This window comes from Macaca thibetana, chromosome 5 (assembly GCF_024542745.1).
Source record: "Macaca thibetana thibetana isolate TM-01 chromosome 5, ASM2454274v1, whole genome shotgun sequence".
NCBI lineage: Eukaryota > Metazoa > Chordata > Mammalia > Primates > Cercopithecidae > Macaca > Macaca thibetana.
In genome coordinates this window covers 4,900,014-4,972,102 of record NC_065582.1, presented here as the reverse complement: position 1 = coordinate 4,972,102, position 72,089 = coordinate 4,900,014, and the positions used below count along the sequence as shown (strand labels likewise).

The window sequence follows — 72,089 nt, the reverse complement described above, 5'->3', positions numbered from 1 at the left end:
CATTGCTAGATGTGCTCAGCACTGTTCTAAAGGATTTACACGTACTAAGTAACTATAGCCTCATGACAACCCCACTGCGGAGGTACAGTCACTGATCCTCATGTACACATATGGAACGGAGACACAGATTGAGTCACTTAATGAAGGTCACACAACTACGAAATGATACAGGTCATGATCTCAGCCAATGTGTTGTGTCGTGTGATGGCACCTTGAGCAATGTGTTTGTGTGCTTATCGTCTGCCTATTTTTAGTGTGTAACACGGGAGGAGTTTCCGTGTTGCTCCCCAGTGGATCTACAGCCTTTAGAAGAATGCCTAGCATGCAGTAGGTCCCAGTAAATACATGGTGACTGACTGACAGCTTCTCTCCCATCTTGGCTTACCAAGGGCGTTTCCCTGATCCTTATCGAAACTGCGATAACCCAATCCCATCTTTACTTTCACAGGATGAACTGGTCATTCATAGGGTAGTGTAATCTTCAGGTCTTTTGCTCTCCCAAGTTTGAAGTTAGGGGCAGTGAGGGGACTCAAAGGTCTCTGAGATGGAAGAAACCTTAGAGACACGTTTCTCCGCCCTGCTCAGGCCTTACAAAGGTCATCCCTCCCTGCAAACTGCATCCCCTGAGCTCCTGTGTCTCAGGCTTCAAGCTGGATTCGGCAACGAGAAACAGCAGGAAATGGAGGCCAGGGAGTTCTAGCCCGGCTGCTTCCCTGCCTTGGCACCACAGTTCTGCCAGAGGCTGCTCCATCTGTGACTACCAGTTCCTGCTGGGGGGGTCCCCCTTCCAACTGTTGCTGACCGCTCTCCCACAGCTCCCTTGGTCTCCTTGAACAGCACTGCTCAGCTTTGCTCCTTCAGGCCTGATGGTGGGGTCTTCCCACTGTTGCTCATTCTTGGGTACCTCAATATCCTTTGTAGGCTTCCTCAATCCTGCTCACATCTCTGTAAATAGCTCTTTCATTAGATATGCTTCAAAATCCCAGCTGAAATGTCCTTCTTCCTGTTGGGTTGTTAATATAGAGACCACCTGGTCCAAATTCCCATCCAATGCAGCAATCCCCTCTGCAACATCCCCAGCCTCTATTTACCCACTTCCAGCATGCCAAGGCATCTACCCCATCCATAGACTGTCCTATTATTAAAATGTTATTCCTGCTATTAAAATGTTATTCCTTTTTTGGAGGCAAAAATGTTATCCCTTTTTTGGAGGCAAAAAAGATCTGCTTCCCATGAAATCCTATTTCTGTCATCTGAAGCACATGGAATAAGCCTCCTCTTTCCTCTACCTGACAGCCCTGTAAATCTTTCCACAAAGCTGTCATGACCTCCCCCAAGTCTTCCCTCCAGGCTCAATGCATTCCACTTATTTTCCACTTTACATTTCTCCATGCTCCCATTTAAGCACCCTCATGTTTTTACTCCCTCATGAAAATGAGGGAGTAAGGAAATGGGAGAATAAATTTATAATAATGGATAGGTGTGAGTGGTAGGATCAAGAAACCAGGAAGGAAGCTGAATCTCCCGATTTCTGGACTTATCCCTGAGGCTGACTCGTCAGCTTCCCATTATACCTCTTTCATTGTTATTACCGCTTAAACTCGTATCACTTCATCCATTCTTTTTGCAATTTTTGTTGTGAAAATAGAATAACATAAAAGTTACCATTTTAACCATTTTTACATGTACAGTTCAATGGCATTAAATACATTCAAAATATTATGCAACCATCAACATTATTCATTTCCAGACCTTTTACATCATCCCAAGCAGAAACTCTGTGCCCATTAAACAACAAATTCCCATCCCCTCCTCCCTCGGTCCCTGGTAATCTCTGTTCTAGGTCTGTCTCTAGGAGTTGCCTATTCTCATAAACAGAATCATACAATATTTGTCCCTTTGTGTCTGGCTTATTTCATCTAGCATAATGAGTTCAGGGTTCATTCATGTTGCAGTACTTACTAGAATTTCTTCCATTTTTAAGTCTGAATAATATTTCGCTGTATGTATATACCAGTTTTGTTGATCTATTCATCTGTTGACACACACTTGGGTTGTTTTCATCTTTTTAACTCTTGTGAATAATGCTGCTGTGAACAAATATCTGCTCAAGTCCTTGCTTTCAATTCTTTTGGATACGTACCCAGAAGTGAAATTGCCAGATCATATGGTAATTCTGTGTTTAACTTTTTTGAGAAGCTGCCAACTTGTTTTCCACAGTGTCTGTCAATACCATTTCTCATTCCTACCACCAATGTGCGAGGGTTTCAATCTTTCCATATCCTCAGCCAATACTTGTTTTTTTGTTTTGTTCTGTTTTTAATTGAGATAAGGTCTCACTCTGTCACCCAGGCTGGAGTGCACTGGTGCCATCTTGGTTCACTGCAGCCTCTGCCTCCTGGGCTTAAGCGATTCTCCCACCTCAGCCTCCCAAATAGCTGGGATCACAGGTGCACGCGTCCATGCCCAGCTAATTTTTTTTTAGTTTTGGTGGATACAGGGTTTCCTCATGTTTCTTAGGCTGGTCTCAAACTCCTGAGCTCAAGAGATCTGCCTACCTTGGCCTTCCAGAGTGCTGGAATTACAGGCGTGACCCACTAGGCCTGGCCCAACACTTGCTTTTTTTAAAAAATAGTAGCCATCCTAATAGGTGTGACATTCCCTTTAAAATTTTTTTAAAAAGGTTTACTGGGGTAACTGACATACAATAAAACAGTAATATTTAACGTGTATAATTTGATACGTTTTGACATATGTATATGCCCATGAAACCATCATCAGAATCAAGATTATTACTACCATTTCTATTACCCCAGAAGTTTCCTCAAGCCCCTTCATAATCTCTCCCTCCTACTCCTCACCACTCCCTTTCCCAGGCAACTTCAACCAATTATTAATCCCCTATGTACTTCAGTTCCCCTTACCTCATATGCTCATTTCCTTCCATCTGTGAAGCTTGATCGCTTGGATCCAAGATGAGGGCAAAATGTATTAGCAGATACATTCAGTAACTTTTACACATACCAAGTTCCCTGCTCCCAGCAAGCCAGTCATAAGTACAAAGAACTTATGAAACTTAAGATGAAGCTGAAAATTAAACTTGCAGTCACTGCTTATACTCCCTCTTTTCCAAACACATACAAAGAAATCAGATTTAAATTGCAATTACCTTTGAGGTAAGAATTCTTATTACGATTTTATAGACAAAGGAACTGAAGTTTGAAGAGGTTAGACAACTTGTTCAGAATCCCATAACTCAACACCAAAAGCACAAACCATAAAAGAAAACATTGATAAGCTGGACTAGATCAAAATTTAAAACGTTTGCGCTTAAAAGACACCAACGGGCTGGGCGCAGTGGCTCATGACTGTAATCCCCAACACTTTGGGAGGCCAAGACAGGTGGATCCCTTCAGCCCAGCAGTTCAAGACCAGCCTGGGCAACATGGTGAGACTCCCATCTCTACCAAAAATACAAAAATAGCTGGACGTGGTGGTGCACATTTGTAGTCCCAGCTACTCCGGGGGCTGAGGTGGGAGAATTACTTGAGCCTAGAAGGTCAAGCTGTAGTGAGCTGTGATTGTGATTGTGCCATTGCACTCCAGCCTGGGTGACACAGTGAGACCCTGTCTCAAAAAAAAAAAAAGACACCATTGAGAACATAAAAAGACAAGTCACAGGCTGGGATAAGACGTGTGCAAGTCGTATATGTGATAAAAGACTTAAATCTAGAATATATAGAGAGCATTTACAATGACCAACACTTAGAAAGTGTTTGCCAAATTTTTTTAATGAGCAAAAGATTTGAATAGACATTTTCCCAAAGGTAAAATATCGATGTCTAATATACAAAGACAAGATGCACAAAATTATTATTCATTAGGGAAATGCAAATTAAAACCAGAAGACGATACCTCTAGACACCCACTAGGATGGCTATAATGAAAAAGACGGACAATAACAAGTGCTGTTAAGGAAACAGGGAAATTGAAACCCTTATGCATTGCTAGTCGGATTGTAAAATGCCACAGACGCTTAGGAATGCAGTTTGGCAGTTTCTTAAAAACTTAAAACAAACTAATAATACAATCCAGCAATTCTATTTCTAAGAATCTATCAGAAAAATGAAAATCCATGTCCACATGAAGACATGCACACAAAAGTTTATAGCACCATTATTCATGCTAGTCAAAAACTGGAAACAGTCTAAATAGCTATCCACTGATGAATGAATATGCAAAATATGGTACATTCCTACAATGGAATACTATTCAGCAATGAAAAGGAATGGATTTCTTCACATGCTACAACATGAATGAACTTTAAAACCATTAAGTGAAAGAAGTTAGACACTAAATACATACTGCATAATTGATTCCATTTATAGGAAATACCTAGTAAAAACAAATTTACAGAAGCAGAAAGCGGATGGAAATGTTCTAAAACTGGTTTGTGGTGGTGGTTCCACAACTCAACAAATTTACTCAAATCACTTACAATGGGTGAATTTTATCATATGTAAATTATACTTCAATACACCTCCTTGTGAAATTACACAACTGATAAATGGTAGCACAAGTTGTAAAGAAAAGTTATCTACAAAGACCTATGATTAGTAAACCTACTCAAAGATGTAGGATGTAGAATATATAAGTTGTCGCTGGAGTTCCTCAACCTCCCTAAAAATTAACAAGAAGCTTATTTGGGGGGTTGTATTAAGCAATCATACTTTAATTAATTATTTCATTAAAAGCCATTAGTTATTTTATAGCCTTTTACTGTGTTTTAGAATTTTCACAGTTTTACTTCAGTCTATTAGATTCCCTGAAGACTTTGTTAAATATATACAGTGGATTTTTTTTGTGATCTTAGTTTAAATTTGCTTTGTATGAATTCTTACAGTTGAAAACATTCAAGTATAGAATAAACCATTACTGCGAATACGCTCATATGACACAAGAACAATCTCTGAGCTTCTGTGAGGATGTCCAGATGACTGGTGACCGTGCTAACTGCATCAGTCATGTATTCATACAGCTTCTTTCTATGAAATAGTGGTTGCTAGTTAGGAGGCATTAAGGCTTCATGGATATAGACAGACTATTCCACTTAAGTGACCTGGCAGAAGCTTAGTTTTCTACCACAACATCCACCTTCCCTGCCTCCATCCCTTCCTAGCTGGTCAGAAAAGCTCCTCAGAATAAAGACTACATTTCCCAGTCATCTTTGAAGCTAGGTTTATCCGCCTGAGTAAATTCCACCAGTAAGATAAAAGCAGAAGTAGAAGTGTGGGTTTTTTTTTTTTTATTGTTTGTTTTTTGTTTTTTGAGACGGAGTTTCGTTCTTGTTGCCTAGGCTGGAGTGCAATGGCACAAACTTGGCTCACCGCAGCCTCTGCCTCCCGGGTTCAAGTGATTCTCCTGCCTCAGCCTCCCGAGTAGCTGAGTTTACAGGCATGTGCCGCCACGCCCAGCTAATTTTGTATTTTTAGTAGAGATGGGGTTTCTCCATATTGGTCAGGCTGGTCTCGAACTCCAGACCTCAGGTGATCCACCCGCCTCAGTCTCCCAAAGTGCTGGGATTACAGGCGTGAGCCACCGTGTCTGGCCTATGCAGAAGTGTTTGCAAGTGCCCTGAGAATCATGCTTAAAGGGAACAGACTCAGGTAGAAGGAACCCCTTTCCACCCTTCCACCTTTTCCCCTTCTTCAGGCCTGCCACAAGAACGTGAAGGCCAGAGCTCCAGCAGCTGTTAGAACCACAATGTGACCCTGAAGGCAGGAAACTTAGCTTTGGAAGGTAGAGAGCCTGGATAATACCCTGGAGCCACCACGTCAGCATGGGTTGCTGCCTCCATTCTTCTCTCAGGGAACAGAAAAACATGCTTCTGTCCTGTTTAAGACATTGGAGCCAAGTTTCTTTTACTCACACAGAGCCTCATTCTACGTGACACAAGGTCTAACAGAAAAAGATCCAATGGAATCCTTTCTCTAAGAAACGAGCAGAGAGAGGAGAGCAAGGCAGTGAATTTATTTCTTTGTTTCTTTTTTTTTTTTTTTTTTTTTTGAGACAGAGTTTTTGCTCTTGTCGCCCAGGCTGGAATGCAATGGCACAATCTCGGTTCACTGCAACCTCCACCTCCTGGGTTCAAATGATTCTCCTGCCTCAGCCTTCTAGCCTCCCAAGTAGCTGGGATTACAGGCATGCACCACCACATCTGGCTAATTTTTTTGTATTTAATAGAGACGGGGTTTCACCATGTTGGTCAGGCTGGTCTCTAACTCCTGACTTCAGGTGATCCACCTGCCTCAGCCTCCCAAAGTGCTGGGATTACAGGCATGAGCCACTGCGCCTGGCCGGAAGTGAAGTTCTACAGTAGTATGTCTGTGAGGCCTCAGCACAGAGGTCCGGTCACTCAGTAGCCACGGTTAACGACTACACCTGCTATGCTGGAAACCACCTCAATAATGAGATTCATAGAACTATACTTAATAACTGCTCCCTAGTGATGTAGCAAAAGGTAAATATACACACATCAGATGTTCACATCCTAAATCTGATTTATTTCTTCCAACATAAAGATTGGAGAATTATTGTAAGGTGAAAGCTAAGTCTATCAAGGAGTTCCTGAAATGCTGACTTAATCAGAAGAAGCTTCTTAAAATTCTCAAACTCTGCAGTTTCTTAAAATTCTTAAAAATACAGTACTTGTTGACCATATATAAGATGAATATATTATCTAGCTTCTCTGTCTTTTCTCTAAATTATGTACCACTCAGACTTAGACTCACCAAGACCTATGTGTACTAGGTCTCTCAAGTGTTAGTTAAGGAACATAATATAGTAGCTATGTTAGTGCTGTGTGCAGATAAATGTTTCATGATTTTTTTGTGTGAGAAAAATGTAATTTTTTTTTTTTTTTTTTTTTGAGCAGGACCTCGCTCTGTCACCCAGGCTGTAGTGCAGTGCTGTCATCTCAGCTCACTGCAGCCTCAACCTCCTGGGCTCAAGTGATCCTCCCACAGCTTCCTGAGTAGCTGGGACTACAGGCTTGTGCCACCACACCTGGCTAATTTATTTTATTTGAATTTTGTAGAGATAGGGTCTCACTATGTTGTCCAGGCTGGTTTTCAACTCTTGGCCTCAAGTTATTCTCCTGCCTTGGCCTCCCCAAGGGCTGGGATTATAGGCATGAGCCACCATGTCCAGCCTAAATGTGATGACTTTCAGACCTATGATAATGGTTTGCTGGTGGTAGCACAGGGCAGATAATGTCTATGCCAGTATCGTCAGTGAGGAATTGCTGCAAAGCATAGATTAGTTCACTGGTGGAACACGGCGTGGATTGGTAGCTCACTGGTGGAACACGGCGTGGATTGGTAGCTCGCTGGTGGAACACGGCGTGGATTGGTAGCTCGCTGGTGGAACACGGCGTGGATTGGTAGCTCGCTGGTGGAACACGGCGTGGATTGGTAGCTCGCTGGTGGAACACGGCGTGGATTGGTAGCTCGCTGGTGGAACACGGCGTGGATTGGTAGCTCGCTGGTGGAACACGGCGTGGATTGGTAGCTCGCTGGTGGAACACGGCGTGGATTGGTAGCTCGCTGGTGGAACACGGTGTGGATTGGTAGTTTGGGCTCCAGTGCAGATGTATTGCCAATTTTAGGCTTAGAGATCTAACAAAAGTACTTAGATGCACACAAACATTAATTCCTGCCCTCATATCATACGGCCAGCTCTCAAGATGATGCCAGAGAAAGACAAGAAGTGTACGTGGTCAACATGGACATTTAATTTGGACCTTACTCATTCAATAGAAGATGGAACTTTAGATTCTGGAAATTTTGAACGTTACTAAAAGGTTAAAATCAATGGAAAAACTGAAAATCTCACAGACGTTAACAGTGAATGCTTCAAAAATGAAATCACAGTTGTTTCTGAGAAACAATTTTCCAAAAGGTCCTTTAAATGCTTTCTCACCAAAATTTATTTATTATTATTATACTTTAAGAAATACCTATGTATACTTGTGCCATGTTGCTGTGCTGCACCCATCAATCTTCATTTACGTGTGCAATTGGCCTTGTGTGATGTGGCCGAGTGATCATCCCCACCTATGCAAACATGCGGTGTTTGGTTTTCTGTTCTTGTGATAGTTTGCTAAGAATGATGGATTCCAGCTGCATCCAAGCTCTCCTTTTTTATGGCTGCATAGTATTCCATCCCATTTTCTTAATCACTGATGGACATTTGGGTTGATTCACTTTGCTATTGTGCTGCAATAAACATACGTGTGCATGGTCTTTATAGCAGCATAATTTATAATCCTCCAAAAGGTCCTTTAAATGCCTCACCAAGAAATACCTTAGGGAGAACAATCTTCGTGATTGGCCTTGAGTGGCTGCATCCTGCAAGGAGGCTCACGGGTCTCACTGCGTCCCCATCAGTCACAGTGTAGATAGGTGAGTCTGAGGAGCAGGTAAAGCTTCCTTCCCGGGGCTTTGACTACCAATACAACAAATCGAGCATACATGAGAAAGAAATATCTAGAAACTGACTTTCAGTTTATTGATGAATAAAAACATTGTACTCTTTAAAAAATTAATACCTAAAATTAATCTTCCTTAGAAGCCTCACCTTTCTTGAGTCTCAAATTTCTTCCCTGTTCCAGAAAGAAGATGGACAATATGACTTCTGCCGTCCCCTTTAGTGCTAGCTTGCTGAGGATATGAATTCTCTTCTGGAAGTAACCAAAAAATAAAAATATAAATTAAAATAGTGCATATACACTAAGTAAACACATTGTCTTCAGATAGGCAGAAATGGAAATGTTCTGGGAATAAACCAACATCCTTCAGGATGTATGTAGTAAGTAAACGATTTGGCTACTGAGACAAATGACCTTTCCCTTAAGATTTCAAGTCGCTAGTTATTTTAGACCTTTGAAGTTGAAAGTACTATGTTAAAACTAAAAATACAAGTTACTGTGGAAATCAAAGGGGTACTTGGCATGTAAGTAGTTGTCCAATCTTAATACTTTTAATGGACCTTCTTGGTACAGATACCCTTGGCTATCTGCTCTGGCTGAGACAGCCACACTCCAAGCTTATCCTACTGGGTGACTAAATGCAATCCTGTGGGAAATAAAGTGGTCACAAAGTCCTTCTGCTTGTGGCTTGTCTAAACTTCCTCCCTACAGTTTAATGCACAGTATGTGGTCATCCTGGCTAGTAAGCCTAACCTGCCCAGATGGAAACAACCCAACATGGATTAGAAATTAGAAAGTGTGACTGCAAGCCCCTGGGCCGACAGGCCAAAGGAGTGGTTTACTTTGACATTCTGAGAGCCCAGAGTCCTCTCACAAGGTACATTGTAAGTTCCTGGACTCCTAAACCTTTCTGAAATCCATTCGGTTCATCAAGAACTAACTGGGCAGTCATGACAAAGGTTACATAGTAAGAAGTGGAAAAGGTTTACTATGACTCACACCAAATAGGCTGTGATTTTCCTAGTAAGTAACATTGTTCCTTGCACATTAAATTATCCCATATTAATTTGTATGTCAATTTTTTTATTGCTGAAGTCATCCAGGCAAATTCTGAAATGGCGAATCTCTAGGAACAGAGACAAAATCACTGGCCGGTGGCTGGGGTAGGGGATTGACTATAAAGGCTGGGGAGGCGTTCTGCTTCTTGATTTTGAAAGTAGTTTACATTTATCAAATCCATTCAACTGTGTACCTAAAAGGGACGAATTTTATTGTATGTAAATTATACCTCCATACACCTGAGTTCAATTTTTTTTAAATCATATGTCAAAAAACACAAACCAGATGATCATCTTTGATCCAATTCTCTGGGTATTTTAAATACCCCATACACACAAAAAAACCCTGGATAGAATCGGCATCTCGGCTGCTGACATCAGTATTAGACCAGAAGGACACCAGACAAATGACGCCTAACATTTGCAACCAGTGCTCTCATGAAGTCTCACTTAGATAAAACAATATTTTACCATCCACTACATGGAGTATATTCAGCAGTGGGTCACATAAGAAATTAGGCCAGAACACTAGATCAGAGTTATCTGGGACTCTAATGTGGAATTAGCTTAGTCTCCAAAACTCTAACATTTATTACCCTAAAATTCTGTCACAACTCTCAGGATGCATGAATAAAATGCTTGTTTATTTCTTTAGGCACTTTGATGAATGCCTCAATAGCATTTTCTTAATTGAATTATGATCAATCACTAATAATTTTTTCTATGTATAATACTTCAGAAATTTCAGTCTGCCTCAGTAGATTTTCCTCCAAGCTTTTCGATGCCAGCACTGCCAAACTTACAAATCTGAACTCACTGACTGGCTAAATGTATTAACAGGTCTCAGCATTCATAGGATATAACATGCTCTAAAAGAATTAGCATACGATTGTAGCATTTCATTCCTTATACTGAAAAGACAACTTTTATTACTAAAATCAAATATCTAAAATTATTTTCCTAGATAATATCTAAAATTCTTTTCTTACACTAAGAAATGCATTTTACATCTTAACCCAGTATAGACACACACACACACACACACACACACACACACACACACTGAGAAAAAAGGTTTCATTAAAAAAATATCCTTACTATATGAGGTGCACTCCGACATTCTGTTCTATTTTGCTTTTTTCTTAAATGCTGGTGATGACACATTAAATTGATTTTATGACCTACTAATGGATTCCAGCCCACTATTCAAAAAGCACTGCTTTAGGCCTTTGCATATGTTAGTGTCTCTGCTTGGAATATTGTTCACTTTTTTCCTCTCCTGGCCAACTCTTACCTGTCTGTCAAGATCCAGTTTAGAGTGTCTATCCATCTCCTGCTCCCTGGATTAGCACCCCTCTGTGTTCCCACAGCACCTCTGATATACCTGACACTCTATGTCAATCTCTTCACCGGTTTGTTGCCTCCTCTTGACAGTGAGACTCTAGAGGACAGTGATGGAGCTGCTCATCCATGGGTCCTCCCTGCCTAGGAGACAGTGCCCAGCATAGAGCAGACCTTCAATGAACAGCAGCTTAATGAGTAACTCATCTCTTCCAGTTTTCATCGGGGTAGATTGAGATGTCCAAGATTACGAAATCTGGCTGTCTCCTGAGGGAACGCCCACACTTTTCAGTAGCAGAGCCACCCAGAGGTGTCTCACTTTAGGCCAGAGCGCTTCTCTCCCCATTATGGTTTAGAGCAGCAATTTTCAAATTTTTTAATCTAAGAATTCTTTTACACTCTTAAAATTAATCAGGGGGACCCCAATCAGCACTGATGTATGTAGGAGAAAGTTATTTATATATAATTATTTACTGAGAAATCCAGAACATATACATTTATTCTGACTATCAATGTTTAGCAATATAAAAACTGTGTAATTTAAAACGTAAAATTACACAGCGCACTTTTCAGTAGTGTCATCACACGTCACTTCTGCACACTCCACTCCATGCTCATCAGAACGAGAGTGCAAATAACATCTTAGTAGTATTACAAAATAGTTTTGACCCCACAGGTCCCTGAAAGGGTCTCAAGGACTCCAAAAAGTCCTCAGATCAAACTTTGAGAACCACTGATTCCGAGCATTTAAGCTATAGACACTGCTGCTTAAGGGGCAGTGTCTATAAAAAAAGACCTCTGCTTTTATCACCTGGGTCTGGAACTGAGAGATAAGTATTATGTGAGTCAGCTTTATTATTGACAGAGCTCTTGGATAATATGGCATAATTGCATGGTAATAATGATCTTCTGAATATTGTCCCTCAAACTTATCATCTAGTCACGGTGCTAAAAACTGCAGCTCTCCCCCTAGAGGCAGGCTCCTGTGAAACTTTCGAGCCAGAAGGGCAGTCTGGAACGCAAGCACCCTGTGGGCAGTGGCTCCCAGGGCAGAGAAAGGGGCTGGGCTATGCTCTCCCACAGTGCAAATCAGAAATGTCACTCTTCTACTCCTGGGAGGAGAAAATAAGGAGGCAGAAGACAGAAGCCAAGAATGCTACGCTAGCGGGGCTCCCTCGACAAGGAAAAGAACATCAGGAATGGATAATAACAAGCTAGGCGCCATGGCTCACGCCTGTAATCCCAGCACTTTGGGAGGCCAAGGTGGGGGTATCACTTGAGGTCAGGGCTGGGCAACATGGTGAAACCCCATCTCTACTAAAAATACAAAAATTAGCCGGGCGTAGTGACAGGCACCCGTAGTCCCAGCTACTTGAGAGGTTGTAGCAGGAGAATCGCTTGAGCCTGGGAGGCAGAGGTTGCAGTAAGCCGAGATCACACCACTGCACTCCAGCCTGGGTGACAGAGCAAGACTCCGCATCAAAAAAAAAAAAAAAAAGTATGGATAATCACTATTACCCCATATGGCACTGAGCAGCAAGTCTGTTGTGTTACCTAAAATTACATATTTTAGCAGAGTACCAATTTTATGAAATTTTCCTGTCACTAAAAAAAAAACCCTGCATAATTTGTGAACCTCTTTGTAAGAGTGAATACACGATACATTGAGGTATTATTTACACTCACAGAAATTGGTATCACATTTTAATACGGTAACATTCCCATATGTGAATGTCTGCTTGGACCACTGTTCACCTTTCTTCTCCTGGTTCATTCTTGCCTTCACCTGCAAGTGCTATGCTAACATGTTAAATAATTTTCTTAAAAATCTCAGATACTTGTCATCTATGTTAGGAATAATGTGTCTTCTTAAAGTAACTCCAGGTTAAAGAACTTCTACTTATAGGCATCAACTCAACAAAGACAAATCCTGGAATGGGGATGGAAATGATGGCTCATGTCTTAGCAAACTACCAGTACCTCTACTAGAACTGGGTACTTCTTTAACCAATATGAGCACAGTAAAGGTCAGAATTAGGTTGTTTTTCATAGTCAAGAGCACATTCTCCCAAGTTTTCTGTTCCTCAAATACTACATACAAGATTAAGCAGCATTACACGTAAACCATATCCCTTGAGCATATACATTCATGACATAGAGAGACACTAAATTAAAGTGTCTGATGAGTATTGTGAAGTCTTTCTTGCCAAAGAGAATGATTTTGTCGAATAGATACTCTTGGCCTAGAGAAGTGCTAAACTCTTCCTGAGTTTTCCCAGCTGTCTCGCACTTACAGTGTTTCAGATAGCAAGACTTATGTAATTTCCATCCCAATAAATATATCTTAAAGGGAAGAGATGCCAGTGACATTAAATTACAGCACAGCTTGGATGTCAACGCCACAGGAAAGAGAAAAGATGGGAAAAGAAAGTGTCACCACTGAGCAAGGTTTTAAAAAGTAAAATTTCCCATGTACTTTAGACAAACGTCAATCTTTGGGCAACCAGAAAGAACTTAAGACATGCTGATCCAAAGGCCATAGTCCAAATCTTTTTATAGATTCCTCAGAAAAACAACTTAGGATAGATAAGAGTTGTCAGTGTTTTTTGTAAAAAATAAAGTTACAGTGATTTTTAAATGAAGCAATAAGATGAAAATAAAAGACTAATACTCTTTAGAATAATGATTTATGAGTAAACCAAGGCAAAGCTTCATTTCAATTTGGAATAAAAATGATTATGAAGCTAAAATCCAAGAAATTGAACTCTAGGTTTCATACTACTTTTAAACATTTTCCTCTGCCAAATAAATAAAGGTTATTTTTTTCCCTTTTCCCTTTCCTTTCCCCTTTTGAGGGGTGATCTTTATGAAATGAAATGTCCTCTAAAGCTTACCTCCATTCTTTCCCGTCTTCTAACACAAGGAGTTTTAACAAATGTGGCTCACTCAGTTATTTTCTTCTGCCCAATCCCAGTACCCGGGTGTGTTTGCTTAGGTTTCAAGCTACTGCTAAATTTTTCAATTTCTTTCAGTGCTCCCACCCACTGGAAGCAGAAGTTGCTTAGCAGCAATAATATTAATTAAATACAGCAAAATTCCACTGTTTAATAACTGCATATATAATTTCCTACCCAAGTACAAATTTCAAAGTTAAGTGTCTTCACCGAATAAACTGAGAAACCCTAGACAGTGGGAAGACACAAGCATGCCTCATGTTGCCAAAGAAAATAAGAAAGACCTGACAAACTACTGGCTAAGCATTAGACAGACACATAGATAGAATCAATGTGCTTTTTCTCATGCAAAGAAAAAAATTAGATGCAAACTTTACATTTAAAACTGCATTGTTCCCCTTTAATCTGGCCACCATCCGAGTGGTGATCTGGATGTTAGAGAAGAGATGAATGGGAGACATTGGCAGGGATTGAAGCTTGGGGATGAATGTGGAAATGTAGAATGGATGTTTCTTTTTTTTGGCTTTGAGTTGACTGTTGTTTCTGTCTGTTTTTTAGAACTGATCCGAGAGGACAGGGAAGTCAGTGTGGGCGGCTCTGAGGAGCCTCCCTCTCTACAGCTGCGGCTCAGAGGATTACGGCGCTTCATCCACAAGGCAACATTGCACAAGTAGCCTTTGAACAAAAGTCATGGATACTATTAATGATATGGTAATCCTTAATCGAGCTACCTCCCAGTAGTGATTATACTGACATGGGAAGAATATCTAAGTCGTGGAGGCAGCCCACAACAACACTGTGTCATTGTTCACCCCAGGCTCGACCAGGACTAACTTCTACCAGCATCTCTAACGTCACCTTTCCCTTGATGCCTCCCCACAACCCCCGGCCCCAGCTCCCACTCCCACCCCATCATAGCAAAGAAGTAGCGAAGAAAACCCTGATCCTAAATCTGTTTTTAGATTTGTTTTTGCAAGTTCCCACACACATTTAGTGTCGTCTCAAAATTCACGCTGTCAACTGTCTCCAGGAATCATTTCCATCTGAGAACAAGACCACACAAAGGTTAGTTCGGTGGGTCTCGGCGAAGATGTTTTAATTGTCCGACAATAGATTCTTCCATCATTTGACTTGCAAATACTGTCCTCTTGCTCTCAGATAACATGTTCAGAATTAGATCATTTGTCAATAAATTTCCCGAAACTCCTTAATTATGATACTGAGATACAAGGGGTTTGCCATTTGCAAGACTCAATTACAATCCAGCAGGGAAAATCTTATGGCTCACCATACTGTGGGGCTCACCATTCTGTGGGACTCTCCAAAAGGCCAAACTTAATGTACTCATAGATGAGTCCCCTTAACATAAGGAAAGTGACCTTCATAAAGACGGAATATATCTATGATTTTTATGTAATTGTATGTGTGGGATAAACATGTTCAAATGACTTGTGGTAAATGTACTCATGAAGCTAAAGAAACTAGACCCTAACTACTACCCTGACCTAATTATTCTCTTTCATAGCTCATTCATATTTTTAAATAATGCCATTTCTCTGCCATTCAAAACAAACCTAAACAAAACCTATAACTCATATAATTTTATGGATACTCTCCCATATTCATGAGACCACATAGATGATCTTTGTAAACCCCATAATAAGCCATGCCAACACACAATGAAATTGGGATGTGAAAAATGTCTGCTTTTTCTAACAAACATCTCTGGAGGAGATCATTGTTCTAAATCAGCTTTTCATTATTCTTTGCTAAAACAACAACAACAACAACAAAAAATGTTGGAAAATACACATATTTTTAGCAGAACTGCCTTATTTAATGAATGTGAGATGTATACATTTTATCCAATATGACTATAAAGAACAAACAATAATTGTATACATATAACATTAGTAGAGGCCACAGCCATAAACAGGTTCATATTGAACACTGGGATAATTTATCAAACATTTTAGAGCCACGAAACTAATGTACTGACTTCTATGTTAAAATTAATAATTAACTGGTTTCTGTTTGAAGGCCGGATTTGGGCAAAGACGGTAAGTGCAGAAACTTTCCCTCTTCATTTTACATACACTTTATATTTGGATATTTACGATAACCCTTTATTGCTTTTCTAACTTAAAAGATAATAAAGCCGGGCGCAGTGGCTCACGCCTGTAATTCCAGCACTTTGGGAGGCCAAGGCGGGCGGATCACGAGGTCAGGAGATCGAGACCATCCTGGCTAACACGGTGAAATCCCGTCTCTACTAAAAATACGAAAAACTAGCCGGGCGTGGTGGCGGCGCCTGTGGTCCCAGCTACTCGGGAGGCTGAGGCGGGAGAACGGCGGGAACCCGGGAGGCGGAGCTTGCAGTGAGCCGAGATCGCGCCACTCACTCCAGCCTGGGAGACAGAGCGAGACTCCGTCTCAAAAAACAACAACAACAACAAAAAAGATAATAAGTGACAAAAACACATGAAATGCTTGAAACGTCTGAATATCTTATCGTCTCTAAGTGGTTTTATTTTCTGAATTTATTCATATGAAAGTGCCACTGTGGCAACTTCACAGTCCCAGCAAAGTACAGAGTAAAAGTTTTGAGATTCTGGTTTATGTAAAAATTGGCTACACAAATTAATATATCACGTCAAATAAAAGCATAGAAGCTTTAACCTCATCTCATTTATCTGCATACATCTTCCACTGCTGAGGGGAAGCACAGCTGATCATCACCTCACCTAAAAATTATTAAGCATAATTTTCTTTTCTTTTCTTTTCTTTTTGACCGAGTCTCACTCTGTCGCCCCGACTGGAGTGCAGTGGTGCAATCTCGGCTCACTGCGAGCTCCGCCTCCCGGGTTCACGCCATTCTCCTGCCTCAGCCTCCCGAGTATCTGAGACTACAAGTGCCTGCCACCACACCCACCTAATTTTTTGTATTTTTATCATAATTTTCATTACCTGGAACGTATAATGAGAAAAGTATTGGCTTTAGAGCCAAGCAAGCCAGGCCTCGCCACGGAAATGTTTTGTTCTGGCCAAGCACAGTGGCTCACACCTGTAATCCCAGCACTTGGGGAGGCCAAGGCAGGCAAATCACCTGAGATCAGCAGTTTCAGACCAGCCTAGACAATACAAAAATTAGCCAGGCGTGGTGGCGCACGCCTGTAGTCCCAGCTACTCGGGAGGCTGAGGCAGGAGAATAACTTGAACCAAGGATCCAGAGGTTGCAGTGAGCCGAGATCACACCACTGCATTCCAGCCTGGGGAACACAGCGAGACTCTGTCTCAAAAAAAAAAAAAAAAAAAAAATTTGTTCTGGATTCTATGTAGTTCAAAGATACACAACTATTTGCTTAAAGAAAGTAATAAATAAACACTTAAAATTCATATTTAATCTGGATGAGCTATTTTATTACAATATTCTTGCTTCGCTGGGTAATTGTCTAGCCTCCCGCAAACATTAGGCAAAATGATTCATAATCGACTGTCTTCAATTTATTAGTTAAATTAAACTTGTGAGGAAAATTCAAGTTTTCTATCACATTGTATAAATAGAGAAACAAAGGCACAGAGACCTGAGGAACTGATTTACTTGGGACAAAAGACTGAATCAATTTCTTTCTTCCATCATGCTGCCTACTCTAATTTTAAAAATTTGCTGTCTAATTCAAAGCTGTCCCATAGGAATACACTAAAAACTACATTCACAATTTTAAATTTGCTAATAGCACACTAAAAAAGATGCTTTTAAGTGGAATTAATTTTAATGATATATTTTATGTGGCCCAATATATCTAAAATATAATCATTTCAATATGTAATCAATATAAAAATCACTGATTTTAATATTCTTTTTTTAATACTAAGTCTAAATTGAATTCAGACTTAAAAAAATAGTAAGTAACCAGAAAACATAAGTGAGTTGCCTATAAAAGCTAAACCTTGCATTGCAAGCCACATTTCAAGTGTAACCTTGCTTGTTGGCACAGTAATGGTAGCAGAGGCACAACTGCTTGTCCTGACTGTCCAGAAGGCAGGGTGGTATTGAGTACGTGGGCTCCGGGCAGGTGCAGTCTGGATTTGCACCCTGGCTCCGCCACTGCTAACTGGAGGACAATGGGCAAGTTGCTTTCTGTGTCCCAGCTTTCTCATATGTGAAGCAGGGCTGTCGTAAGAATGAAATGAGTTAGTATTTAGTGCCTGACAAGTAGTAGGCATTACATGTTAGCTATTGGTACTGCTGTTGTCAGAGAATGCACAAGAGTGCACAAGAGCTAATTTGTAAGAAACTAGACATGCTAGATCTATAACAGGGTTTGTCGTGTGTTAAATTGTGTCCCCAAATGATACGTCAAAGTCCTTATCCCCAGCACCTCAGAATATGCCTTCATTTGAAAATAGGGTAGTTGGAGATGTTACTAGTTAAGACACAGTCATACTGGAGTAGGTTGAGCCCTCAATCTGAGAAGACTGGTGTCTTTATGAGAGCAAGGAAATTCGGACACAGAGACAGAGACGCGCGGTGTGCCATATGACAGCAGAGGCAAAGATGAGAGTGGCACAGCCACAGAACAAGGCTCACAGGGATTACCAGTCACCCTGAGAAGTAAGGAAAGGGCAGGGAAGGATTGTCCTGAGTCTCAGAGGGAGCGTGCCCCAGCTCACACCTTGATTTTGAACTTCCAGCCTCTGGAACTGTGAGAGAATACATTCCTGTCATTTTAAGCCACCCAGTTTGTGGTGCCCCATGATGGTAGCCCCCGGAAAGTAATACAGAGTTCTTCACCCAGAAGGAAGCACTCTGTCTCACCAACAGCCACGGTCCTGGATGGCTGACAACCTGGAGATTGCAGACCTCCAAGGAATTAAAGCAGGCTCTATAAAGTCTGGGTAGCCCCATCTTCCAAAGGCTGCTTCTCCAGTCCACACACACACTTTGGAAGGAGAATCCTGCTCTTGGATGTGGTATTCCTGGTGGGACAGCTGCCTATAAAATGAACGAGGTAAGTCACAAACCCAGCAAAATAATTCCATTGGTTTCTTGGTGATGAAACTAGTGTGAGCATGTCACAAAGTCTACCATTTGTTCTTAACGGACTTTGTCATCTTTTGCCACAGTTTTTTCAAACATCTTATTATGGTCAAAACATTAATTTTCATTCAGTTTTTTATTTGTTTCTTTGTTTTAGAGACGGGGTCTCATGTGGTCACTCCGGCCAGAGTGCAGTAGCACAGTCATAGCTCACCGCAGCCTCAAACTGCAGGGCTCAAGTGATCCTCCTGCCTCAGCCTCCTGAGTTTAATTCAGTTTTTAAAAAGTTTTAGTATTTATGTGTATCCTTAAAAACTGGGGCACTAAAGGTAGGACTTACAAAGAAGTAAAATAAAAATAGTCTAAAGTGATATGGATTTTTATATTGTTAATACTCCTGGAACTGTTAACCATTCTATATACTCTTTTCTATAGTTCTTCTTTCTCCTCAACTTGACAGTTATGTTTCTTTTCCATTTCCATTTATATATATAAGAAATGAAGTTCTCAATCATATATGCAGATTTTGTGACAAAATTACAAAAAAATTCTCTAAAAGAAACATTTATTTTCACAATTCAGGAATGCTTGACTGTAAACACAAGTACTCATAAATGTTTATTGTACTGATTTTAATTTGATGATTATAAAGTAGACTCTAAAAATGAATTTATTACTTTAATGTTATTGCTTGTTAATTCTTCTTATTTACCAGGAAGACACATGCTTCTGTTACAGCATCTTCTTAAGTCATACTAAGTGGCTGCCTCAAATCTCCATTAATATTGATAAGAATAAAAACTGCTTCAAGCAGAATTTTACACTCAGAGAGAACCTTGGAGATCTTTTGAGCTAAACTTTTCATTTTACAGATGAGAAAACCTGAGCAAGGGGATATTAAGGATTTGACGAGGGGCGTGTCATTATGAAATGAAAAGCCAAGCTATAACTCTTGTCATCCAAGTCTCCGAACACCCAGTTCAGGGGCCTTTACACCACACCACCAAGCAATGAATACCGTCCTTCTCTCTGGCAGACGAGAGGGACAGATGGCAATCCATCAGTGAACTTAAGCGGAATTGAGGAAAACGGTCTCTACCATTAAATTAAATAACGCATGTCAAGCTCTTAGCAGGGCATGGGGCACATAATAAACGCTTATTAAAGGGAACAATTATTTCTGTTGTTGTATAATTCAGAAATGCAATGTGAAATAGTGGAAACTCTTGGAGACTTTCAAATCAGATGGACCTAGGTTTAGCTGGCAGTGTGCACTCACTGACTTCTGTAACCTGCGCAACTCACTTAATCTTCCTATGTATCTGTTTTCTCACAGGCAAAAATGGAATAATAATGAGTTTGGGTATGTAAAATATCAGATAAGTAGAGGCATTTGTTAATGTTAACAACGAAATTACAATCTGTCATTTTATGTGTTGAGTCAATAACATAAAGAATTCAAAGAGATGTGACCTGTCATTTACATGTATCCACCTGAAACTGAGGGGAATAGGCCAGGCTCATGTCGGCTCTATGGTTAGTGCCCCACCTCTCTCTTTCCACCCTGCCGCTTTCCTTTGGCACTGACACTTGGGCCTCAGTGCCTCTACCCTGCTGCCTTCTGGAAGTTCAGGAAACTCCCTTCAGAACAACTTGCTTGCATTTCTCTTTCCCTACAAGCCCCATATATAAACAAATAAACAGGCCAGGCGCGGTAATCCCAGCACTTTAGGAGGCCGAGGTAGGCAGATCACCCGAGGTCAAGAGTTCAAGACCAGACTGGGCAACATGGTGAAATTTCGTCTCTACTAAAAATATAAAAAACTTACCTGGGCATCGTGGCTCGTGCCTGTAATCCCAGCTACTCGGGAGGCTAAGGCAGGAGAATCGCTTGAACCTGGAAGGCAGAGGTTACAGTAAGCCAAGATCGTGCCACTGCAGTCCAGCCTGGGCGACAGAGCAAGACTCTGTCTCAAAAAACAAACAAATAAACAAAACCAAACAAAGCAAACAACCCCTGCCCCTGCTTCATTTCATTCTCTCAGGCACCTGATCTTGACCTCCTAAAATAAAGGCTAATACTTAGATGAATAACGTATTCAACTAAGGTAGCATTCCCATGCTCTGTGGAATGCTAGCCTCTAAGATGCTCCATGAGAGAAGGTCAAGTAAGCTTGGGAAATGCTACGGAATAATTGCACGGTGGGAGATGCTCACCTTTAGGTAAGGCCTACTGGTATCTCCTCAGCACTCCTGGTTCTTTTTCACTTCGAGGGCTTTCTACTGCCAGCACCTGCGACTCTGTCTGAGGACATTCTCTGACTTGCAGCATGCTCTTCTCATGCCCTTTAGACCAAACCAGGTTGCTAACTTCCACCCTGCTATCAAGAACTAACAGAAAACATGGGTGGGTTTCGTGGCTAAAGAGATAATCATGAGATTTGGAGGATGGTCCAGGAGGCATATGGGATGAAGATAGTTATATTCTGAAACTGCTCTGGGAAAAAAAGTATCTTTAGGAAGAAGCAGCCCATCTTTCAATGGCTTCAGCCCAACTCATCAGATGCCTGGGACTGCAACATGCCTTAAAGTACTCGAGGAACAAAATGGTCAATACTGATCAGAATTTTAAATGCTTAAGCCTTGAACTACCCTATAAAATCCATGAAAAGATTTTAGAAAAGAGTAAAAATTTGGGTTCCCAGATAGAAAAATACAGATTGAGAGTATTTCAGAAAGCATTCTTACTCTGCCTTTAACACAACCATTGGCAATGGGTGTGTACTCTACTGTCCAGGCAGACTCCTCTGGAAAGAAAGTAGAAAGATGTCTCGTAATGGGAGTCCCTTGGGAGGTGAGTGAGGGGGTAAAAGGTCAGTGTGTGGGGGAATGTTTAGTGCAACTGGGGACTAAATACCGGTCATCTCCAGGACTTGACTTTTGTCACTTACTGCAATTTTCTTCCCAACTCTGCAAACACAGTTCACATGCCTCGTTTGTCACCTCAGTCACACATTATCCTCCCACGTCCACTATTCAGGTTCTAAGACATTAAATAGTTTCAAATGCATTGCCGTAGTTCATCATGTAAAAATTCTACCCTTTTGTTAACAATATTTTTTCAAAAATCCCTCGTCACTTAGAAAATATTAATAAGTAAGATACCAGGCAATAAAGAGAAAATTTAAATAATCCTAGTACTTTTAGGGGTACATTCTCTGTATTAAAAACAAGAATAAAAAAATTACGAAGACATGAGAAAATGTGGAAAAGGAGTGCTAAGAATCCAACATGGCCGTGAACTGGGGGTTTCTGACATTTCCATCTTCATCAAGGGGATTCTGTCAAGTAGTAAGTCAAACTCTTCATCAGTAATCTCCACACCAAACCTGAAACAAATAGCAGTTAGCATCAGTCACCCCCCAAGTTCACATTTGGGTCACCCATATCCACAATACCCTAAGCATATGGCTGCCATTAAAGCTTTGTGACTGCTGCAGTCCTCAAGATCAAGAGCACCACGTGAATATCAGAGGTTAATCAGGGCTTTCATCGCTTCAGCTTTTCTCAAAGAAAGAGATTCTACCACAGAACCCCTGCATCGGTGGAGCACAGAAACAGAAACACCGGCATGCGGAATTGTGTGCGATTGTCCTCTATAAAAAGTTATTCATTACACTAAAACACTGGTATTGCTTAAACAAGTTAACTCTGAAAAGCCTTTCAACTGGGCTGCTTAGCATGAAAGAAAAGGTGGAGAAAAAAATGCCTTTCGAAAAACAGCTTCCTAATACTCTTGCAAAGCATTTCATAATGGCTTTAAAGACATTTTGCATACAAATATTTTAAAAGTGGCAGAGTTTATTCATCAGCAAGAAAGTGTTTTCATCTCTCAAGAACAATCAAAACATAAGCCGTGAATCACTGGCATAAATAAGAATGACTTAAGCAATAATAATGAACAAGGCATTCATTCATCATTTTGCAAAGCTGATAAAACCCAGCTGACTTTTGGAAAAGAGGGGAATATATTTTCTTTTGACAATGCAATGACAGAATAACATCAAAAAGGCTCTTTTTCCATTTTCATTATTACTTCCTTAATAATTATAAAAAGGCAAAATATTTATATGGTCTGCAGAGAAACCAGAGTATACTTTCTTAGTAATTATCAAACAACACATAGACATCATCAACAACAACACGACAAACAAAAATGGCTTTTTTTCCTAAGCTGCAAATAAGTTATCACATATTTGTATTTCAGAAGTACTTGAATTTAAACAGTATCTCAGGGACTTTGCAGTTGGGTATCCTTTTTTTCATTTGTATAAAATTAGAAAAAGAAAGAGTAATTTAATGTTATACCTGTACAGTGTTTATCTTACTCCCTTTTATTCTCTTTATCATTTCTTCGCAATGAAGTTACCAGGACTAATGGAGAAATCCTTGGTATTCTGCATCAGAAATGAAAATTAATTCTTAGGTTTTATTTGGATTTAAACCCTTAAACTCAGTACTTTAAAAGGAAACGAACATTTTGTATAGGCATATTGGAGGAAAAAAAAAAAAGATTAAAAGTCAAGAAATCCGAATCTAGTTTATATCCACCATTCCACAGCTATGAAATCATGGAAAATCACTCAACTTTTACATTTCAGTTATAAAAGTGGTCTCAAAGGTCTGTGAGTGCTCTGTATCTTACTGAGTGGTTATGTGATAGTGAGATAATGATAACAAAAGTGCGAAAAATATCACATAAATATTGTGTATTACTATTTTTGATGTAGAAAACAGGTTAAAAAAGGCCTCAAACATACTAAAAAAGATTGTTCAAACCTAACAGTAACACAAGCCCTTTTTCTCAAGAGCCTATCTTGGTGAGTGGCAATATGGTATAGTGGAGACGGCACGGGCTTTGGGTTAATTGGACCAACGTTTGAATCCCAGCTCTGTCATTTAGTAGCTATGTGTGGCCTTGGGCAATTTCCTTAATTCCCTGAGCCTCGGTTTTCATCTGTATAATAAGAAAGGCTATTTTGAAAATCGATTAAGTAAATAAATATGCATATACTCTCTTTAATGTAAAATGTATTTTTTTTAACAGTGAAACTACCTTCACTGTATTGGATAAAATGAGGCTTTCCCTAACCACTAAAATTAGTCTCCCACCTCAGTGTCCGGTCTCTATCTTATCACACTGCTATTATTATCTTATCTCTCTTACCACTGTCTGAAATTATTTTATTGGTTTACTGACTACTTGGTTATTGTCTGTCTTTTGTCTCCACTTCTTGTGTAAACTCCATGAAAACAGGTTTAGCACAACTGGGGACTAACACCAGTCATCTCCAGGACTTGACTTCACCATTCCATTCGCCTGTTCACCATTGTACCCCTAGAATCTGTAACGACAACCAGAAGGTACTCAATATATATTTAGTCAATGAACAAATGACTAACTCATTTCTTTTTTTTTTTTTTTTTTGAGACGGAGTCTCGCTGTGTCGCCCAGGCTGGAGTGCAGTGGCGCGATCTCGGCTCACTGCAAGCTCCGCCCCCTGGGTTCACGCCATTCTCCCGACTCAGCCTCCCAAGTAGCTGGGACTACAGGCGCCCGCTACCACGCCCGGCTAATTTTTTTTTTTTTTGTATTTTTAGTAGAGACGGGGTTTCACCGTGTTAGCCAGGATAGTCTCGATCTCCTGACCTCGTGATCCACCCGCCTCGGCCTCCCAAAGTGCTGGGATTACAGGCTTGAGCCACCGCGCCCGGCCAACTCATTTCTATTGTAAGGGTGTATGTACTTGAGAAAAGAGGAAGTTTTATTATGTGAAATAAGGCATATGTTAATTAGTTTAAGCCATTACACAATATGTACATATTTCAAAACATGTTATATATGATAAATATATACAATTTTATGTCAACTTAAAAAAGAATAAAGAAATAATAACAACATAAAGAGGAGCTTTTATGTATTTATTTGTATATATTCCTGGGGTACAAGTGCAATTTTGCTACATGGATATATTGTGTTGTGGTGACGTCAGGGCCTTCAGTGCATCACTGGAACAACACACGCTGTATCCACCAAGTAGTCCCCGATCCTCCACCCTGCCTCCCACCCCCTCAGTCCCCACCCTCTGAGTCTCCACTGTCCATCATTCCACATGCTACATCCATGTGGACACATTTTTTTAGCTTCCACTTATTAGTGAAAACGTGTGGTATTTGTCTTTCTGTGTCTGAGTTGTTTCACTTAAGCTAATGGCCTCCAGGTTCATTCATGTTGCTGCAAAAGACATGATTTCATTCTTTTTTTAAAAGCTGAATAGTATTCCACTGTGTATATATACCATATTTTCTTTATCTAATCCTCTGTTGATAGACACTTAGGTTGATTCCATATCTTTATTATTGTGAATAGTGCTGCCATAAACATACCAGTAGAGAATGTGTGCTTTGAAGAGATTGAAAAAGGTTTGAAATAAGCACAGTGGAGAATGGAATATAGAGTTGACTAATAAAACATAGTGGGATTGACAAGAAATTGACAGGAAATACTAGGAATCCAGGTGAAGCTGGTGACAATGAATTTACAGTAATGTAAGCCTACTCAGTAGTATGATATTCCCCAGCAGCACTAAGCAGCCTGGGTGCAGGTGAAGACAAGATGAGCAGTTGGGCACATCTAGGTTTGAGAATGTGTCAAAAGACAACAAAGCAAGGGAGTCTAGGATATTGACCAAAAAATGACTCATAGAAAAATAGAATCTAAACTGTGCTCCAGCTTAGAGAGGGAAGAGAGAACATGTGTGCAGGGATAGAACTGGGAAACAGCAGGAAGGTCAGTGGACTAGAACAGATAGGAGATAATAGGAATGGGCTCAATTCATGATTTCTTAGGTGTAGTTATTTTGGATATCACAGTTCATCTCAGACTCCCAAGAGAGTTTACATTCTAAGTAACCCCCAAAGACCTCCTTCACTTAGAAGGTAAATATAATAGCAAAAACTAAAATGTACTGGGAATTTCATATGTTCTTAGCACTATGCCAGACATTTTACATGCACTGTCCCCATTTAACCCTACCAATATCAATTATTATCATTCCCAACACTGTTCTAATAGTGTCAGTGAGATCTCTGAGGTGACTGCGGGCGAAGAAAGTTAAAGGGAAATAGTCTGGAAATCGCACTAAAGAGTGAGGCAAATGAGCAGCTTCCTCCTGAAAAAGGAAGTAATGTCCTGGACAAAAAGCCAGTTTGTGATTAAACTAGATCATAGTATTTAAAATGGTGGAGGATGGAGAAGAGTTTGTGCCTCTGGGTTGGGAATTCTGGAGGGTACAGTTGGAGGATTTTACAACAAGGGGAAGCGTAAGAGTTTGGAGGAGTGAACAAGAAACCCAGATGAACATTAGGGTAAGAGAATTCTGAAAGGGTATATAGGCTAGACAACTGGGGGTGGAGGTTACATTACAGGTAGTATAATAAGGAAAATTAGTATGAGGCCAGATGGATTAAGATTATAAAAGAAACCTCAAACATAACTATCTAGGCCATATTTTTAGCTCATCACTCACCGTCTCTACAGGTAGAGGTAAGTAGCTTAAGTTTTCAGCTATAATGATAATAGCAAACATTTATTGACTGCTTACTACATGCCATACACATTACCTGTATTTCTATAATCCTTACAACAACACTATGAGGTAAATGTACTATATATTATCTCCGTTGTACAGTGAAACCTTACATAGTTATTACCTGGTAGAGCTTGGATTTGAACCTTGCCAACTGTCTCTGGAAACCTCCAGATGACCATTTTATTATTCTCACTGCTTGAGCAGGGCTGCCATTTCTCTTCCTACAATTCTCTTTACCATGTTGCACACTTTATCTAGCAGATTTCTCCACAATCCTTCCACAGAAACTTAAATATTAATGTACGATAAGATTATGACAAAGTCAATACACTCAAAGCTAACCTTTAGACAGTACTCTGTAAGTGGATTTTGAAATCAGGATAGTTCATCTCAGACTTTATCCAAGACAGCTTACATTCTTAAGTATCCCAAAGACCTCCTTCACTTAGAAGGTAGTCTTAAGGCCTATGTCCCAAAGATAGTATTTTAGGACAGATCCAGTGTGTTTAAGAAATTATCTGTCACACAATAAATTTGATCTGCCCTCAGAGAGGAAATTAGCTTCTGATATTTCTCCCCAAGGACAAAAAAATAAGTTACTGTCAGGCTTATTTTAAATTCCATAACAGAAAATATATTGGGGTTTTAAAATTAGTTCCATACATTTTTCTGTCTGTATATAGCAAATAAACAAGCAAAGTAGCTTTCATAGACATAAAATAAGTAGGAATCCCATTATAGAAATTCTCCTTTTCTGTTATTTAAGTTTCAAAATATCAAAGCATAGTATTTGTATATAGAATCCAAGAAGAAATTAAAAATAAATAATCTAGAAAAAAACCCACAGTTGGATTCTTACTATCTTAATACTGATTTAGCAATCACATGTTGATTTTAGTGGGTGAAATTTCCAAGGAACCTAAAAGTCTAAAAGACTTAGGTAGAAAAGATGCGGCCTTACATTTAATAAAGCTCCTTTATTTACTCCTACAGGTAACTACAATGGGAAGGCCTACAATCGAAGTGTCTGTGTATTAATGACTTTAGACCTCTTTGTTCAGGACTTTGTAATTTTTACTAAATGACGTATTCTTCAAAAACAAAAAAAAATCTATATTGGCTAAATATATTTTTGTAATTATGTGTTTTAGAAATAATACTATGTCTACTGTTATAAATCTGGGTTTGTTTCATTGCATTTTAGCATTAATTTTTCAACCAAATCCCTAAACAGAACCATCTATTTTCTTCACAAATCTGTGTTTAATTGGATACTTAAATTATTTTAGTATGCAATGAAATCACATGTAATATTCAAAAAGTATTTCAGGATGATATTCTTATCCTCTTTTTAAAAAGTACAATGTTTAGAGCTTGTTTTTAAAGACTTTAATTTCTTACATCAACATCTTTTCCAATAGATTACTTTATCTTTAAAATACAGACCAGGATATATAGTGCAGGAAAAACAGTATTTTTCATCACCTCTGTTCCCTTCATTACTGTCAAAATCTTTAATATCATATTCCCTCAGAAAATATCTGGGTATTATTATAAAATAAGTTCTCAAACTCTGGTAAAAGTATCCTTAGCCTATACTTCAAAATGGAGAAATAATCCAGCCTTTAACTAATTTTCCAGGAATTTACTTTTCTAACATTAGACATTAAAAGCACATAAAAAAAAATTTGATCAAACCCAGGGTGATGATAAAAACCATTAATCCTGATCATATATGCCAGATCTCTTGGTATATGACATACTCGTTACCCATCCTGAGTAATATGTCTTGTCTTTTCTCCACCTTGTACTCCAAAGTCAGGCTGAAATTACCCTAGGAGATCCATGGGCTTGAAAGGCTCCAGAAGGGCCAGGTGGGGCTGAGCCTGAGATATAAGAATTATTAGTGTGATCCTGGTATTATGAACCACAAGTGACCCAGCGTCATCCCAAATCTCCAGAAGTCCTCCCAACTGAGAGATCTCTCTTTTGAGCCATATCACCTTGTGATCTCCCTTTCTCTTTTTCTCTTTCTTTATCTTTCTTTCCCTACAACTGCCTTTCCTATATTGTACACTTATATTGTATCTCTCTCTCTTTCTCTTTCTCTGTATAGATAATATCTCTGTATCTACAGTGTCTATATCTATATGGATGTGTTGTGGTTTTTTTTATCAGACTATCCTCAAAGAAAAGGATATTTGTCATCATAGAACAGTCATTTATATTAATCAAAATAAACATAAGTGAAGGGCTTTGAATAATAACTTCAATGACTTTTTAAAAAAAGAATTTCTTAACATGGGTAATAAAGTGAGGAGTCCTGGGTTTGAGTCCTTAGTTCTGCTACTTACTAGATGTGAGGCTTTAGAAAGTCTCGTAAGCTCTCACAGATTGTTTCTTCATTTTTAAAATGCACAGGATAATCACAATTAGGCTACCAACCAACAAGATTATTTCTAGATTCAAGCTCGTTAATGAACACATAGATTACTCTATAAACTCTAAATTCTTAATGTCACACATTCATAGTATCAACAATACAACTGGGTAAAGTTTGTATTTACTTCCATGCTAGGACTGAAAAAGGTGAATGGTTCGTTTCCTCACACTACCTTTGCATTCCTTGTTCCTCCAGACACAGCGAAACTCGGTTTCTGCAGAATTTGATTTTATTTGAGTTACTAGGGAACAAAGCAATTAGACAATGAATAATAGCTCAAGATAGGCTAAAGCTGAAGATTTCTGCAAAGGAATGAAGAGGAAACGTTTTGATCCTGAGCAGGTGTTCTCCCTAGATTGCTTAACCTGAGGTTGATTGACTTTTGGAAACAAGACTTGTTCCCAGGTGGGTAAGCCTTGGGACCATAGGTTTTTCAGGATTTTTAAGGTCACATGGAACGGGAGGGGGTTAGGGAAATTTCCCAAGCATTTACGGGACCTGGGGGAATCTCATGTTGAAGAAGGTAGTTACTGCACGCACGCAAGCCCGTTTCCTGATGCAGGCGGTGGACAGCTCCCGTCTGAGCCTGCAAGTCTGCAGGGAGCTGCCGATGGCGGAGGGGCGCCCGGAGTCCTCCGGGAGACCGGCTTGGGGAGCGGCCGCAGGGCACGCCGGGAAAAGCGCGGGGCATGCTGGGAAGGCAACCCGGGAAGGGTGGGACCCTGGGGCCTGGTGAGGAGCTAAGTGGCCAAGTAGAGGTGCGTTTAGTTATCTCAGAAGTCCGTTGCCCTCGTGGTGTCCATTCCTTAACTGTTCTCCCAAGACAAGACAGCCTGAGTTGTTTACAGCCAGCAGCTCTTCCCGTCTGAGAGCAGTGTCTCCCGTTGGGTTTCCCCAGTGCCTCACCTTGGTCCAGATGTCGGAAGGGGACCGTTTCCTGTCACCTCTTCGCACTGTTCTAGGTGTTAACAAACCCCCAGCTCTGCCCCTACTGACTTTCCTCATCCTACTCTTTTAATTCTTTTCTGCCTGGCCTCTAATTTTACAATACTATGGGGAGAAATGACTCTGAAGTTTTACTTAAGCCTGAAATGTATAAGACAAGCCTTCAAAAGTTTCCAAAATCATAAATACTTGTAAGTTTTTCCAGCTTAGGAAATTCTTCTTATGCTTACATTAATTTGGGACAGGGCCCCAGCTCTATGTGAGTGGACTGTTTATGACATCCTATTAAATAGAATTCTATCTACCTGACTGCCATATGCAAACAGACAGGAACATAGCTTCTGTGTGATTTTGTACACAACAAAAGATTTACACTTCTTTTTATTTTTGAGACAGAGTTTCGCTCTTGTTGTCCGGGCTGGATGGAGTGCAGTGGCGCGATCTCTGATCACCGAAACCTCCGCCTCCCGGGTTGAAGCAATTCTCCTGCCTCAGCCTTCTGAGTAGCTGGGATTACAGGCATGCGCCACCACGCCCAGCTAATTTTGTATTTTTAGTAGAGATGGGGTTTCACCATGTTGGTCAGGCTGGTCTCGAACTCCCGACCTCAGGTGATCTGCCCACTTCGGCCTGCCAAAGTGCTGGAATTACAGGCGTGGGCCACCGTGCTCGGCCTACACTTTTTTTTCTTTTTCTTTTTGGTATGGCTGCGGCTGAGATTTTACAATGCCCTGGATAGCTTCTTGGTCTGATTTCATGTAAGAGTTTTTCCTAAATGATAAGTGGAAGAATATCCAAAATCCCAGGTGAAATTGTCATTACTGTATGTTTCACATGTAACCTAGTCTACTTACTTCAAAAGTTACAGCAGTTGGGCCCATCTATGCAGGTTGACTATTGCAGTCAAGTTAGACAGCTTCCAAATTCTGCTGTTTTCTAAAGACTTGATTTAAAATATGCTGTTCGGGCCGGGCGCGGTGGCTCAAGCCTGTAATCCCAGCACTTTGGGAGGCCGAGACGGGCGGATCACGAGGTCAGGAGATCGAGACCATCCTGGCTGACACAGTGAAACCCCGTCTCTACTAAAAAATACAAAAAAACTAGCCGGGCGAGGTGGCGGGCGCCTGTAGTCCCAGCTACTCGGGAGGCTGAGGCAGGAGAATGGCGTGAACCCGGGAGGCGGAGCTTGCAGTGAGCCAAGATCACGCCACTGCACTCCAGCCTGGGCGGCAGAGCGAGACTCTGTCTCAAAAAAAAAAAAAAAATAATAATAATAATAAAATAAAATATGCTGTTCATGTATTTCAATACATATTTGTAAAATTTTATTGCTCTCCCTTTCCTCTTAGTGCTTTGTGAGTCTCTCCTTGGAAGGACTGTCTTTAAATTGAAGCAATTAGAGTTACTTTATGAGATTTACCCAAATATAAGAGCTGAAGAGAATAATTCAAATTGATCAGAAGAAAATACTCAATTACTGAAAAATATCAATTACATCAATAGGTAAGTTATGGATTATATCTAATATCCAGTTTTGAGCTAATAAAGTATAATACACTTCTATAATTATCACCTTTTAAAAATTCACCACTCATGTCAATTTAAGACAAACATTCTTTAAATGAAATTGAAACTCTTACTTTGGGATCACCATTTCATAGATACAGACATCTGTGTATAGATTACTTCAATGTTAAGTTTTACTGCAAATTATAAAATTTTTCTTTTTTTAACCTATGTATTATGTTTCTTCTTTGCAATATAACTTATTTCTATACTTCTTATTGATGTATTTCGAATACACAATAGAAATGATATTTTTATTTTTAAAAGTTTCAAATAGGCCAGGAGCAGTAGCTCACACCTGTAATCCCAGCACTTAGGGAGGCCGAGGCAGGCAGATCATGAGGTCAGGAGTTCGAGACCAGCCTGGCCAACATAGTGAAACCATGTCTCTACTAAAAGTACAAAAATTAGCTGGGCATGGTGGCGCACCTGTAGTCCCAGCTACTTGGGAGACTGAAGCAGGAGAATTGCTTGAACCCAGGAGGAGAGGTTGCACTGAGCCAAGATCACACCACTGCACTCCAGCCTGGGCAACAGAACAAGACTTCGTCTAAAAAAAAAAAGTTTCAAATAAACACAAAAATGTGCAATATAAAACACAATCACCTTCCACAATAATTTCTCCTCCTTCTCCCTTTCTCCCCCAAGAAATAACTGCCTTTGGCTGCTTGATGCTTTACCCTCCATATTATTTTCTATACATATTATTCTATACATATTCTATACCTGTATTACTTTTAGAATAAAGTTATATCTTAAAAATTACTCTGCCATTTTATTTTTTCAGTAAATCAATCTTAGATGTCTGTGCCAATATTTGTATACTTAAATCGTTTTAAAAGCCTATATGGTATTCTATTGTATGGCTGTACCATAATGTATTTGACCCACGCCCTACTAATGTATATATAAGTTGTGCCTATTCTTTCCTTACATGAGCTTCTTGAAGTGTGTGTGTGTGTGTGTGTGTGTGTGTGTGTGTGTTTCCTTTACATTGGACCTTTCACCCTCTGGCAAAATAAAAAAATTGGTGTTTTCTAGACCTAGGGCCACTTTCTTGCTTATTCTTTTTCATTTAGTCTGTTTTCCATTTTTCAACTTCTAAGTCTTGTTCTTTCTCCTCTTTTCATTCTCCTATTTTTTTCCCATTAAGCACAAAGGTCCTCTTCACACAATATCTCTGCCCTCTGGTACCGATACGCTCTCCCAATACTTTCCAACCCCAGCGGTGAAGAGAAAGGAGGACTGAGTATTCAGTTTTTGATAAGAAACAAGAGGCCGCTACTGGCAGGGAGCCTTGTCAAGATCTCCCTCATTCCGAGCACTCCATTCCCACATGAACAACAATAAATGGAGATTTCACCCGCCCACCCCACATTGTTCAAGTTGTCCTTTGCCCTTTCCGTCAAAACTTGGCACCCAAGAGACAGCAGAACATGTTCTGAATTCAACCCTGGGGAGCCACCGATCAATATCACTTGACTCTTCTTACCCATTAGTTGTTCTCTTTCTATGCCCGATGTCGAGTGATGCCTAAGCTATTCTTTGTCATGGCCCTTCTCAGTTGGCCCAGTTAACCCCTATAGGGTGGGATGGCTAGCTACATCCCCTAGGCAGAGCACCATGGACAGAGGAAAAGAGCGTGGACAAAGTACTAAAGCTGAGTCCTGGGACATGGGTTATCTTACTGCCTCAGGTGTAGGCTCAAGGGATGTGGACAATTTAGTGTATTTTACCTCTTTATGATCTGAGTTGCCAAATACCAAGAATATTAACTATCTACTTAACTCACAAAATACTATAAGAATATGGTAATTTGTAAAGCACTTCAAAAATAGGATTCCAAAAGAACAGACTATATTATTTATATGTCTTTTCTCCCTTTTTAGTGTATATATTTTATCTGACTTCCTTTTTTTATATTTACAACTCTTTTGTGAAGCACAGACAGTATATTCATAATTATTTCTAATGAGAAACTTTTTTCAGGAGAGTTTTTTTAGGGGATATTTTCAGAGAGGGAGAAAGACATGCCTATTGTCATTTTTTCACCCTATTTTTTAAAAATATTGCTTAAATTTCTTTTATATCTGAAACATTTATTGGAATGTTTTTATGATTATTGAGGCCTTAATTATAAGCAGCAGCAATCAGATAAGCATAAAAACTTTATAAGAAGTCTAAATTCCTGCCTCATAGTAAGAAAATTAGATACTTAGATATCAGTGTATTAAATATTTGATGCTAAGTGCCAATTACCTTTAATAATCAAATAGTGGATTGTGGGAGGATCAGAGCAGATATAAACATGACACAAACTTCTCAGGATAAGGGTGTTTTAATGTTTTTCAGGTTTAAAAATAAGAAACATTTTGGAAGCTTAAATGGGACAAAATTTCAGAAAATTGTGGATTTCACCTCCTGTTATAGTTTATGATAAAAGGAAAGGCTGCAAAATTCTATTTTAACTGTCATTTCTTAAAAGACTTGAAAGTCTTTTAACTATCTTTTAAATATTCTTTTGCAATTAAAAAAAAAAAAAAAAAAAGCATTGGCCTTTGTGTAAGTGTTCCTTTTTCCCTTGGTTGAAAGCAGCCGATTTCTAAGCACATATAGCTATCACTTTCTTTCTAATTTACTTCTTCCTTCCACAATGCAGTTGAATACCATCTCAATGCATTCTAAAACTAACTTATTGTTTTGGTGCTTGATTTTTAAAGAAGGGGGAAAACACAGATTTGTCTTTTTATTAATAAGTGCATAACTTCTAATAGGTTATGCTCAGTCTTTAATTCATTTCAGTCTGACTAGTCAAGATCATCTGGATTTTCATATGCAACATGTAACTGTAAAAAGGAAAATTCACAGAGTTAGAATTCAGCAGAAGTATACAATAGCGGACACTATATTGCTGATGAAAGCAGTTATAACTTAATGATCTCACTGAGCATATGATGTTTGCTGTGCAAGTGACATCCACTCAGGGCATCAAGTAGAAGGAAGGGCCTTAGTAGAATGTGTGACTACTAATATGAGACTGCCAAAGTCCCAAACTTGCAGCTTCAGTAAACTACAGGAATTTCACGTCTGCTAAGTTGGAAAACAACATGCATTAAAGGTTTCAAAAGAGAGTTGGGCATTAATTGTGTTAATCACCAGGATAAGATTCCAAATAATTACATGACTTTCATGAGGAGATCTGACATAAGTGGTAGCAAGAAAAGTATTGATTACATGTGAAATTTAGATCAAGCCTTAGCATAAAGTTTGAGGAAGTCACTCTCAATATTCTTTAACAAAAGAAGGATCTCGTGAAATTCCGGCAGAGCATGTAATAAGCTGAATGTCCTGTTAACTGGTTAGATTATCTGAAGCAGTTCTGCTTCTGAATGTGTTTAAATTGATTCAATTTGGCTTGGCTACACTAACCCTCATAAAGTTATCCAGCCTATCTAGGGGATTAGGAACTGGAGGCATGAACCAAAATAAGTTCCAGACCTAATCTTTGTCCGCCATCCCCTCTCCTCAGCCTCTACTCCCTCTACAACCTGCCAAAATCAACATTCGGTATATCTAAAATCAAATGTCCATGATTTGATTTGTACATGTCCTGAACAGATACAGAATATTAATGAAGAACACCAACTTTGGAGTTAGACCTAGCTTGGAATCACAGCGTAGCCACCTCTTTGTGTGATATTCATCCAGGTATTTAATTTCTCTGAACTCACTGTCCTTATCTGAGTATCTGAATATGAAGACAAAAATATCTACTTCACAGAGTTTCCAAGAGGATTAATTTATTTTAGCACAGTGCCTAAAATGTAGCAGCCAAACAATGTAGTAGCCAAAATTGTACTATTTGGTTGCTTTAATGGTTTTAATTTTTTTTTAAATTTTAGTATGATTATTTTGAGACAGAGTTTCACTCTGTCGCCCAGGCTGGAGTGCAATGGTGCAATCTTGGCTCACTGCAACCTCCGCCTCCCGGGCTCAAGTGATTCTTCTACCTTAGCCTCCCGAGTAGCTGGGATTACAGGCATGTGCCACCGTGCCCAGCTAACTTTTGTATTTTTAGTAGAGGTGGGGTTTCACCATGTTGCCCAGGCTGGTCTTGAACTCCTGACCTCAGGTGATCCACCCATCTCAGCCTCTCAAAGTGCTGGGATTACATGCGTGAGCTACCACACCCAGCCAGCTTTAACGGTTTTTGTGTCTACTATGTAAAGAAAAAATAGAGCAGGAAGTAAAATTAATACCTATTTCTTGTAAAGCGTCTGCCTTTCCCACCGAAGAAGGACTTAGTTGATGATCTGTGAGAAACTGTGTAATATTACTATTAACACTGCTTAATTTTAGGAGAAAGACTTTGTAAGTGGGCACTCCCTGAAATTCATCAGTTTCCTGTTAGATAACTTTTGTAGAATTTTTGGATGGCAACGAAATAGCTATAAATGTATTCGGAGTTCACAGCACCATTTAAAAATGTAGTTTTCTTCAGTTTCATCAAAATTAAATCTGCTTTTCAAAAGATACCATTAAGAGATTTTAAAAAGCAAGCTACAAACATACATATCTGGAAAAGGATATATCCAAAAAATATAAAGAACTCCTACAAATCAATGAGAAGACAGACAACCCAGTTGAAAATAGACAAAGAATCTCATCAGATTCACAAAAGAAGATGTATGGTTGCCAGTAAACTCATAAAAAGTCACCAGGGAATGCAAATTAAAACCACAATAAGTAATTACTGTATACACCCATGAAAATGGCTAAAGTTGGAAAGCCTGAGGTGCTAGAAAGGCTGTGAAGCAATTGGATTCTCATACTTTACTGGCAGGAATGTAAAATGTTAAAACCACGATAGAAACAGTTTGGCAGTTTCTTATAAATTAAACATATGATTACCATCCAACCCAACAATTCCACTCCAAGCGATTTACCCAAAATAAATGAAAACATATGTCTACACAAACAGATATATGTGAATGTTTATAGCAGCTTTGTCCAAAGTAGCCTAAAACTGGAAACAGCCCAAATGTTGAACAGGTGAATATATAGACACATTGCGGCACATACATAGGAGATGAACTACTACCTAGCACTAACACACGGCTGGCACACTATGCATGAATCCCAAAAACATGCTGCCTGAAGGAAGCCAGACAGCAAATCATGCACATTGTATGATTCCATTTATACATGAAATTCTAAAAAGGGGAAACCAGCCAGGGGGCAGAGAGGAACTGACCACAAAGGAACAAGAGGGACTTACTGGGGTGCTGGGAATGTCCTTTCTCTTGATTGTGGTGGTGGTTACACAGATGTATACATTTTTTCAAAACTCATTAAACTGTACACTTTTTCTTCTCTTTTTTTTTTTTTTTTTTGATGGAGCGTCACTCTGTTGCCTAAGCTGGAGTGCAGTGGAGCAATCTTGGCTCACTGCAACCTCCACTTCTGGGTTCAAGCGATTCTCCCACCTCAGCCTCCAAGTAGATGGAACTACAGCCACGTGCCACCACGCCCAGCTAATTTTTGTATTTTTAGTAGAGATGTGGTTTCACCATGTTGGCCAGGCTGGTCTCGAACTCCTGATCTCAGGTAATCTGCCTGCCTCATCCTCCCAAAGTGCTGGATTACAGGCATGAGCCATGGCACCCAGCCTGAACTGTACACTTAAAATGGCTACATATAGGCTGTATGTATACATGTGTAATAAAGAATTTAAATTTATACCCGAAGAGGTCCGGCCTTTGCCCTCAGCTTCTGGGTGGTAACGTCTAAGCCCTTGGATGTCATAAGAGATAGGAGTGACTTTGTTTACCTGGGGCCTTGGATTATGCTAGTAGTCTAACAATGTCATGTAAGGTTGGATCTAGCCATGCCAGATAGTATTTAGGGTGGAGCTGACCCCGTCAGAAAGATCAACAATGGGATGTAGCGCAGGGGTTTGAGTCACACAGTATCAGCTTGCCAGAGACTGAGATGAGCCGTACAGGCCATCAATCACACCTGCATAATGGAGCCCCATGAAAACTTCCCTACTCGGCAATATTCCATGCATATTGTTACAGACACATACTGAGAAAATAACATCTAAGGCTCCATGGGAGAGAACAACAGAAGCTCTATGTTGGGTGCTTTTCCTGGATTCTGCTCTTTGTGCTTCTTCCCTTGGCTGATTTTAATCTGTAACCTTTCCCTATAATAAACCACAGCTGTGAGTATCCCAGTTCTTAGCAAGCTCTGTGAGTCCCTCTAGTGAATAACTGAACTCAAGGGTGGTTTTGGGACCAATCCCCCGAACCTGCGACTGGTGTCAGGAGTGCAGTGGGTCTTATAGAGGGCCGTGTTCCCTCTAACTTTGCAATTGCCTAAATCCCCAAGGAGATGGTTCTAAACTTCAGCAGTATGATATCTCAATAAAGATTATCTTTAAAGTACGGTCATTTGTTTCTCATAGTACACAATAATATGTGTGTACATGTGTGTGTGCATGTGCGTGTGTGTAAATATACATATATACCTCCAATGGACCGCTGTGCTTTTAATGCTAGGAAAGAAAGAATCTCTCAAATAGGCAATTTTGAAGCCATCTTGATATTCTATACTCTAAAGTTTAAATGTATAAATTGTTCTTTATAAACTTAGAAAAGGCTAGGCCCGGTGGCTCACACCTGTAATCCCAACACTTTGGGAGGCCAAAGCAGGTGGATCACCTGAAGTCAGGAGTTCGAGACCAGCCCGGCCAACATGGTGAAACCCCATCTCTACTAAAAATACAACAAAATTAGCTGGGCATGGTGGCGGGCGCCTATAAGCCCAGCTACCCAGGAGGCTGAGGCAGGAGAATCGCTTGAATCTGGGAGGCAGAAGTTGCTGTGAGCCGAGATCGCGCCATTGCGCTCCAGCCTGGGTAACAAGAGCAAGACTCTCATCTGAAAGAAAAAAACAAAAAAAAAGAACCTTGAAAAACTTATGAAAGAATGGGCATCAACTAATTAGCAGATGTTATTTAGGCAAAGTGGGATGAGATCAGCAAAACAGGGGCTGCTATTTATTATTCTCCGTAGATATTTAGGTGGTATAATTAGGGGTCGTTTTGGTCTTTTTTGTGTTTTTCAGGATTTCTCTAATTAATGAAAACATATACTGGGAAAATGTAGACCTTTTAAATTTTATTCCTCGAATTTCTCCTTTCGAATAAGAAAACTGTATAAACACAGAAGAGAAGGAAGTACTCTGAAGTTTTCAGCAAATGTAATTACAAGAGTCTAGTCATCTTACTGTAGCTCTCTCTGTAGCCAATTGTGTGATTCCTTCCTTCCTTTTTATTGTCTTTTCCTTTCCACAAACGTTTATTGAGGACTTGCTAGGTTTCAGGCTCTCAGCTGTGTCACTTTGGGAACAGAGTAGTTTAGCAGTAGCCCTGTCCTCTACCTAACAGATGCCGGCACCCTGCCCCCAGCGTGACAGCCAGAAATGTCTCCAAACATGGCCAAATGTGCCCTGTGGGCAAAATCTCCCCCAGGTGAGAACCACTGTTTTAAGAAAACAAATTTCTAGATCATCAGCTCATATACATATTCTTTCCTAAAATCAACCTGCGCCCATTATGTTAAAATTAACAAGCTTTGGGAGGCTGAGGCAGGAGAATGGCGTAAACCTGGGAGGCGGAGCTTGCAGTGAGCTGAGATCCGGCCACTGCACCCCAGCCTGGGCGGCAGAGCAAGACTCCGTCTCAAAAAAAAAAAAAAAAAAAAAAAAAAAAATTAACAAGCTTTCATTAGGCTGGATTTCCTCTTCCTGTCTCTTCTTTCACAAGCACCCTTCTCCGACTTTACAAAAGGCCCCCTCTCTTCCCATCCAGAATCTTCCTGCAGTGCACTGCCTGGGAGTGTAAGAATCCTGGGCCCCAAACAATAAAACTTCTAACCCCCTAAGCTGACTCATTCAGGAATGCATTTCCGATTAATTTCACTTTTTGTTATAACTATTTATCAAAAGTAATATGTTTATGGTGTTGGATACTGTATATTAGTAAAATTCTGACATTCAGCACCTTTTGGTCACGAGAAATAAAAAATAAAATATCTCTATATATACTCTTGTTGCAGAGAAGTACACTAGGATGATCACAGCTTTTTAATTATAAAATATTTTATATTAGTATAAAATTCTGTAGAGATAAAACAGAAAATGAGATTCAAGGAAAAAAGGAGTAATATAAAGCATCCAACTATGAAAAATGAGCTTGTTTCAGAATTTTTAAAAACAGATGATGGTGGTTATCAGACCCCTATCATGTTTGATGTATGTAAAGATTGATATAACCATTTTATTTTAAAGTTTCTACAGTATGCCAAAAGTTATATCTCCTTGGTTATTTAAATTTTTGTTGAAATATATGTAAACTTAAAAGTTTGTGGGTGATGCACATGTTTTCAAAATGATTTTAGGGGTACATGAGTAAAAGGTTTAAAGGTTGCTCACAATAGCTGTAAACTATTAATACATTTGGCAATCAGTTAAAAAAAAAAAAAAAAAAAATGCAATGCTCAATCTAAACCAAGGACACTCTGCCACCTGGTGGCTTAGAGATTTTCACAGTCACCAGGCAGGAATCAAAAGCTCTCGCTCCAACCATATATGATAATGATAATGAACTGATTCATAATGTAGAGAATCAGAGATAATTTGATTGTAAGAGATATTCATACAGAGAAGGAAATAAAATGATGAATTTTTAATATTATAATTTCAAATTCAGGAAATTACCATTGGTAGTTTTTTACTGGGTAGGTTAATACCTAAAATCGCTCACCTAATTTCAGCCTAGGCTGCTCTTGAACTCCTGGGCTCAAACGATCCTCCCACGTTGGCCTCCCAAAGTGCTGGATTACAAGCATGAACCACCATGCCCAGTCTCAGAAATTTTTTAAATGATAGCTCATGCAGTTTTCTTTTATAAAGGTAAGTAAAACAAACAAAGAAAAAATATTTAGCATTTTGTTGTGAAGAGGCAGAATAAAATTTATTTCACTTAAGGGCACTGTAGAAAAGTGAAATCACCAAAGATTCCATTATTTATATAGTACTTTATTGAAAAGTAACGTATATGTAAATTCATATTACCTGCTTTCAAGAATTTACATGTATGTTATTTTTGAAATCCCTATTGACTAATGATGTGTTCTTTTAATTTGTTAGTCTTTCTGTCAAACACACACACACACAAAAGAAAAGGAAAAGAAAAATGGACCTTGTCATGGTAAATCCAGGTGCTGTATTTCTAACTTCCTGAAAATTATTCAACAGTTCCCTCAAATTATACACAAAAAATAGATTTTTTAAATGGTCCCATTTCTAGCATAAGTGAGTCAATGTATATGAGCATTTTTCAACTGTACTGTATAGACAACTTGGAATAGGCAGAAGAAAAATATCTTCTCAAGATGCAGCTTCACAACCTTCAGAGTTATTGATAATGTACAAACCAAACTACAGATAATTTCAGAACTCTCCATCACTTTAATAGAAGTGCCAATTAAAGTATATTTCTATCATATCTCTATCAAAATATTTCTAATTTAATAAACACTTAAAATAATGATTGGTTTTGTAATTCCCTTGAGAATGAAGTAACCAGTATAGAAACAGACATAAAAATAGAACATTCGCCTTGATCAAACGCCTCCTGGAAAGTGGCAAGAATTAGAGAAAATTGTATTGAAACAAATTTGCCAATTTGACTTCAATTGCAGTTAAGGTAGAGGTGGGGCTGATTCTTCTTTCATTACAAAACCTATTTTAAAATGTAACATTAAATAATATGACTTAATGTCTCTGGGTGAAGACAGCATCTTATAACGTCAGGAATCCAGTCTCAGCTTTTTCCTCTTTTTTAATTTACGACTTCATGTATTTAAATTATTTGCTTTACCTTGATTAATTTTCCCATTGTTTGGACTTCTAAATGAAAACAAGAACTCTTCTAGAATTCGGAGGGTTTTTTGTTTATTTGCATTATGGGTGATACTTAAAAGAAAAAACTCAATATTTATTTAAATATCATAATAAAGTGTGTGTGTGTGTGTGTGCGTGCGTGTGTGTGCGTGTGTGTGTGTATGACAACCTTAGTCCAAAGCTGGGCTAATGTTGATATTATATTAATATCAGCATTAATGGCATTAAGAAAGTAAGCCAAACCAGAGAAGGTGTCATGTCTTTTTTTCTTTTTCCCTCCTTTTAAGTCTGCTACCATACTTTGAGTTGAGTTGGTACTCAGTAAATAAATTAATTGAATAAAATGAATAAATAAGATGATGCCCAAACAAGCTGGGGAAATCATTAGATCTCAATGTGGTTTCCCTTGGTTAATTTTTTTTTTTTTTTTTTTTTTTTTTTTTTTTTTGAGACGGAGTCTCGCTGTGTCACCCAGGCTGGAGTGAGTGGCGCGATCTCGGCTCACTGCAAGCTCCGCCTCCCGGGTTCACGCCATTCTCCCGCCTCAGCCTCCCGAGTAGCTGGGACTACAGGCGCCGCCACCACGCCCGGCTAGTTTTTCGTATTTTTAGTAGAGACGGGGTTTCACCGTGTTAGCCAGGATGGTCTCGATCTCCTGACCTCGTGATCCACCCGCCTCGGCCTCCCAAAGTGCTGGGATTACAGGCTTGAGCCACCGCGCCCGGCCCCCTTGGTTAATATTAACATTATCCAACATAATTTTACATACAGCTTCCTCTGAGTTGTTTTGGGTTTTAGTTATTTTGATTAGTATTTGGTTTAGTCAGTTAAAAATGATAGTTTACAATTTAGCAAAAATAAACTACTTTTTAAAGGTAGTAATATATAGGTCCAATTCAGAGCTTACATGCTAATAGCCTATGGATGGCACCTGGCCTGAAGATGTGTTAAATATTAGCATTTTAAATAAGGAAATTTCATATAAAATCTGTATTTCTAGCTCTCTGTAAAAATCAGCAGATATGTGAATATCTGTAATTCCCAGTAGCAGCAACTGGTAGGGCTGATGCCATTACTCTCTTCAGATGAGGCATATTTGCCACAATCCCCACTACTCTTTATTATTTCCCCATAATTAAGGTCAAATATTGGATGCAACTTACTAGTCACGTGGTAGTTGAAAAATATTTCCTAGTTACTATGTTTCTATCAAAAGAGATTAAATGAGACACATGGTTCTAGAACAATGGAGGAAAGACTATTTCTTTCAGGAAGCTAAGAAAATTGCTGCATGTTTAAATCTTTGAACTACAGCCTGCTTCAATCATTTACATTACTTGCCTGGCTCAGGTAGAAATTTGAAGTGTGACCCCCTGGGATAGCTAACAAGAGGAGCTTGGTCATTTAATAGCACATAATTCCAGTTAAGCATGAATACGTGTGTGTAAACATGAACATAACCAGGCCTTTAAGGCATAGCTCAGCTCTAAATGGGGCTAACACTACAAAAACATACTTGCAAAAATATTCAAGCAAATTTTGAAGAGTAGTAAAGATGCCTAGCCCTGCCAGAGTGTACAACACAAGCGTCACACTGCACAGGACTCGACACTGCAGAAAGTCCAGAAATAGACTCGAGTATACATAGAATTTAGTATATGATTAAGTCAGCATTGTCAAATGAACAAAGTAAAATACAAAAAAGTGTATATTACCACGTATCCATAGTGTATGCTGCCATATAGAGGAGATAATATTTTTAAATTGTTAGTGGATTCTTCTATTTTCCTTTTCTGAGCACAAGCCTAGAGCTCTTAAAGCATAGCCCTGCCCGGGGAAAGAGCAGGGTCTGTTTCAGGCGGCGGATGCCGCTGTTTCTTACACCACAGCCATCTACACCCCCTTCCTCCACGGCAGCCGATCCGCTTCCCACAGCAGAGGCTGTGGAAACACCTGGCACCCTCCTTCCCAGTGTTCCTTCCAACTCCGGGCATGTGGCAAGGTTAGGGATGACGTGAAATAGAGGAGTCTGCTGGGACAGCTTCTGGAAAGGTTTTCACTGCTAAGAAGAGGAGAGACCTGAGGAGGTGTCTGTCCACCCCGAAGGCGCCCCGTGCCCCTGCCTGCTGAGGACGCTGCCTGCTGAAGGGATGCCTGGAGCAGCTGCAGCTTCCCCCAGGCCCGGGGGCGAGCCTGACCGTGAGAACCTGGCGTGCTGAGGATGGTGGAGCACAGGGCAGCTGGAGGCTGGGTGCTTGGTGGCCTTCTGGAGTTGCCAAACCAACCCTGGAGCCTGGAGCCCCAGCACTGTTGTCATTTGAGATGATCAGTGTCTTCATTGTTTAAGACACTTTTACCTGGATGTTGTCACTTGCAGCCAAGCATCACTAGACTTACACATTGTGGAAGGAATGCCTGCAGAAGAACTGAAGCAATTTTCAATCACTGATATCTGAAAATAGAGCTTTACTGAGAAAAAAGTAAAGATTCAGACTCCTTTATCTGCCCCTTGAGTGTACGAGCCCCCAAGCCTCAGGACTCATACACACTGGATTCTCTCACACAGTGAAGAAAATAACACTGTAGTCAGTGACAAGGCCATACTTTGTTTTGTTTTTCAATATGTGGCATCCAGGAGGGATGGTGAAGAAAGGTAAGTGCAAGCAACAGTAAGGGCAGAGAGAGAAGTTGCACCCTCCCAAAGCCCTCTGCCTGGGGCTCCGGGGAGGACTGCCTCGGGAGGTATCCCATTCCAACCCAGCACAGCCAGTGTGAGACACGCTGTAGTTGTGCACTGTGATCAAGAGGAAGAAAGACCCACGCTCGCTTTCCCGAGCTGCTCTTGGGTTCCTATGCTGACTGGCCCTGGCTGGGAAGCTGAGCAGAGGCAGCTGCCGTGGCCAGGGTAAACTGGCTTTGTGGAGGGCTGCAGGAAGACCACCTGAGTAGGGTTGATGGACGCTTCCCCAGACCCAGAAGCGTGGCAGGGTTGTCAGGAGTCTGGCTGAGGTCAGGGCAGCCAGGAAGGCCCACCAGGAGCATTGCCCCCACACAAGACCCCGACCTTCCACACTCAACTTCAGCACCAGGGATCTGCAGGGTCTCCTTGATGGGTAGAGAGCATTGCCCAGGGGCCGGGGGAGCCGGGGAATAGCAGACAGACACCCAGCAGACGCAAGAATGCTGGCTTCCAGGCCATACAGCTGCACCGCGTCCCTCCCTCTCCTCATTGAGAGGAGCAGGATAAAGGACAAGCTCTCTGGGAGACGGGCCCTTTCTTCCAAGACAGGCTGAAACCCCCACTAAAGCACAGCTGAAACGACCAGGCAGACTGAGGTTTAACCAAGATCAGACACTGAGTTATTATTATTATTAATTTTTTTTTTTTGAGGCAGAGTCTCACTCTGTCGCCCAGGCTGGAGTGCAGTGGCGCGATCTCTGCTCACTGCCAGCTCCGCCTCCCGGGTTCCCGCCATTCTCCTGCCTCAGCCTCCAGGCCCCCACCACCACACCCGGCTAATTTTTCTACTTTTAGTAGAGACGGGGTTTCATCATCTTAGCCAGAATGGTTTTGATCTCCTGACCTTGTGATCTGCCCACCTCGGCCTCCCAAAGTGCTGGGATTACAGGCATGAGCCACGAGTTATTATTATTTTTTGATTTTTTGCCACTAGTCTGTGGGTGGGGGTGGCTGAGAGGCGAGGTGAGGATGGAGTTAGAAGGAAGGCTAGGTTAGTCACAGACAAAAAAAGCATACATTTTATCACCACATTTAAGTCGTGAACAAAATGTATGCCTTTGTTCTACATACTGTCCACTTTTTGCAATCAGCATAGCTTCTCATGAGTGCATATTACTTTCTCAATTTAAAAAAAGCAGTAAAAGCAAATGAAAGTAAAGGTCATGAAAAGTATAAATAAATAGTGGGCAGATGACTAATAATTAAACTCTAAGAGAAACATTTTTGAAAAGCCATGGGGAACCAGCCAAGAGATGTTGTAACTTGAAAACCATACCCAGCAGGTAAAATTAAATGAGGGGCAAAGAGAAGCACATGATCCCATGTGGTCACTGAGGCTCAGGGAGGAACGCCTGGCTGCCAGACGCTGCTCTGGACAATTGCCGTGGGTGTCAGTGAACCTCCCTGTAACAACTGGTTGAGGAGAGAGGCAGTGGAGCCCCGTGGGCACACAGAGGGGCTCTGGCGCCAGCCTGCTTTGGTTTGAATCTGCGCTTGTTACTAGCTGGTGACTTTGTTAAGTTACTTAACCTTTCTTTCACTCAATTTCCTCATATGTCAATTGAGAATAATAAGGCTAATTCATTCATCATAGGGTTAACCATAAGGATTAAATGTAAAGCCCTCAAAATTGCTCTTGGCCAACAAGAAGAATTTAGATTTTACTGTTACCTCTGGGATTGACTGAGGAAAGAAAAGATGCTAAGTTTCCCACCTTCTATGCTTAGAGAACCACCATCTCCTGTCTTGGGGCCAGCCATCTCCCCTCAAAGGGGCCAGTCAGCAGAACGAGCATGGACACCTCCCCTCTCGCCCAGTCTCGTTGGGGTGGGGGTAGGGAGGGGCCAAGAAGCTGGCATGGGAAGCTGTGGCAGTCCAGCAGCAGGGCATCCAGACGTCTCATTTCCTGGCTCCGCAGCAGCTTGGCCATGGGGCTGACCCGCAAGAGTAGGGAGAAGCGGGGGGGGGGGGGGGGGGGGGGGAGGGGGGCGGGGGGAGGGGAAGGAGGTGGTTAGGGGAAGGAGGTGGCACCTGCAGCTCCCGGCTCCGAGCAGTAGATGGTCTTGCCCATGCCTCCACACCCCACACCTGGGAGCTCCGGAAAGCAGAGAAAGTTGGGGAGGCATAATCTCCTTGTGCTGTAATGCATATGCTACATTACTGGAAAAACTCAAGTGAAATCTGTAAATGCGCTATTAATACACCAGGCTAAAAGTGCACTCGGTCTCTGAGGAGTTTACAGTTTAGAAACAATTATAATAGGGTATGGAATGGGTGCTGAGAGAGAGTCAGGGAGGAGAGGAGGCATCTAAGTCAGATGGAAGAATGCAAGCAGGCCCTCTGAGGAGGTGGCACTTAAACTGCACTTAAAGGACGAGCGTGAGCGAATGAGAAAAAAGGGAGGAGCATTTCAAGAACAGCACGTGAAGAGAACTGGAGGTAAGAAACGGCGCAGTGCATCGTAGAGCTTTCACGTGTTTGGGAGAGGCTGAGATGGAGGCTGGATGTGCGGGGGTGAAGGGAGGTGAGGCTGGAGAGGAATGCCATACCCAGCGAATGCAAGATCTGGCATGCACGCCAAAGGGTTCTAATCATATTTGCAGTTTCGAAGGGTCATACAGGCTGGGTATGGTGGCTCATGCCTGTAATCCCAGCACTTTGGGAGGCCGAGGCACGTGGATCACTTGAGGTCAGGAGTTCGAGACCAACCTGGCCAACATGGTGAAACCCTGTCTCTACTAAAAATACAAAAACAGGCAGGGCGCGGTGGCTCACGCCTGTAATCCCAGCACTTTGGGAGGCCGAGGCACGTGGATCACCTGAGGTCAGGAGTTCGAGACCAGCCTGGCTAACATGGTGAAACCCCGTCTCTACTAAAAATAGAAAAAAAAATTAGCTGGGCATGGTGGCGGGCACCTGTACTCCCAGCTACTTGGGAAGCTGAGGCAGGAGAATGGCGTGAACCCAGGAGGCAGAGCTTACAGTAAGCCGAGATCGCACCACTGCACTCCAGCGTGGGTGACAAGCGAGACTCTGTCTCAAAACAAACAAACAAAAAATACAAAAACAATTAGCTGGACCTGGTGGCGCACGCCTGTAATCCCAGCTACTTGGGAGGCTGAGACAGGAGAATTGCTTGAAGCCAGGAGACAGAGGATGCAGTGAGCCGAGATCACGCCACTGCACTCCAGCCTGGGTGACAGAGTATGACTTTGTCTCAAAAAAAATAAATAAATAGAAGGGTCATACTTCCAGCAGTATTTGGGGGTCCAGCAATATGTAGGGGTGGGCAGACTAGAGGCCGAAAGGGCAGCTAAGACGCTACTGTTACAGTCCAGACAAGACAAAACAGTGTTTGATCAAAGGTAGAGATGAGGGAGATGATGAAGGAAGACAAGAGAGATGATAAAGCAATAGTTTCTATGCTACTTGGTAGCTTGTTAAGTGTGAATTGAGGGAGAATGGGGAGTCTAAGTTACTTTGTTTTCTGATTTGTACAGACACCAAGATGCAGAAGACAGAGGAAGTGGCACAGGTTTTGAATGTGGTGAATTTGAGGTGACGTTCATGGCAGATATATGTGGCTGAAACTGAAAAGAGATGTCTGAGGCTGGGCATGGTGGCTCACATCTGTAATCCTAGTGCTTTGGGAGGCCCAGGTGGGAGAATTGCTGGAGGCCAGGAGTTGGAGACCAGCCTGGGAAACATAGGGAGATCTCAACTCTACAAAAAATACAAACATAAAAAATTAACCAGGCCTGGTGTGTGCACCTGTAGTTCCAGCTACTTGGGAGGCTGAGGTGGGAGGATTGCATGATCGCAGGAGTTTGAGAGACTGCAGTGAGTTGTGCGATTGATTGTGCCACTGCACTGCAGCCTGGGTAACAGTGAGACCCTGTCTCAAAAAAAAAAAAAAAAAAGGTGGGGGCGGTGAGAGAGAGCGAGAGAGGTCTGAGCCAGATATGTGGGCATAAGAGTCATCCTCACAGAGGTAATGGAGGAGGAACGATGTGCCCGAGAGCACATCTAAAAACATATACATGAAAAGAGTAACTGGACCATACGAGCATTTAAGAAGTGGGAACCCAGACCCCACCAAGGAATCCATGAAGGAGAAGCCAGAGAGAGAAGAAAACCAGGAGATTGTATCCTAGAAGCCAAGAAGAAAAAAATGCGTGGTTTTAGGAAGGAGTGAGTGAACAGTAGAGTTTAATGTTGCAGAGAAGTCAGATAAACTAAGGATGAGGGTGGACATTTTCACTGGCAATGCAGAGTCACTGGACACCTTGGAGAGAGCAAGTTCAAGGCGAAGAAGCTCAAGCCAGTGGACTGAACAGCGAGTGAGAGGGTGGGAGGAGCAGCCTACTCTTCAGAAAGAGCTTACCAGGGCCGGGCGCGGTGGTTCACGCCTGTAATCCCAGCACTTTGGAAGGCAGAGATAGGTGGATCACTTGAGGTCAGGAGTTCGAGACCAGCCTGGCCAACATGGTTGAAACCCCGTCTCTACTAAAAATACAAAAATTAGCTGGGCGTGGTGGTGCACTCTTGTAATATCAGCTACTAAGGAGGCTGAGGCAGGAGTCATTTGAACCCAGGAGATAGAGGTCTCAGTGAGCTGAGATCATGCCACTGTACTCCAGAAAGAGCTTGCCAGAAAGGTAGCCTGTAGAAAGGAACCAGAAAAGGACGGACCCGTGAGGATGAGCTGAGATGTAGGACTGAGAAAATGAAAATATGATGAAGTAAAAAGCCATGTTTGAGGAAAACAGACTTTGAGAGGAGAAAAGCAACAAACTGAGAATCAAGAAACTTGAGTTCTGGTCCAGGTTCTGCCCATAACCAACCATGAGATTTAGGAAAAAGTCACTTCGCCTTTCTCTGCCTCAGTTTCCTCCTCTGTCAAGTGAGAGAGCTGACCTAGATCCAATTTTATTTAGCCAGAATGTTTTCTAATTCTGAGTCTACTCAAAAGAAGGGAACTGAGTTATTTATTCTGAGGTAAAAGTATTAGCATTTTGTTTAAAACATCTTAAAGCTAAAAAGCTGTCCCTTGAATTGGACCATTCTTTTGCCTGCAGAACTCTGGCACATAAGTAAACACACCAAGGTATAATTGCCAAAGTAAACTGTGTTGAAATTAATTAACTTATAGTCTAAAATTGACAGATTGAAAGTAAATACTGGCAAAGGTTCCTCACTCCTTTGGGGGAATCCATCAGAAATATTTGATAGTTAATTTGTCTCTTAGACTCTTACCATTTGTAACCCTTATTAGTAACCCCTCAGTCATTCACCTCTGCCCTCTTGCTCATCCACTTTCACTTGACTGGTTGAATTTTCACTGAGTAGGCTTGAGTGGGTTCCCACTCTATGTGTTGTCAGCAAGATCCACGTCAGCTTTTAGCTCTGGAAAGAGAGTTTAGAAAACAGGGACCTGGTGTAGTATGAAATCCACCTGGTGACCACCACACTGAGGAACATGGAACCTCTGACCACCTCCGTTACCAAAAGTTACACACAGAAAATCATTTCTGCCCAATGGAGAAGAACATTTGGGTAATTCTGAACCTACAGCCTCTGTTGAGGGACTGTGGAAAGCACTAGTCCTGTCTAACAGTATCACTTTGCTGAGTATCCAATCAACAGCAACAGTTACAGGACAGTATTTAGCAAATGTTACAGTGTGCATTCCCTTAAATTAATTTACATAAATTTAAACATATTCCTCATTTGTGTGGATATTCTGTAATAAATTGAGAGGCTTTTATAAATTGAGATACTTTTTGTTTGTTTTTGAAATGAGGTCTCACTCTGTTGCCCAGGCTGGAGTCCAGTGGTGTGATCATGGCTTACTGCAGCTTTGAACACCTGACTTCAAGTGATCTTCCCGTCTCAGCCTCCCGAGTAGCTTGGACTACAGGCACACCCCACCACACCTGGCTTGGGGTACTTTTTTGTCCAAAGGATATTATTTCTTTTCTTGCAACCCTACAGAACAAAGTATCATAATGATGTGATAATTTTTGCCTACCTTTCAAAGAATTACAATTATTTATTTGTACATATATTCACTAAGTTTCATATCAGTAACATAAGCTTATAAAGTCATACAGTAATATAAAATGTGAAGCAATCTATCATTTAATCAAAATTTCTAAAATTATTTTCACTGCATTTTAGAATATTCTAAGGGCAATGCACAATAAAACGTTTGGGAGTCTATTCTCCTTCAAATCTTAACATACAAAATGTGTATATGTTAGAAAAATTGCCAAAATGCACCGCAACCTCACATTTAGATAGGAAAGGATTCCTATCTTCCAGTCATAAACAAAACCAAAAACATCAAGCAAAAGATCCTCCCCAAGCAGGTTTTAGTCATTATTTCACATAAACCAAGGTCAATACACTATATATCATGTGCCCAGTCTCAGCTGAGGCTTGCAATTTCCTTTCCTCGTTCTGTCTGTTGGAAGAAAGAAAGATAATCCATCCATGTTGGACTACCCTGTCAAGCTAACCTAAATCACTGCGGGCTGGAAATCTCCAGAGTTTTCTCCTCATTATTCAAAACCAGTACAGATATTAAGACAAGACTGAAAATCACGCTGACAAGTAAATTAGAAAAGCAGAATAAAATTCTAAGAAAAACAGGCTGAGTGAGAGTCTTTGTCTCCCTTTTCACACCGAGCCTGCATACAATCTGGGGGCTGTCACATCCTCCTTGACCCCTTAGGGCACTGCGTGGAGCCCTGGCCTGGGAGTCAGAAGCAGGAATCTCAAGGTCCAGCGCATAACTGACTAGCCGTTTGCCCTGGGTCCCTCTCTGGACTTCCGTTTCTCATATGCAATAAAATGAAGGGGTTTTACTCCATAACTGCTATGGCCCTTTAGCTCTCAATGGCATGATTATTTCATTTTCTTTTTCACCAACTCAAGAAATACGTGTCTTAAATTTGTCTCTAAATGACAACAGGGCCCATGGTGGACTCATAATCCCTGTTTGTTGAGTTAATTAGTTTGGTCCCTGAAAACAAGAGGGTCTTCTTTGGTAGGTATTTGACAATCTGTCACTCACCGGATCTTTCTCTTTCAGGAGGAGATAATGCTGTGTAATTGTAAGCAGCTGAACTACAATATCTCTGTAACATTTTGCTGGTGACTCCAGCCCTGTGAGATCTGGGTGGCTCAAGAATCAAATTCTCCCACAAACCTGAGGAAGCCTTTTATTCTTAATGCAACAGGATGCCCCATGTCCAGAATGTCAAATCTGAACACCAATGGAATGCATTTTATAAACACAATTGAAAAAGCACAATCTTTAACAGAATTGTTGTTCTCTAGGCAGATTAATTTTGCTTCAAATACAAAATGAAATATTGGAGAACAAAATTATTTTTAAACAGCTAATACTGAGTAGAAAATAAAAGGCTGAAAAGTGCTATAATGTGTAAAAGGATTAAAATTTACTTTCATTACTTATTTATATATGAGTTGGGTTCAATTTTACTATTATTTAATCTTTATCCTTCGGCAAGTTTCTTTTCTGTCTCTGGATTTCTCATCTAGTGTCGATGAAAAGAGTCACTCTGGGCCAGGCGCGGTGGCTCACGCCTGTAATCCCAGCACTTTGAGAGGCTGAGGTGGGCGGATCACCTGAGGTCAGGAGTTCAAGACCAGCCTGGCCAACATGGTGAAACCCCCGTCTCTACTAAAGATATAAAATTTAGCCGGGCGTGGTGACAGGTGCCTGTAATCCCAGCTACTCGGGAGGATGAGGCAGGAGAATCGCTTGGACCTGGGAGGCAGAGGTTGCAGTAAGCTGAGATCGCATCACTGCACCCAGCCTGGGGAACATGAGCGAGACTTCGTCTCAAAAAAAAAAAAGTCACTCTGTAAAACTTAAAGAGGTTTATTCTGAGCCAAATATGAGTGGCCAAGGCCTGTGACACAGCCCCAGAGGTCCTGAGAACATGTGCCCAAGGTGGTTGATTGACAGCTGGATTTTATACATGTTAGCAGGACAGAAATTATAGGCAGACATCAATCAATACATGTAAGATGTACATTGGTTCAGTCCAAATAGACTGGACAGATCAAAGCAGGAGCTTCCAGGTCATAGGTGGATCCAAAGATTTTTTGATTGGCAATTGGTTAAAAAAAGTTAAATTATTATCTGAAGACCTGGAATCAATAGAAAGGAATGTCTGGGTTAAGATAAGGTGTTGTGGAGACAAAAGTTCTTATGCAGATGAAGCTTCCAGGTGGCCGACTTCTGAGAGAATAGATGGTAAATGTTTCTCATCAGACTTAAAAAGGTGCCAGACTCAGTTAATCTCTCCTGGATCAGGAAAAGACCTGAAAAGGAAAGGAGATTCTCTACAGAATGCAGATTTTCCCTGTAAGACACAGCTTTGCAGAGCCACTTAAAAATACGTCAATGAAATACATTTCAGAGTTAAATACTTCGATGTCTTTGGAGACTGCTATCTCTTCTGTGATGCTACACTAGAGTCAGGTTGGAATTCGATATCTTATTGCTACAAAGAGTATTTTGTCAGTCTTGAGATCTCTGTTTCAATGTTAATGCTGGTCAGTTGTGCCCAGATTCCAAAGGGAGGAGGGTGTAATAAGGCGAGCCTATCTAACCCCCCTTCCCATCATGATTGGAACTAGTTTTTCGGGTTGACTTTGGAATGCCCTTGGCTGAGAAGGGGACCCATTTAGTCAGTTGGGGAGCTTAGAATTTTATTTTTTGTTTACATCATCTAGAAAAAGTAAAGTATGAAGTGGGGGAAATAGGTCAAAATAAGTTCTAGAGTCACTTTTAGCTCCTACGATTCTATTAAAACTTCTTTTCTAGTTATAGAGGTAAGAGAGTTCATATCAAAAAAAAAAAATTTTTAAGATAGATGACTCTCAAAGACATTATGCTAAGAGAAATAAGCCAGTCATAAATACTGCAAGATTCCTTTCCTCTGAAGTATCTAAAGTAGTCAAAATTAAAGAAACAGAAAGTAGTTACCAGGAAGAGGTGGGAGGAATTAGTGTTTAATGGATGGAGAGTGTTGACAAAATACCAAACTCTGTAAAACATTTACAGAGGTTAATTCTGAGCCAGCATGAGTGGCCATGGCCCAGGGAACAGTCTCAAGAGGTTCTGAGAAGGCATGCCCAAGATGGTCAGGTTATAGCTTGGTTTTATACATTTTAGGGTGACGGAAGTTACAGGCAAAACTACAAATCAATGCATGTAAGGTGTACATTAGTTCAGCCTGGAAAGTCAGGACATCTCACAGTGGGAGGTGGAATGGGTGGGGGTGCTTACAGGTCATAGGCAGATTCAAAGATTTTCTGATTGGGAATTCATTGAGAGAATTAAGCTTTATGTAAAGACTTGAAGTCAGTAGAAAGAAATGCTTGAGTTAAGATAAGGGGGATTGTAGAAGCCAAGGTTCTTATTATGTAGATGAAGCCTCCAGGTAGCAGCCTTCAGAGAGAATAGGTGGCAAATGTCTCTTTTCAGACCTTAAAAGGTGTCAAGGCCAGGTGCAGTGAACTCACACCTGTAATCCTAGCACTTTGTGAGGCTGAGACAGGCAGATCACCTGAGGTCAGGAGTTCGAGACCAGCCTGGCCAACATGGTGAAACCCCATCCCTACTAAAAATGCAAAAATTAGCTGGACATGGTGGCACCTGCCTGTAGTGCCACCTACTTGGGAGGCTGAGGCAGGAGAATTGCTTGAACTCAGGAGGTGGAGGTTGCAGTGAGCCAAGATCATGCCGCTACACTCCAGCCTGGGTGACAGGGCAAGAGTTTGTCTCCAAAAAAAAAAAAAAAAAGAAAAGAAAAGAAAATAGGTGTCAGACTCCTAGTTAGCCTCTCCTAGATCCAGGAAAGGCCTGGCTGCATTGACGGAAATTCTCTACAGATGCAAATTTCCCCCACAGAAGAGTTTGCAGGACCATTTCAAAATATGTCAAAGAAATATATTTTGGGGTAAAATAATTTTATTTTCCTCAAGGTCTGCTGTCTGTCATATGATGCTATACCAGACTCAGGTTGGAATTTTGTTATCTTATTGCCACAAAAAGTCTGTTTTGTCAGGCTTAACATGTCTATTTTAATGTTAATGCTGGTCAGTTGTACCAAAACTCCAACAGGAAGGGGTAGGTGTGTCCCATCTCCCTTCCCATGATGGCCGGGAATTCAGTTTTTCAGGTTTTTCTGGAGCCCCATTGGCTCAGAAAGGGTCCATTCAGTCACTTGGGGAAACTTAGAATTTTATTTTTGGTTTACAAAAGTTTCAGTTTTTCCAGATGAGAAAGTTCTGCAGATCTGTTGCATAACAATGTGAATACACCTAACACTACTAATCTGTACACTTAAAAAATGGTTAAGGTGGTAACATTTATTTATTCTTTTACTTTTTTTTAGATGGAGTCTCAGGCTGGAGTGCAGTGGCACAATCTCGGCTTGCTGCAACCTCCGCTTCCCAGGTTCAAGCAATTCTCGTGTGTTTCCCGACACACGAGACACACGTACTCCTCCCGAGTAGCTGGGATTACAGGCACACACCACCATGCTAATTTTTTGTGTTTTTAGTAGAGACAGGGTTCTGCCATGTTGCCAGGATGGTCTTGAACTCCTGAGTTCAGGCAATCCGCCCACCTCGGCCTCCCAAAGTGCTAGGATTATAGGCGTGAGTCACCGTGCACAGGGAGGTGGTAAAATTTAATGTCAGCTTTTTTTTTTTTTAAACCACAATTTAAAAAAAAAACCAAAAAACAGTATGAGAGTAAAAAAAATTTTTAAACCACTCAAAATTGAATACCTCAGAGAGAAAATTTCTATTAACCAATGGGAGCTTATCACTATTGATTTTTCAACAGTTAATGAGTGCCTACCCTGTGGCACTGTTCCCTGGCAGCGAACAATGAACACGACAGGCTTTCATTCGTAAGGGAATCAGCGGCTACTTTAAAAGGCAATAGGTTCGGCTGGGCGCAGTGTCTCACGCCTGTAATCCCAGCACTTTGGGAGGCCAAGGCAAGTGGATCACGAGGTCCGGAGTTCGAGACCACCCTGACCAACATGGTGAAACCCCGTTTCTACTAAAAATACAAAAATTAGTCAGGCATGGTGGTGGCGGTGCCTGTAATCCCAGCTACTCGGGAGGCTGAGGCAGGAGAATAGCTTGAATCTGGGAGTCGGAGGTTGCAGTGAGCCAAGATGGCGCCACTGCACTCCAGCCTGGGTGACAGAGCGAGACTCCGTCTCCAAAAAAAAAAAAAAAGAAAAAAAAAAAAAAAACAAGTAGACAATAGGTTCTACCGTAAGGGGACACGCAGAGAGGAATAAAAGCATGGAGAAGGGGCGAGGAGATCCTGGTGGAGATGAGGGAAAGCTTTCCTGAGGAAATGAGGGGAAATCTGAGATTTGAAGGATGAGAAAATGTCTTTTTTAAGGCTAGTCAAGTGAAGCCGTGGGAGTGGAGAAGGAACAAAGAAATCTGTAACTGGTTGTGACTGCACTCGGACCAGCTGAGAAGAAGATATCAAGACAAAAAGAAGGCACGGACTTTCTGTTCGGAACATGTGCAATAGTCTAGGCAATATAAAGCATGCTGCTTAAGATAGGGGAATAGGACATACACATATGCTGAGGTGGCTCCAGGACCGGGTAGCAGAGGGTTCTGGAACCCATGTCAGTGAGCCTGAACATTTTCCTGAGGGTAGGCTCCTTGACATGGGTTCCAGAGCCCTCTGCTACCCTGCAACCCATGTCAATGAGTCTGAACATCAGTAGGAGAGTCACTGGAGAGCCTGAGTGTAGAGTGGACAAGATTAGACTCGATTTGGAAAGACCTCTCTGGCTTCAATGTGGAGGACGGATCGAAGTGGGGACGGATCGAAGCGGGGACGGATGGAAGTGGGGACGGATCAAAGGGGGGACGGATCGAAGGGGGGACGGATGGAAGGGGCTCGCTGCTGGTTGAGGCTGTGGCAGTGAACACAGTGAGACAAGCACAGGCATAGCCTGTTGTTAATAATGTTGTATTTATAGTTTTTGGCTTAAGACTTTTTACCTAATATTTCATATTTAGGGTTTCCCATTTCATTAAAATTTCATTGTAATCATTTTTAATACCTGCTTGGCATTTCATTGTATGGATAATCCATGATTTATTTAACGACCTTCTATTTTTAAAGGTTGTTTCTGTTTCTTATTCTAGAATGAGTAGAATTAACATTTTGGTGCAAGGATTCTTGTCTATATTTTATAAATATTTTCATAAATGTTAAGATTATACTAATCTCTTGCATCAGATGGCAGAAGAGGTGGCGGCAGTGTTACCAAAGGGGTGTGTGTGTGTGTGTGTGTGTGTGTGAGCAGTTTTACTTTGTCCTACCTAAATTGCAGATCTTTCAAAGAAGCCATAATCTAATATATTCATCCCCTATGTTGCATGGGGCAGGGAAGGCTGTGGGTTTGCACTGCATAGCACATTGTTCTAACCAGGCAAAAGGGCAAGCGCTGTAGAAGGCCAAAGCTAAAAATTCAGTGTGGCACTGGGGAAACGAAGGAGCTGTCCAGGGGAAGTGAGTCATACTGAGTCAGTACCTCTCCTCCTGTACACAGCAGTAACCTCCTCAGCTAGGGAAAGCAGACTGGTTCTTACATGAAAGTAATTTCAGGTCAGGCCTGGTGGCTCATGCCTGTAATCCCAGCACTTTGGGAGGCTGAGGTAGGCAGATCACCTGAGGCCAGGAGTTTAAGACCAGCCTGGCCAAAATGGCAAAACCCCCATCTCTACTAAAAATATAAAAATTAGCCAGGTCTGGTGGCGCACATCTGTAATCCCACCTACTCAGGAGGCTGAGGCGGGAGACTCACTTGAACCTGGAAACTGGAGGTTGTAATGAGCCAATATTGCCACTGCACTCCAGCCTGGGCGGCAAAGCCAGACTCTGTCCAAAAAAAAAAAAAGTAATTTTAATAATAATACCAATAATTTTGGTAACAAATGGAGTAATTTCATTCCTATAGCGCTTTTGTTCCTAGAGGTCGACTTCTCATGGACCATCCATGGACCGGGACACCCCTTGTCCATTAGCACAGGGTCTCCAGGAAGACAGCACCACACAGGCAAAGAATCTAAGGAGCTGAGCCTCCCTGAAAGTTTCTCACTGGGTCTGGTAAGACTCGGTGGATTAGAAGAATGGCATTCCCAGTCTAGAGGGGCAGGCAGGACAACCTGTGCATGGGCATTGAGAGGATATTGTGCACGATCCCTGTCATTACCGTGACCCTGGAATTTCTCAGGAAATCCAAATAACTAATGCCAGTTGGACTGTTTATAAGGTTTCCTCTCTTCAGGAAATCATCAAAATATTCTCTCAGCTGCCAGGCCAACTTCTTCAGGACTGAAAGAAAATCTTTTTTTTCAACCACAGAGAGAGAGAGCAAACAGCCATTGCTACTTGACAAAGTTTGGGGAGTGGGAGGTGGTTTTATTTTGTTTTTTTGGAAACAGGGTCTCCCTATGTCACCCAGGTTCATCTCAAACTCCTGGGCTCAAGCGATCCCCCAGCCTCAGCCTCCTGAGTAGCTGGGACTTCTGGTGTGTACCACTATGCCCAGCAGGTTTGGGTTTTAAATTTTTTTCCTTCTTGTGAAGAATCTCAGGGAGGAGGATGGAGAAGAATATGGAGAATTTATTAGCATAATTTTAGGTAGCTACTATGTATGGATAAAACACAACAGGGCTATAAAGTCATAGTGACTGACTTCCTGGGGCTTACGTTATAACTGGAGAGCGAAAACTCCATGTTAGTGGTTGTTACAACTATTTGTACAGATAACCGTTCCACACCAAGTGCTACAACAGTCCCAAAGAGGGAGGGCTCACTCCCTGCTAGAACATCCAGAAAGAGGAAGATAGCAGGGACATTTTTCAATGGAAGGTTATTTCATTTTCTCTTTAGAACTTGTCTATTTAAGACTGAATTAATTTAAAATTTTATAAAATTATGCCATTCATAAAATGACCAAAATATGTAGAAACACATGCTTAACACTTAGGTCATGTATCTTTTCTAAATAGATAACTTAATATATAGGTTTATTTCCAATCTTTATTTTACCCAACTGATTCATGTCTTTAACATAACTAAAAACCAAAGCAAATCAGGTTACATTTGTATTTTGCTCACTCTATGTCTCCCACCCTGCCTAGATATACTGGGATTTACAAAATCAGAGAAATGCTTTTCAGAGACTCCCATAACAGACAGAAGGACTGGAAGCAGTGGATCATGCCTGTAATCCCAGCACCTTGGGAGACTGAGGCCGGCAGATCACCTGAAGTCAGGAGTTCCAGACCTCAAGACCAGCCTGGCCAACATAGTGAAATTCCATCTCTACTAAACATACAAAAATTAGCCGGTGTGGTGGCACGTGCCTGTAGTCCCAGCTACTTGGGAGGCTGAGGCAGGAGAATCGCTTGAAGAAGAGATTTGGGTGGGAACACAGCCAAACCATATCACCTGTGAACTTTGAAATTAATAAAAACAATCCAAAGAAAATATTTAGGTAATAAGAATTCTAACCAAGCAAATCCTACAGAGCTTACTTTTCTCTTTGCCTTCGCATTGGTTTGAAAATCTAATTCTAATGGTAAGTATTTACTGTGTGCCAACTATGTATTATCCAGTGGAGTTAAAAAGATCAATAAGAAAATAGCTCTACCTTCAAAGGGCTGTTATCCAGTAGGGAAAATACACTTGTCCATACATGGTTAAATGACCCAATAGGCGGGGCACAGTGGCTCATGCCTATAATCTCAGTGCTTTTGGAGGCCGAGGCGGGCGGATCATCTGAGGTCAGGAGTACCAGACCAGCCTGGCCAACATGGTGAAACCCCATCTCTACTTAAAAAAAAAAAAAAAAAAAAAATAGCCGGGCATTGTGGTACATGCCTGTAATACCCCAGCTACTTGGGAGACTAAGGCAGGAGAATCGCTTGAACCCAGGAGGCGGAGGTTGCAATGAGCCAAGGTTGCACCATTGCACTTGTTGCCTGGGCAATAAGAGTGAAACTCCATCTCGAAAAAAAGTAAAAAAATAAATAACCCAATACCATTTACAACCTAAATAACAGAGAGGGAGACTCTAAAGGAAAATTATGTTTATTTGGGACTAGAGCACTGCAGTAGGAGTACACACTCCATAGTAAGCTCTGCATATTCAGGAAGGTAAAGGAAGACAAAGGTCTCTAAAGGAATAAATGAGGAGGATTACAGAATTGTTTTGAGATAATTATCCTTGGCTACAGGATCAATAGCAATTATGGCACCAGTCCAAAGCTGGACAAGCAGTTGATGGGCAGTTGTCCTCACAGATTTATTTTTTTGAGTAAGGTTGCAAAGGCCTTTGTGCAAGCTTGTGGTTTTTGCAGAGTCTTTTATGATAGATCCTGTTGCCAGGCACTTGTGAGAGATCTCCCTTCCACGGCCTTCCCCAGCCCCATTTGTCAGGATTTTTAACAGAGTGACTCCAATGTTGATTCTGTCAACTTTCACAGATACAAATTATTAAGACTGATACACCCAAGTGCTGACAAGTGTGAGTGGGCTAAATTGTATTCCCTCAACATTCATATGTTGAAGTTCTAGCCCCCAGCACCTCAGAATGTAACTGTATTTAAACATACAGTCTTTGAAGAGATAATTAAGGCCAGGCATGGTGGCTCATGCCTGTAATCCCAGCACTTTGGGAGACTGAGGTAGAGGACTGCTTGAGGCCAGGAGGTCAAGACCAGCCTGGGCAACATAGTGAGACCTTGTCTCTACAGATAAATACATTTTGGATAGAGTTAATTAATGTGAAATAGGCCGGGCGCGGTGGCTCAAGCCTGTAATCCCAGCACTTTGGGAGGCCGAGACGGGCGGATCACGAGGTCAGGAGATCGAGACCATCCTGGCTAACACAGTGAAACCCCGTCTCTACTAAAAATACAAAAAACTTAGCCGGGCGAGGTGGCGGGCGCCTGTAGTCCCAGCTACTCGGGAGGCTGAGGCAGGAGAATGGCGTGAACCTGGGAGGCGGAGCTTGCGGTGAGCTGAGATCCGGCCACTGCACTCCAGCCTGGGTGACAGAGCGAGACTCCGTCTCAAAAAAAAAAAAAAAAAAAAAAAAAAAAAAAAAAAAAAAAAAAAAAATGTGAAATAAAATATGGTTATTGGGGAGGGGTTCTAATCTAATCTGACTAGTGTTTTTGTAAGAAGAAGAAATTAAGACACAATGCACAGAGAAGGAAGACCATGTGAAGACACAAAATGATGGACACCTGCAAGCCAAGGAGAGAGGCTGCAGAAGAAAACCAACTCCAGTGACACCTTGATCTTTGACTTGCAGCCTCCAGAATTGTAGCAAATACATTTCTGCTGTTTAAGCCACCCAGGCAGTGATACTTCGTTTTGACAGCCCTAGCAAACTAATACAGCCAGAGATTTTATTAGTCCATTCTCATACTGCTATAAAGAAATACCGGAGACTGGGTAATTTACAAAGAAAAGAGGTTTAATTGGCTCACAGTTCCACATGCCGTACAGGAGAAGCCTGGCAGCTTCTGCTTGGCTTCTGGGAAGGCCTCAGGAAACTTACAATCATGGCAGAAGGCGGAGAGGCAGCAAGAGTATCTTACATGGCCAGATCAGGAGGAAGAGAGAGAGGAGGAGGAAGGGGCCACACACTTTTAAACAACCAGATCTCGGGAGAACTCACTATCGCGACAACAGTTCCAAGGGGGATGGTGCTAAACTGCCCCCATGATCCAATCACCTCCCACCAGGTCCTACCTCCAACATTGGGGATTACAATGTGACATGAAGCTTGGGCAGGGACACAGATCTAAACCATGTCAGAGACATACAATATAGGAATTTGTATACATTGCTGGTAAATAAATGGGCACATTCATTTTGGAGAGGCACAAGCCCCAGTAGCCAAAAAAATCCATTTGAGTTATCTATTCTAGAGAAAGTCATGCAAATGTGCCCCAAAAGACATATGGAAAGCTGTTCAGTGAAGCGTTTTATCTAACTGTGAAAAAAATGAAACTAACCTCCCCTCAGTGGAAAATGGCTAAACTGTGGTTCATTCACACAATGGAATTCTACAAGACAGTTAACATGAATGATCAAATGTATCTGCATATATCAACAGGGATAAATCTCAAAACCAATGTTCAGTGAAAAAAGAAAATTGCAAAAATATTTCTACAATATGATATCATTTATGTGTAGTTTTAAAACAATTGTCTATATTGTTTATGCACATATACATATGTGTAAAAGTACAAATACACACATGAGCATAAGATGCGTGTAAGATAATGGTTAAGAGCACAGACTGTGGTGCTCCCTCACCAATTATATAACATTTGATAACGTTAATCCTGTGCCTCAGCTTCCTCATGTGTAAAATGGTGTTAATGATAGTGCCTACCTTATTGGATCATGGGGAAGATTACATTAGAAAATGCATACAAAATGCTTAACTCAGTACCTGGCTCATAGCAAATGCTCAATAAATATTATATTATACTGTTGTTTAACAAACGTCCACTTCAAAACTCATGGTAAAATGTGTCATTGTGATGGTATTGAGAAGTGGGAACTCTAAGAGGTAGTTAGGTTATTAAAGCTGTCATCATGGGAATGGGCTCATTACCATGGGAATGGGTTTGCCCCCTCTTACAATCAATCAATCAATCTCTCTCTCTCTCTGTCTCTCTCTGTCTCTCTCTCTCTCTTGCCCTTCCACCCTTCAGCCATGTTATGACGCAGCAAGAAGTCCCTTGCCAGATGCTGGTGCCTTGACATTGGACTTCTCAGCCTCCAGAACTGTGAGCCAATAAATGTCTATTTGTTCTAAGAAATCTTACTAGATAAGGGCCAGGGGCCGTGGCTCACGCCTGTGATCCCAGCACTGTGGGAGGCCGAGATGGGTGGATCACGAGGTCAGGAGATCGAGACCATCCTGGCTAACACGGTGAAACCCCGTCTCTACTAAAAATACAAAAAATTAGCCGGGCGAGGCGGCGGTGCCTGTAGTCCCAGCTACTCAGGAGACTGAGGCAGAAGAATGGCGTGAACCCGGGAGGCGGAGCTTGCAGTGAGCAGAGATCGCACCACTGCACTCCAGCCTGGCGGACAGAGTGAGACTCCGTCTAATACACCCAGTGTAGACCAGGAGGAAAGCTAATGCTGGTGCGCATATACACTGTTAGTAATAAGGTAAATTGGTGTAAGTTTCTGGAGAGCAGTTTTAAAAATATTCCTAAAGATATTCACAATTATGTTTTGCCTGTAGGAAATAAATGAATAAATATTTATGTATATCCATTAAAGTCTTAAATATAGTAAATATAATAGTGAATAACTGGTAATAATTTACCAGTTTGGGGGAATTGTTAAATTATAATATATCCATTTGATAAACTCTTAGGTGGATATTAAAATTCATATCAAAACTCTAATTAATGATTTGTTGAAATGTTCATGACGTGATAATGACATTCACGAAATAATAATGAGGATGATCACAAATTTTGTTTTATTTACATTTAAAAATTTGTTAGGCCGGGCGCGGTGGCTCAAGCCTGTAATCCCAGCACTTTGGGAGGCCGAGACGGGCGGATCACGAGGTCAGGAGATCGAGACCATCCTGGCTAACACGGTGAAACCCCGTCTCTACTAAAAAATACAAAAAACTAGCCGGGCGAGGTGGCGGGCGCCTGTAGTCCCAGCTACTCGGGAGGCTGAGGCAGGAGAATGGCGTAAACCCGGGAGGCGGAGCTTGCAGTGAGCCGAGATCGAGCCACTGCACTCCAGCCTGGGTGACAGAGCCAGACTCCGTCTCAAAAAAAAAAAAAAAAAAAAAAAAAAAATTTGTTAAACGAGAGATATACCAACATAATAATAGTGATGATCAGAGTGATGAAATTATTAGGTGATTTACATTTTCTTGATTATATTTTTCTATAGGTTCCAATTTGTCCATAATAAATGTGTTTTTTTAATCTGAAAAATCCTCAAATGTAAAACAATGAAATGTGGGCCGAGTATAATTCTTAAAATATTTACTTTTTGCCTCTTTTTTCTGGATCATGTTTTTCAAGTTCTCTCATATTCCTAAATTCTTCTCTGAACTTGTCTTTCAGTCACTTATTTACATCAAGTAGCTCTTCTTCTTCCTCTGTTCTTGATTTTTTTTTTTTTTTGAAATGGTCTCTAGATATAACTGAAGAGGGAAAAGATCAATTATTTACTTAATTTAAAATTATATAAAAAGATAATTTTTTGGCAAAAAGTAGGTTTGACCCTTTGCATAAAGCATTATTTTACTTTGGGAAATACAGACTTAAATCACTTTTCATAAAAATCTACACTATACCTATACATGTCAGAATTTTTTAACCTGGAGTCCATGAACATCTAGGGGTTCACATAATTTGAGGCAGCCTCAAATTATGATCTAGCTTTTTATTTCCTCTTTGTAATCCATCAGCCTTTGGTAAGGTCTTTTTGAACCCTCAGCTTTGTCTCAGCTGTGCCTTGGAGTCTCCTAGGAGGGCCCTTAGGCCACAGCTGGGGGAGCCTCCCCATGGTGGGTGTGGAGGTGGCCACAAGCGTTGATGAGAAGTCAAAACACAAGTGACTCTCGGGGGCACAGAAGGAGAACTTCTCAGCCTGGCTTCTCGGTCTCACCTGGGAGATTCATTTTCAGTGTTCACCTTGAAAGTTCTGACTTTATTAAGAAAGGTGATTTTTTTTTTTAATGATATACACATACTTTATAATGTCAAAGAATAAACACGTGTAGCTTGCCTCATCTGTTTAGTTTTTACCTGAAACCTCTGCGTGCTTTGATGATTCATTCTGATCTTCTACTCCCAATTTTTTAAGAGTTACATCTCTGTTGAGAATATCTATTCTCTTCTCACCATACCACTAATGGAAATGATACGTGTGGTTTAATATGTAAGTTTTATGACACTGACAAGTTCATTGTCTAGCGATGGCACATGTGAGCTATGGGGGCCGCCAGTTTCTCCTCCTGGGTGCCTATCAGACAACACCGTTCAACACAGCTTTCTTCTTGTCGAGCCCAGATTCAGCCTCAGAATTTTTCCCAAGTTCTACCAAACACTTGGCAATGGTATGCAGCATGAAACATACTGATTTATATATATGTATACAGATATACACACACACATACACACAATGGATTTGTCTGTTTTATTATGTTTAAAATGAACAATTTTTAGAAGTCCTTTGTCAGGCCATGTGTCCTGAGTTTGGATTTGAAAAAAATATTCTCATTATATGCACACCACATATACTCTTGCATGCGTAATTATGGTGAAATACATCAACTGCTCATGCTTTGCCTTCAGTAGGAAATTACACGGATAGGTCCTGGCTCTCTGGGCTGTGTGATTTCACAGGTTGATTCTCTGAGGCCCAGACAGAATATGTTTGGGCCTGACTTTGTCACCTTTGTAATTTTTGTTTTTTGAAACGAAGTCTCACTCTGTCACCAAGGCTGGAGTGCAGTGGCACAATCTCGGCTCACTGCAACCTCCGCCTCCCAGGTTTAAGCGATTCTTATGCCTCAGCCTCCTGAGTAGCTGGGATTATAGACATGTGCCACCATGCCCAGCTAATTATTGTATTTTTGGTAGAGACAGGGTTTCACCATGTTGACCAGGCTGGTCTCAAAGTCCTGACCTCAGGTGACCTGCCTGCCTCAGCCTCCCAAAGTGCTGGGATTACAGGCGTGAGCCACCGCACTCAGCCTGTTATCCTTGTAATTAATAACTAATGTTCTTAGCTACTTTCCCCTTCCGCTGAATCTCCCTCTTTCTTAATCAAGGCTTAGAGAGGTCTTTTTTAAAATCCTAGCCTCAATATCATTCTTTCATCTACTGAGCTATTCCATGGTATGAGATCCAGGAACCTGTTTTCAATAAAAAGAACAATGGATTGGCTAAAATGTGAAGTCTGTTTCACCATAGATATATCTATACAGTATATGGACTCCCAGTGGCCTTTTCTTTTGCTAATAAAACATGTTCATTTTGATTGTTAGAATTTTATCATTTGAGTTATCAGTGTGAAGGCAGAGGGGAAATAACCAGTAAGTCACGCCTCTAACTCTGTCTGAGATAAAAGCCCTCTGCGAAAGACATTTAGCCCTATGAGTTCCAACAGAAGCTGCTGGACATTCAGAATCAGCTTGCAATTTCTTTTTTTGAAAAAGACATGCAGTGATTTACTCATTAGGTCAAAAGCAGAGAGGTGTCTCCCTTGTTTCGGCTTCTCCGTTGAGGTTTATATGGATCTGTGAGGCTGCCGTCAGTGCCCCTGCCTTCTGTTAAAGGGGTCAAATCAAGCAAGAATTCCGAGGGAATCGGTTCCTCTTCCCAAACTGCTGCATAGACTAGCTCTTCAAACTTTATTGTGCTCTTGGCTTGGAGTTTCAGCCTATAAGAAATTAAGAATATAGGGAAAGGAAAAGGGATTTGCAAATAGAACAGAGTTGTATTCCAGGAAACACAGTAACCAGATCCCTTCCCAAAGCTTTTACCCTTTTTAGCTCAGATATTAAGTTTGTTGTTGGTGGTGTTGTTTTGTTTTGCTTTTTTGTTGTTTTTTGAGACAGCTTCTCACTCTGTCACCCAGGCTGGAGTACAGTGGCATGATCCTGGCTCACTGCAACCTCCATCTCCCGGGTTCAAGCAATTCTCCTACTTCAGCCTCTGGAGTAGCTGGGACTACGGCCCGCACCGACACACCTGGCTAATTTTTTGTATGATTTTTGTATTTTTTTTTTTTTGGTGGAAATGGGGTTTTACCATGTTGGCCAGGCTGGTCTCAAACTCCTGACCTCAAGTGATCCACCAGCCTCAGCCTCCCAAAGTGTTGGGATTATAGGCATGAGCCACCACACCCAGCCAGATATTAAGTCTTAAAGTTTAAAAACGTGGTTTCGAATTTTACAGTTTTCTTCAAGTTGATGTGGAAGAAAATTAGTAACAAGTTAAAAAATAATAATGAAGACAGTGACTTTGAAAGTAGGACTATCAGTCTAAAAGTAACTTCTTCATAAACATACTCTGTGTTGTAGAAATTGATCACACAAGCTGTGCCACTCTTGTCCACCCAACCAAAATAGAGTGGAGGGCTGGGGGGAAGAGCGCTCAGGACACGTGACATTGCTCTATAAATAAAACTTCTGCAAGTCTGGTGGCTGAAACTGCCTATTGTAGCCTGAGACCAGTTTTATCTGTGGCCTCAGCAGCTACAACTCTAGGACTAATCTTGGCCACCATGGTCACCCACCAAATGGAGCTGGCCAGTCCCCGGAGCTTTGCTAAAACCAAAGAACTTTCTCCAGGACCACACACACAGAACATTCCCTTTTTTTTTTTTCTCATAAAATCCCCAATCTTCTCTTTATTCTTTAGACATACCAAAAACCACTTAGTCTGCCTGTATGCCCTGAATTGCAATTCTTTCTTCCCAAATAAAGTGTTAAATTTAGAGTTTCATCTCTAATTTTTTTATTCTCACTTCCACAGTGTGTATGTAGGTGTATGTGGGGCGAGGGGGACAGGAAAAGGAAGGGAGAGAGGGAGACAGAAACAGATCATAATCCTGCTTGCCTGTGTGACAGGACTGGATTTTGTGTTATATCATGGTAGAAATCAGATTGTGGCAGCGAAAAGAAAGAACGACAGCAGGAAAGCATTCCTAATTCCTCACATGTCTGTCCTGCCAGCTGAACCCTTCTTCAGGGATCTCCCAGCTTCACAGCCCTCAACCCCTCTCCCTGCCCTGACTCGGCAGGGCATAAATTGTAGCAGTCACAGGGTCCCATGCAGGTGATCGGCCTGAGCAGGAGTTGGGGATGCTGCTTGGGACTGATCTATCTTCTCAGGAATTTAGACAACACCATAAGAAGCGCATCTCTGCAAGAATTAAAGAGTCCCCAGGACCAAAAAGGAGATATGATGATTTAAAAAAAGGAGAGGTCAGCACCATCCACTTTGATGTCATTGCATGTTGCTTCCCTCATATAAACAATACTACCGGCCAGGTGCCGTGGCTCACACCATAATGCCAGCACTTTGGGAGGCCGAGGCCAGTGAATCCCCTGAGGTCAGGAGTTCAAGACCAGCCCGGCCAACATGGTGAAACTCTGTCTCTACTAAAAATACAAAAAAAAAAAAAAATTAGCCTGGTGTGGTGTTGCATACCTGTAATCCCAGCTACTCAGGAGGCTGAGACAGGAGAATCCCTTGAACCCAGGAAGTGGAGGTTGCAGTGAGCCAAGATCACGCCACTGCACTCCTGCCTGGGCAACAGAGTGAGACTCTGTCTCAAAATAAAAATAAAAATAAAAAACACAACACAACAATATTACCTTCACCCCTTTTTCATCTTCCCTTCATCCTGTCCTCCTGCCTCCAGTTTAATTACTTGGTAAGTTCGCTAAACATTTATTGAGAATAGAGCACTCCCCAAACACTGGGGATTCACAGTTGATTAAGACTTGGTCTGTGTGAGCAAGGCGCCTGGCCTCGCTGGGACCGCTAAGCACGTGATGGCCAGTGCTTTGACAGCGGGGTGTTGGTACAGCTGTGCACATGGTCCCCTCCAAGTCTCATGTTGAACTGTAATCCCCGGTGTTGGAGGTGGGGCCTGGTGGGAGATGACTGGGTCACGGGGGTGGATTTCTCTTGAATGGTTTAGCATCATCCCCGTGGTGCTGTGCTCGAAATGAGCGAGTTCTCACGAGATTTGGTCATTTAAAAGCGTGTGGCATCTCCTCGCACACTCGTTGGCTCTTGGTCTCATTCTCACCATGTGATGCGCCTGCTCCCCCTTTGCCTTCTGCCATGATCGGAAGTTTTCTGAGGCCTCCCTGGAAGCAGATGCCAGTCTTATGCTTCCTGCATAGCCCGCAGAACCCTGGGCCAATTAAGTCTCTTTTCTTATAACTTGCCCAGTCTCAGCTACTTCTTTACAGCAGTGCGAGAATGGCATGATACAGGTGTGGATACCAGAAGGACATGGAGCACAGTCACTTAAATCTGGGTGAAGGGTTGTGGGTGGGGGGTGGGTCAGGGAAAGTTCTGCAGAGAAGACAACGCTGGGGTGAATTCTGAAGAATGATCAGCAAGTGACAGGGGAAAACCTGGGGTGGGGGAGGTGAGCCAGAGGTGGGAGTCGGATGGGCCACATGAGGCAGGGAAAACAGCTAAAGACGAAGGTGAGAGACAGCAGGGTGTGTGCAGGGCATTGCGGGGGGAAGCCACAGGGCTGGAGGAAGATGCACAGGGGCGGAGAGGGATGAGGCGGGAGAGGTGGACAGGTGCTGACCGGAATGGGCCTTGTTTCCTGAAAACAGGACAGAGGTAGTCTCAGCAAAGCACACATGAAAATGGCCTGTCTACTATGTCCCCTGTCTTGGGGACTAAGAACCTATTCAGTTTGAGCCAGCAAACACTGACCAAGTTCTGTGCCCTGTGCTACGAGGTACAGATGAAAGGTGAGTAAGACAGTACCCCTGGCCTTGTAGAGCTCGCATGATAGGAAGAATTCTGGAAGCAGGGCTATCTTTGGGCTTCTTCTGTTCATTTTACTTCCCTCTTATTGTTTAGTCTTTTCATAAAGTATCTGTAAATCTTCTAGCCAGCTTTCACTGGAGAAACAGGGCAAGAAAATGATTCTGCTCTTCCTTGGGACCAGAACACGGAGAGGGGAGGAAGCAGCACCCCCTGGGGCCTGCATGGTGTTGGTGATCCCAGAGAGGCCATTCTAACCAAGGGCAAACAAAAGCCTGGGACTCAGGACAGGAGCCTCTGGTCCAGCTGTCCCTCCCCCTTGAGAGTCTTGGTCAATTCTGTCTCCTGGCAAGAAATCAAACCTTCCCATTTTAGTTTAATAAAGGAAGGGGGTTCCCTTGTGCCTGGGTGCCTTGTTATTCAAGTACTACCTACCCCCAACGTAGAGGACACCAGGTCTGACACCAGAGAATCTTCTCGGTCAAGCCAAGAAATCAGTTATAATCCAGTCACCCACCTGGAGTCTCCCCACTTAGCCCCGCCTTACAGACAGAGACCCAACACTTGCATTCACCTGCAATACATACGCAATACCCACTCAGCAGGGGCCGCCCGCGCACATCCCGCAATACCCACTCAGCGGAGGCCGCCCACGCACATCCCGCCCATCTCAGGGCTCTGGGTGGAATCGGGGTAACAGAGTTCCCCATTAAGAAGACTCTTGGCTCCTCAGTGGTGCTGACTGGAGGGAAATTAAGAGGAGAAATGTGCGTAGCAGAGCAAGAGAGGAGAAAACACAACTCCTACACCTCATCCACTTCTGTCTCCAGCTGGACTCCAAGCTGCGATGATGGGCGGGCCCTGCTGCCCAGCCGGGTTCCGGGCTGCGATGATGGGCGGGCCCTGCTGCCCAGCCGGGTTCCGGGCTGCGATGATGGGCGGGCCCTGCTGCCCAGCCGGGTTCCGGGCTGAGGTGATGGGCGGGCCCTGCTGCCCAGCCGGGTTCCGGGCTGAGGTGATGGGCGGGCCCTGCTGCCCAGCCGGGTTCCGGGCTGAGGTGATGGGCGGGCCCTGCTGCCCAGCCGGGTTCCGGGCTGAGGTGATGGGCGGGCCCTGCTGCCCAGCCGGGTTCCGGGCTGAGGTGATGGGCGGGCCCTGCTGCCCAGCCGGGTTCCGGGCTGCGATGATGGGCGGGCCCTGCTGCCCAGCCGGGTTCCGGGCTGAGGTGATGGGCGGGCCCTGCTGCCCAGCCGGGTTCCGGGCTGAGGTGATGGGCGGGCCCTGCTGCCCAGCCGGGTTCCGGGCTGAGGTGATGGGCGGGCCCTGCTGCCCAGCCGGGTTCCGGGCTGAGGTGATGGGCGGGCCCTGCTGCCCAGCCGGGTTCCGGGCTGCGGTGATGGGCGGGCCCTGCTGCCCAGCCGGTTTCCGGGCTGAGGTGATGGGCGGGCCCTGCTGCCCAGCCGGGTTCCGGGCTGAGGTGATGGGCGGGCCCTGCTGCCCAGCCGGGTTCCGGGCTGAGGTGATGGGCGGGCCCTGCTGCCCAGCCGGGTTCCGGGCTGCGGTGATGGGCGGGCCCTGCTGCCCAGCCGGGTTCCGGGCTGAGGTGATGGGCGGGCCCTGCTGCCCAGCCGGGTTCCGGGCTGCGGTGATGGGCGGGCCCTGCTGCCCAGCCGGGTTCCGGGCTGCGGTGATGGGCGGGCCCTGCTGCCCAGCCGGGTTCCGGGCTGCGGTGATGGGCGGGCCCTGCTGCCCAGCCGGGTTCCGGGCTGCGGTGATGGGCGGGCCCTGCTGCCCAGCCGGGTTCCGGGCTGAGGTGATGGGCGGGCCCTGCTGCCCAGCCGGGTTCCGGGCTGAGGTGATGGGCGGGCCCTGCTGCCCAGCTGGGTTCCGGGCTGCGATGATGGGCGGGCCCTACTGCCCAGTTTGGCTCCTCTGGCCTCCACAGCTTCTACGGTCAGTTTGTCGGCCTGAGGTCATCCAGAAAGTCACAACGCTAAGAAAGATGTACTCCTGTCATCAAAATGGTAGATGTTCATCAGCATTCCAGGCAAAGAAAATAACAAAGCTTAGGGCACTCTTCCTACTGACAAATCAACTTTTTAAAACTTCTTATTTTTGGTCGGGTGCAGTGGCTTACACTTGTAATCCCAGCATTTTGGGAGGCTGAGGCTGGCAGATCACCTGAGGTTGGGAGTTTGAGACCAGCCTGGCCAACATGGTGAAACCCTGTATCTACTAAAGATACAAAAATTAGGCGGGTGTGGTGGTGCGTGCCTGTAATCCTAGCTACTCGGAAGGCTGAGGCAGGAGAATCGCTTGAACCCAAGAGGCTGAGGTTGCAGTGAGCTGAGATTGTGCCACTGCACTTCAGCCTTGGTGACAGAGTGAGACTCTGTCTCAAATATATATATATGTATATATGTATATATATATTTTTAATTTTTGTGGGTACATAGTAGGTGTATGTATTTATGGGTTACCTGAGTTGATTTTACATGAGTTGATAAAAGCATGCAATGTGTAATAATCATATCAGGCTAAATGGGGTATCCATCACCTCAGGCATTTATTCTTTGTGTTACAAACAATCCAATTATACTCGTAGTTATTTTAAAATGTACAGTTAAATTATTTTTGAGGCCGGGCACTGTGTCTCACGTCTGCAGTCCCAGCACTTTGGGAGGCAGAGGCGGGCAGATTACCTGAGGTCAGGAGTTCGAGACCAGCCGGACCAACATGGTGAAATCCTCTCTCTACTAAAATTACAACAATTAGCCAGGCATGGTGGCGGGCACTGGTAATCCCAGCTACTTGGGAGGCTGAGGCAGGAGAACTGCTTGAACCCAGGAGACAGAGTTTGCAGTGAGCCGAGGTCATGCCGTTGCACTCCAGCCTAGGTGACAAGAGTGAAACTTCATCAACAACAAAAAAAATTTTTTTTGGACTATTGTCACCAGGTCTTATTCATTTTTTTAAAAAATTTTTTTGCACTCATTAACCCTCCCTACTTCCCTCATCCCACCTCCCCCAATGCCCTTCTTAGCCTCTAGTAACCATCCTTCTATTATCTATCTCCATGAGTTCAATTGTTTTACTTTTTAGCTCCTACAAATAAGTTAGAACACGTGAAGTTTATTTTTCTGTACCTGGCTTATTTCATTTAACATAATTACCTCCGGTTCCATCCATGTAGTTGCAAATGACTAGATCTCATTCTTTTTTATGGCTGAATAGTACTGCATTTTGT

General features: G+C 42.0%; 1 long non-coding RNA gene across 1 annotated transcript; it reads left to right on the top strand.

Moving 5' to 3' along the window:
* The first annotated feature begins 29,662 nt into the window (after nt 1-29,662).
* On the top strand, nt 29,663-51,613 carry LOC126955732 (uncharacterized). Its single transcript, XR_007726057.1, has 3 exons — nt 29,663-29,735; nt 31,272-31,425; nt 51,297-51,613. It is a non-coding gene; the product is annotated as an uncharacterized LOC126955732 (long non-coding RNA).
* Nucleotides 51,614-72,089: the final 20,476 nt, after the last annotated feature.